The 72,089-nt window shown below is 37.0% G+C and overlaps 2 protein-coding genes across 2 annotated transcripts in view; both read right to left on the reverse strand.

Moving 5' to 3' along the window:
• Positions 1–6,799, reverse strand: part of LOC114634372 (binder of sperm protein homolog 2-like) — a 10,683-nt gene extending 3,884 nt beyond the window's left edge. The window contains exons 1-2 of the mRNA XM_028782988.1: positions 6,720–6,799; positions 4,667–4,699 (exon numbers count right to left, since the gene is read on the reverse strand). Of these exons, the coding sequence (XP_028638821.1) occupies positions 4,667–4,699; positions 6,720–6,777 (91 nt within the window). The 5' untranslated portion in view covers positions 6,778–6,799. The remainder of the gene's footprint in view (positions 1–4,666; positions 4,700–6,719) is intronic.
• Positions 6,800–22,071: 15,272 nt separating this feature from the next.
• Positions 22,072–59,654, reverse strand: Sult2a1 (sulfotransferase family 2A member 1; the record flags this gene model as incomplete). The annotated part of the gene is given in 6 exon segments (XM_028782991.1): positions 22,072–22,184; positions 26,701–26,878; positions 35,302–35,396; positions 57,808–57,930; positions 59,580–59,618; positions 59,621–59,654. Coding segments are annotated over 6 exon segments (582 nt in total), but the record flags the coding sequence as incomplete, so codon positions are not given.
• Between the last annotated feature and the right edge of the window lie 12,435 nt (positions 59,655–72,089).

Here is a 72,089-nt window from a genome sequence, read left to right on the forward strand (position 1 = left end):
CTGGAGATGCACCTACACACCAATTTCCATTCACTTTTCCAGCCTTCTTGGATCCACACTTGCCCCACACCAGATCTCCATCCATGTTACAGTCCCCACCCATTCTCACATCAAGATTAGCCCACCCATCTATTTCCAATGTTTATTTTATTTCTTCTTATGAGTGAAATTCTAGCCTCCTCACTTGGGCCCTACTTGTTACTTAGCTTTTTTTGGGTCTATGGATTGTAGCATGATTATCCTGTACTTTATGGTTAATATTCACCTGTAAGTGAATTCATACCATATGTGTCTTTCTAGGTCTGTGTTAATTCACTCAGGATCATATTTTCTAGTTCAATCCATTTGCCAGCAAATTTTGTGATGCCCTTGTTTTTAAAAGCTAAGTAATATTTCACTGTGTAAATGTACCATATTTTCTCTATTTATTCTTTGAAGGACATCTAGGTTGTTTACAGTTTCTGCCTACTATGAATAAAGCTTCTGTGAACATAGTTGAGTGAATGTCCTTGTAGTATGTTTGAGTATCTTTTGGATATTTGCCCAAGAGTAGTATAACTGAGCCTTGAATTAGAATTATTTTAGTTTTCTGAGAAGCTGACAGATTGATTTCCAAGATGATTGTATAAGTTTACATTCTCAACAGCAGTAGAAGACTGGTCTCCTTGTTTTACATCCTCACCAGTATGTGCTTTCCCTTGAGATTTTGATCTTAGCTATTCTGACCAGTGTAAGATATAATCTTAGGGCCATTTTGAAATATTTCCCTGAAGAGTAAGGACTTTGAACACTTCCTTAACTGCTTCTTGCCATTCAAGACTCCTCTGTTGAGAACTCTATTTAACTCTGTACCCCATTTTTAAATAGGTTATTTGGTTTGTTGGTATTTAAGATTTTGGATTTTTTAAATATATTTTGAATATTATCCCTGTCAGATGTTGATCTGGTAAAGATTTTTCGCCATTCTGTTGGCTGTAACTTTGTCCTATTAACAATGTTATTTGTCTTGTTGAAGCTTTTTAGTTGCACATGGTCTCATTTATTAATTGGTGATCTTAGTGTTTGGGCTCAAAGCATGTTCTGTTCCAGATGGTGCCTCCAGTACTAATGTGTTCAAGGCTATTCTCTACTTTCTCTTCTACTAAGTTTAGTATATTGAGTTTTAAGTTGAGGTATTTGATTCACTTGGTCTTGTCTTTTGGGTAGGGTGTTAAATATGGATCTATTTTCTATTTTTATATGCAGACACACAGTTAGACCAGTACCATTCATTGATGATATTCTCTTTTTTCCTTTGTATCGTTTGAGCTTTTCATCAAACTTCAACTGTCTGTACGTGTGTGGGTTTATTTCTGGGTACTCACTTCAATTCAACTGACCAACCTATTTTTATGCCAGTATCATCTGGTTTTTATTATTATTTCTCTGTAGTACAGGTTGAGATCAGGGATGATGATACCTCCAGAAGTTTTTATTGTACAGAATTGTTTTTAGCTATCCCAGGTTTTTTCTTTTCTTTTTCCAAATGAGTTTGAGAATTTTTTCAAGGTCTGTAAGATTATGTTGGATTTTTGTTGAAAACTGCATTGAATCTTTAGATTGCTTTTGTTAACATGGTCATTTTCACTATGTTAATCTTACTAATTCATGAGCATGGGAAGTCGTTCCATCTCCTTATATCTTCTTCAATTTCTTTCTTCAGAGGCTTAGAATTCTTGCCATATAGGTGTTTCACTTTCTTGGTCAGAGTTACATCAAGATATATTATTTGTGGCTATTGTGAAGGGCATTTTTTCCTTAATTTCTTTCTCAGTAGTTCAGTGTTTTATTAATGTAAGAAGGAACCAAACTGAGGCCACTTTCTTTCTTTTTCTTTTTCTTTTTTTCGAGACAGGGTTTCTCTGTATAGTCCTGGCTGTCCTGGAATTCTGTATACCAGGCTGGCCTCAAACTCAGAAATCCACCTGCCTCTGCCTCCCAAGTGCTGGGATTAAAGGCGTGCACCACCAAAACCCGGCTTGAGGGCTTGAGGCCACTTTCAATACAACTTCTATTTAAACAAACTGTAAGTTCCCAAGATCTCTCTGAATGAGCAATATCCTGGTTGGCAAGTTGAGACATTAATCATGGACATGTTATTCTGCCACAGTTGAGCAAACCAACCAATGGGAAGACAATAAGTGTACCACAAAGAAATACCCATAGGAAAGTCACCTATCTCTGAATCCTGACTGGTGGAATATGTAACTATAACCGAGGCACAGATGATTATGGCTTTTGAGATTGTATAGCATTCTGGCTCAGGGTTGAACTTCAGCATCCCAGATAGATCAGTAATGGCCTGTTTAAAATGAACTCTCCTTTGCTTCAAGACTTAGTGGTGTTTGAGTTATATTGGTTCCAAAAGGATCCCATAGCACCACAGCAAGAGATAGTAACTACAACATAGCTTTGGGTTTTATTTTTTGGGGGGAATAAATCTCTTGCTTTGCTAATGTGATCTGAAGAACATCTCTCTAAGATCTTACTCCCATCTGTGTGCAGCTGGTGTCACTCTCTGTCTTTTCTACTTATGACAGAAAATATCAGCAAACCTCAAAAACTTCAGTGATTTCCTCATTGGAGGTCCATTAGCAGTGAGAGAGACTTCATTTTTAGTATTCATACTCTGGAACCTTTTTCATCATTTGCTTTCAGGACTCACCAAGATGTCCATAATATCTCTCCAAGTTCCCTGCTGCCCTTTACAAGAATATTTGTCCTGTCAGCAGTAGCATATATGTGCCTTTTCATAATATATTGCTCTATGATGAAGGGTTAACTCTTAACTACCAACCCAGCTCCACTGATTACTGATTATGTACTTATATTTTCTTGGTGTTAGAATAAAATATAGCCATGTACTTTGGGTGCCAACATGTTGATGTTGTTAAAGAAAACCTTAACACAAAGGGCAGGAAAAAGTATTCCCAGGAGAAAAAGGGCTAGCATGATTAAACTATATATGCCATCCTTAAAGCCTGGCTAAAATACAATATTGACCTCAGACCAGGAAAATTTTATCTGCAGTATCTATGGCATCAATGCTCAGCAGAGCAGCATTCTTGAACTTTCTAAGCTCCCTATGTATCTTTAAAACATCCAGAGAGGTATTAGAATTATGCCAAATACACTGCTAGTGTCTTTAAACTTGTTCCTAACTATAATGACTACCACTGCAAATTTTAGAACTAACATGAATCCAATGGTGTTTGGCATGATACTCGAGATGGTTCCTTACCCTTAAATTCTGAACATCTTTCCAATAATTTGAATAGGATAAAGAGCATCAATCCATTCTTCCATATGCCTATCTAAATCCTCTTGTATATTCAACACATTAGTAACATTTTTTTTTTGCTAAATAATTAACAAAAGTTGCTGTCTTAACTTCTTGTGTCACAGCAATTGTAGAAGCAGTGGTGCTAGCAATTAATGTAATTGAAGCTGTAATATAACAGGCTGGCAAGCCAAGGATGGGTAAGATTATGTACAGACCTTACCAATCTAAGAGAGAAGTGTTTTGCTTTGGATAATGTATATTCCATGATGAGTAAGGAAGACAATCTTGTCAGAATGACCTAAGACAGGCTCAGTCTTGTTAATGAAATAAAAAAGAGAGAGAGGTGTACAGCCTTTAGGGCTGCTTGACAAGAATCTGACATAGGCCAAGGATAAAGAAATGGCCTGCTTGGCAGGAATATGACATTGGCCAAGGACTAGGAAGTAGGCTTCAAGCAGGTCTCAGACATTAGGCTAGAACAAAGAAGTAATCAGGTAGGAATCTAAATCATAGGCTAGAACAAAGAAATAATTTCAGGCAGGAATCTAAATTTTAGGCTAGAAAAAAGTAGTAGGCTTCAGACATAAAAATGACTTTGGGCTAGGTCAGGGAAGTAGGCTCAGATATTTTGGTCATCCTGATAAGCTCTTAGAAACAGTAATCATGGGAGTGGTCAAGTAATTGTGTTTAATGCCTTGCTTTTTCTTTGACTATTTGTGTTTATTGTCTTGCTTGTTACTTGACCATTTGTATCTATGGCATTGCTAGACCCTCAACCTAAAACTGACCTTAATACATGCATGCAATTGAAATGGTATAAAAGCAAAATGGAGGAGGGGGGATGAGATAGGTGGTTCTAGGGAGGGGAAATGGATGACATCTGTATTGTAAATAAATGAAATATGCAATAAAAATAGAAAACTACAAAAAAGAATAAGAAATAGCTTCAGTTGGCTTATATAGTGAGCATTAAAAATTTCTGTTTGTAATAGGATGGTTATATTACTTACCTCAAGTTAACTATACTTATATCCAAATATTATTTTTAACCTTTATACATATATAATTATTATTTGTTAATGAAAAAGGAAATAACATAATTCAGAAGCCTACACTGTCGTATCTTAGTCCCAATGGAGAATGCTGTGCTTTTCTTGAGTGACCAGGAGTTGGCCCCTTATCTGGATCTTCAAAATCTGGTTTGACCACTCTGACCCATGTCAGAAGAATAATGCAACAAAAAGTTACATGACTGAAAAGTGCAAGAACTTCCCCAAATCTGATGCATTATAAGGGCTGGAGGCTGATAATTGAGATGCTGCCCAACGGAGTTGGTTGTCTTACCTGGTTTTGGAGGATGTAAATGAGAGATCAATTCTGGAAGACAAAATGAATAGGAAAATTTTAGCCATCTTCCAAAACACTGCATACCCAGAATAACTATGAAATACTTAACAATATTCTGCAATGTCATATCAAGCTGGGGCTGAATATCTACCCTGGAAATGTCACATCATGGTATGAAATGCCAGGAAATTATAGCTTCTCAGATGACACATCTTTTCCAAATGTCTTTCCTATAGTAGTAGAGTAGAGTTGTCTTCAATATTAAGTACAATTCAGATTCTACCCACTTATTTTTGTTCAACAACTTTCATCTGACAAAATATTCTCTGAGAGACAATGATGTTTATTGGAGATTAGCAGAATACTACAGTGGGATTACTGGTGTCATAGCAAATGATAGAGACATGTAAGGAACCTGGGGCAAGGGGAAAAAGTGAAGTCAAAAATAAGGAGGATTTTCAGACAATTGGAATTGGAATTATCTCCAGTCCTTCATAACCAGGCTGATGCCACTCAAAACTCAACAGACATCTGCTGGAAAATTGTGATTTACAGAGCATTTCTGTGTGAGTATGTATATATTCTTTGGGTACAATTGTGGTTCAGAAATAATGAAAATTTTTCTCATTGGAATATATATGCATTATATATATATATATATATATATATATATATATATATATTCATATCTATATATTATATTGGTCTTGCTGGAACTAGAATTGTGAAACAGAAGAAGATGAATATTTGTTCTTAGCTATCTTTCTCATTTTATGAAAACTATAACCCATGTCAAAAAATGGTGCTATGTATTTTAAGGGTGTATCCTTCTCTTTAAATTAATCTAATCAAGATAACTTTTCACAAGTGTGCCTAGAGACTAATTCAATCTAGATAAGTCATCATAGAATTCTCTCTAATAGATTTATTTTCTATGTAACAGTAGATACTGTCAAGTCAATAAGCATAATTAACTATCACCCTGATTATATGTAGCATGAAATCCTAAAGACGTCTATTGAGGAGAGAAAGGAAATATATAGAAGAGAGTAGAGCACAAAGGAGGGAGTGGTAGAAGTACATAGACAAAAACCAAAGCTGTATTAAAAATCCATAGTGAGTATACAACAGAAAATTATTACTTTTATGAACTTATGTTGAGTGATAGACATTTGTCACATTATATAACTAACTTTATACTTCATAATACTTGTACTTAAAAATAAATGATATTTAAATACTTCATAATTCATACCTCATAATACACAAAGTTACATTAAAGAAACTATGTAGCTAACAAAAAACATTATTTTAATGCTAATCATATAATTAATAAAAAGAATCCAGGTAGCCATTCTATGTGATGTGAACAGAATAATAACCTCAGAGAACGTACTCAGACTGATACAGCAGGAATGGAGAGATGGGTCAGCAGTTAGGAACACTGACTGCCATTCCAGAGGCCCTGAGTTCAACTCCCAGTAATCACATGGTGACTCACAACCATCTATAATGGATCTGATGCCTTCTTCTGGTGTGTCTGAAGACAGCAAGAGTGTAGTCATATAAATAAAAAATAAGTAAATCTTAAAAAAAAGAGAAAAACCATACTGATACAGCAAGACAATGTAAGAGTACTTGAGAATGTCATGTGTATTTGAAACTTACAGAGACTTTCAGTGAATAGTTGGCTAAAAGGGCATTAATAAATTATCCTAATGCAAAGACTAGCTGAGCCCATATACTACTTTAGACTTTGCTTTGTTAACAACAGACCTTGCAATAGTTTCTAAATTGATTAATTATATTCTCCCTCTTTCATGAAAACTTTTGTTGCTGTATGAGTACTGAGACCAAGGCTCCATCGTAGGTAAAGTCACCTGTTCAGTGTTCACTCAACAAGAAGGCAAAGAACACCAGTGGAATCCATGACTCTCTGCTCTTGATTTGCTTGATTGAAAATTTATCAGAGAGAGACTTCAGCAGTTCTCAATCCTCACTTGCTCTGGAAACTTCTTCTACAACCCTCACCCCCTCTTTTTCACCTCACCTGCATTCAGTCCATACATGTAGACAGCTAGCCATCCCAAGCCAACAAGATAAATCATCACTTCCAGTTGCCTGCAGATGGCACACACAGGAGCGAACCTTGTCTCTGACTTTATACTCTCTCTTTATGCCCCTCCTACTCTGTCTGTTCACACAAACTTCCTCCACAGTGAATTCTCCTTGTCCTAAATTTCATAGAATGATTCAACACATTAGAAACATCTGCCTTAGAATGTTTTATGGTGTCATTCTCAAAGTGTTGTCTTTTGGGGAGCTTTTGGTTTTGCTAACATGGCAGTCAATCTGAAAACTTTTTGACTTTGCTATTTTATTTTTAATCTCTGTCTTTTACTCCTTCTAGACAAAAAATAGTAAAGTGATACCCTTCTATTCTTTTGAAATCATTGACTGTATGATTGAACTCATTCTGCATTCCATATGTATAGAAAACAAGAAAATAGCAACTCAGAAGACAAAATTTATTTTCATTTTAAACATTGCCACCCAACTGTAGAGAGTTGATTTTTACACTTGGAACCTAATTTAGGAGAGAAATGGGTCCCAAATTTTGATTATGATTTTTCCATCACAGCACAATCTCAAATCAGAACTACTACAATCCAATAAATATACATTTCTAGGAGTGAAAGGGGCTTTCTCATTCCTCCAATTTATAGAATGATATCAGTGGCTGGGAGTTACCATATCCTTGATTTATTTATCTTGTTCCTGGTTTGTTGGAAAAATATTCTTCTAATAATTTTTACTGTGGTCACAACTTTTCCTTAAGACAAGGTAGATATGCTCCTGAATATTCATGATGTTACGGAAATTATGATAAACATATGCACAATGAATGAAGCATGCTTAAAATATTTGCTTTTTGTTACCTGCTAAAGGACATTTTGATCTGAGTCCAGACTATCTCACAATGTGTAGTACTTTTGACAAGCATCAGAAAGAACCCATTATCTGTTTCTTGCTCAACTGGATAGTTATTATGTCCTGGGGCTCTGGTCACTTGTACTAAAGTTAAAGTTCTCAGATTTTCTCAGGGCCAGGATTGGTATTTTACCAATATCATTAGGTAGATTGAAGGAATCTTAAAAGAAAAAATTTACCCAAGATAAAAACCTTACAAAATGACAGCACTGAAATTAAATCAAAAAGCTTATACATGAATATCACATTTTAAGGTCAATGGCAATTACCAGTAATTCTGTTACACAAAGACAATATAAAGGGTTGAGTTTTATATGCAACACACAAAATTAAATAGAAACAGCAATATTTTTGTATTTTACTATTTTTTTAAAACATGACTCTATAACTTGTTTCAAATATATTCACATAAATTTGTTAGCAATGGATGTCCAAATCACAGAATTACCAAGTGGTAATTAGTGGGGATTGTTCTAAAAATGCCAACTGTGCCAGAAGATACATAATATCTGTGTTTCTTAGTCACATACCATAACAATAGCATGTTCCTGATCTCTTTGAGTATTTTTTTGCTCACAGATATGGAAGACATTAATGTTAGAGAGAGATTGGCTGAGAATATAAGAGATTATAGAGAAACACCAAAAGTAAAGTAATAGAAAGTTAATTTGTGTGTGTGTGTGTGTGTGTGTGTGTGAAGGAAAAAGTCTGTGTCTATCTTATTTTTTTCTTTCTTGGAAGATTAACAGTCAGCGGTCAAGATCTATTCAAATTATCTCATAATGAACACATTTCTGTTATTGTTTATATTCTTTAAATTCACTTCACGCAAAAAATCATTCCATGCGTAATATTCATTTGTTTTTGAGACTAGATTCATGGAGTCTGGGCTTTCTCATCAAGTAGCTGAGGACAGCCCTGAATTATTGATCATTCTAGTTCTACCTCTCAACAGTGGCAATACAAACATGCACCACATTCAGAGCTCTAACTTTTAAAAAATAAATAAGTGTTGTAGATCAACCTACAGTGATTTTACATTCTTAATAAGTTTTGTGGCATTTCAATACTGATAGAACATGCATTTATCAGGTTTAGTATTGGCAAATCTATCATCTCAGATATGTATTAGAACATTTGAAAGATTATAAAGGACTATGGATACTTTGAAGATGAGCTAAATGTATTTTTGTGTTATGAGGGGGCCATGAACCTATGCTGGCCAGGGGCAGAATATGGTGTGAATGAAAAATGTCACCTATAGAATCTTGTATTGAAAATTTTGGTTCCCAATTGGTGGCCCATTTGAAGATGCTATGGAATCTTGGGAGAGTGGAGTCTGGGTCAAGAAAACATATCCCTGAGGACAGGGTTTGAAGGTTTATAGTGTGGATCCTCTTCCTATTCCTTGTCTCTGTTTCCTGTGTGTAGATACAATGTGATCTCTATGCATTCTTACTTTCACATGGGGATATTGCTCCTGCTGATGCTATAACTTTTCCTCATGTTGGACTGTATCAATTTATGAAGTTACAATATTTTACAATAAACTCTTGTTTCCTCTAGTGTGCTTTTAGTCATAGTATTTTATCATAGTATCAAAAATGAACTAATGTGGTACATGATAGTATAACTTAAACTTTTATTCCTTGACAAATCATTCCCACCACTCAGCTTCCTTTGACTCCAGATACTGCTGCAATAACACAGTAGACTCTTTTTCTAGATTCTCAGGATGATGACACTTATTTTAATTCTTGAATCTACATTAAAATATTTATACAAAGGGGGAATAATGAAGAGATAAGCATTGTAGAGTGTGTGTGGAGTCTGGAATCAAATCTTTCTTCTCTCTCAAAGTCTTTAAGACCTGATTGCTTAGAGCTACTCACATGATACCTTTTGGAGTGTTAAACAGAACCACTACAGCATCAGCAACACTTACATGAATTCTTTTCTCTTTACCATGTATCTTTTCCTTGTAGAGATTTAACAAATTGCCTACTTACTATTTTTAAAAGTTTTATGTTTCTGCCTTGAGAATTTATACAAATGTTTATTTTACCCAGCGACATGAGACAATTTTCCTAGGAAGCTTTTAAAATTAATAAATAATAAATTAAAGTTGGACTATTATTTTGCTTGGTTCAGAGAAGAAGCTTCTGTATTATCTTAGTTATAGTTTTGTATATTTAAAGAGACACCATGACCATGGTAACTTTTAAAAAGGAAATCATTTAATGGGAATTGGCTTACAGGAAGAAGGCAAGTGACACGGCACTAGAAAAGAGTCTAAGAGCTCTCCAACAATGCCACACATTCTTCAGAAATAACCTACTTCCTAATAGTGCCACTAATTATGGGTCAAAATTTTAAACACACAAGTCTTTGTGAGACATACCTATTCAAACCACCACATATCACCCATGCCCCATAGGCTTATAGGAATAGCATAATGCAAAGTGCACTTAGTCTAACTTTAAAGGTACTCATAGTTTACTATAGTCTCAAAAATGCTTTAAAGTTCAAAGTTCAACATTCCTTTTGAGATTCATGCAATCCCTTAACTGTAATCTCCAATTAAATAAAACTAAAAAAGTAGATCACATGCTTCCAAAATACAATGGTACAGGATATGCATTATCATTCCAAAATGGAGAAAAGAGAGGATAGTGAAGATATACTGGTCCAAAGTAAGACTAAAAAGTAGCTGGGCAAACTCAAAATTCTGAACCTCCATGTCCAATCTCAAAATATTTTTCAGGTCTCAATTCCTTTCAGATTTGTTGGTTGCAACACACTTTTTTCTCTTGGGCTGGTTTCACTCTCTGTTAGCATCTGTGCTTGGCAGGTATCCTGAGAGTCTGGAAAATCTCACTTCTTGGGGTCTCCAAAGGAATCCAGAATTCACCTTTACAACGTCACATGATGACTTTCTAGGCCTCTATGCAGGATCACCACTGCCACAAAGCTGACCTCAGTAACTTTCCTTCATCACAAAGAAAGATTCAATAACTTCTTTCCTCTATCCTTGACTCTAAAGCCAGAAACATGTTGCCAAACCTGTCAAGTTTTGCTGCTTACTGTGGCTGGAACACAGCTGTTATTCAATTACTTCTTCACCAACTTTCTGTTTTGGGTGGTTTTCTTTTCTGCCTAAGCTTAGCTGTCTTGAAACTTGCTCTGCATAGAAGGCTGGCCTTGAATTTAGAGCTTTTCATGTCTCTACTTTCTGAATATTGGAATTAAAGGCATGTAGTATCATACCTGGACCTAAGTTTTTCTTTAATCTCCTTTCACAGGGTATTAAAGAAGATTAACTGGTTAGATTTCAAATTTTGCTACAGAACACTTTGGAAAAGCCTTTCCTGATCTCTCCCATCTATTGCACATAGGACCAATCTTCCTCTTCTAATTTTACTTTTTCCACTAGTTACTTTTTCCCAGTCCCCAAATCCACCAAGCAGCTCCTGTTAATCCATAGACCAGGCCTGCCAGAAGGCAAGCTATTTTGCACACAAACCATTTCTTCTTCCATTGTTCTTTCAGATCTAACTTCTCAGTCTCATCCCCAGCTCTGGAGCAAAACACCTGTGGCAGCTTTCCCTGCCACCCAGCTTCCATCTCTTATGGCTCCCACAGATCTCCCCCTTCTCACCTTTCTCACCTGGCTTGTTTCTTTCACTCCCAACCTTAACTCCAGCAGGCACCCCTTGCTAACTAATTGCTGTTCTTCCCAGGGAAATGAATGGGAAATAGGAAGTTACACACATCTTCTTCTGTTTCTGAGATCTAATTCCCCAGTCATATCACCAGCTCTCTAGGAGGAAATGTGCTATTGTCGTTCTCAAAGGATCACAATGACCTCCTCAAATCTTCTTCCCTCAACTATTACAGTATTCTAGTCTCTAACATCAGCATGTATTCCTTCTGAAAACATCATCAGAACATGCCAAGAAAACAGAAAAAATTCAGGAATCCCATTTCCAAAAGCAAGAGAAGAAACAGAAATCAAGAAAAACAAACAAACAAACAACCAAACAAACAGAGAAATATCCAGAAACCATCATCTAGACAAATAATCATCCCAAATCCAAATGCCTAGATAAAAGCATACAAATAAAATCAATAACAGCCAGGGAAATATATCTCTATTAGAGCCCAGATATTTTACCACAGGAGGGCCTGAATATTCCAACATTGCTGAAGCACACACATAGAAAGACCAAAAGGAAGAAAGAAAGAAAGAAAGAAAGAAAGAAAGAAAGACACACAAAACACACAGAGACACACAGTGAAAGGAAATGAAGAAAACTGTTCAAGACCTGAAACTGGAAACAAAATCAATAAAAAAACAAACTTAAAGAATTCTGGAATCAAAAATTTAAGAATGAACAGGAATTATAGAGGTGAACTTCATGATCAGAATACAAGAGATGAAAGAGAGAATTTAGGGGTCAAAGATAGGATAAAAGAAATGCATACATCAGTCAAAAAGTTTTAAATCTAAAAAACTCCTGAGACAAAATGCTAAGGAAACATGGGTCAATATTAAAAGACCAATCCTAAGAATACTAGAATAGAAACAAAAGAAAGGCAGCTAAAAGGCCCAGAAAATGTTTTCAACAAAACCATAGAACAACAATCTCCTAACTAAAGAAGGAGATTACTATAAAAGGCCAAAAAGCACACAGAACACCAAATAGATTGGACCAGAGAAGAAAGGCTCATGCCACATAGTAATCAAAACTCTCTCTCTCTCTCTCTCTCTCTCTCTATATATATATATATATATATATACATATATATATATATATATATATATATATATATATATATATATATATCTATATCTCAAAGAAAGAATATTGAAAACTTCAAGGGAAAAGGACCAAGTAACCTATGCTGAGTCCTGCATTGCCATGGGTGGGACAGTGAGACATGGTCCCCTGTATCAGAGCCAGTAGGCCTGGATCTCCATGAGTATTAACGCTTGTTGTAGGCTTAAAGCTTTTTTATATATAATAATGTACATAACTTACTTTATGTTCCATCTTCAGAAAATATTCTTCCTGCCATGGTTAATGACTCCATGGTAATTAGAAATAGCATGAAATTAGGAGGCAAGAGTATGTCTGGTATTCATCTGCAAGGTGGTGAATGCTGTGACCTTCAGCAAAGTTCTTAAGGGTGTGGAAAAAAAACCTAAAAACATGGGTTCAAAAATACATATTTTGTCAATGATGCAAAATATAACGGTGCAACATAATTTGTATGATGGGCTTTATGGACCTGAAAGAATAGAGGCAACTGTACTAATGAGCCAGCTTATTAGAAAGATAGAACAGCAGTCAGATCTGAGTTTAAGGTCAGTCTGGGATAGAGCAAATTTAGGTCCAAGCCTGGTGGAATGGTGATCTCAGCGCCATATCCCACCCAGCTAAACGTATTGCTTAAGCTTACAAAATCAGGCAGATCTCTGAGTTCAATTGTTGTGTTACAAAAATTTACTTGCTGTCTTTTCTAAAAACAGGGGGCTAAGTTAACAAAATGCTTACTCATGGTATAATCAAAAGGGAAGCTGTGGTGAGTGAGTTAATTGATATGCAAATAAAAGACTAGGCTTTGTTCTGCAAGATCTGAGCTTTCTGGATATCTATCTGGAGAGCCATCTCAGACAGAAGACTAGGCTGTCAGCTTGAACCCATTAATGATTTTGAGTCATTTTCTTTGCCATTCCCGAACACCCCTTTCTCAGGACACCTTCTCCAAGATGAGGCTATTCCTTGAAAACGTATAAAGGCAGACCTATTATAATTATACCTGATTTATCAAAGTAGACTCTAAGAGACAGCAGGGCCAGGACAAATGTGCTGCAGAGTCTAAGAGATCACAGGTGACTGCCCAGACTACTATAACCAGTAAAACTTTCAATCACAGTGGTGGTTTGAATATGCTTGGTCCAGGGAGTGGCATTATTAGGAGATGTGGCCTTGTTGGAGTAGGTGTGGCCCTGTTAGAGTAAGTGTCACTGTGAGAGTGGGTTTTGAGACCCCCCTCCTAGATGCTTGGAAGTCATTCTTCTCCTGGCTGTTTTCAGATCAAGATGTAGAACTCTCAGCTCTTCCTTCAGCAGCAGGTGTGCCTGCACACTGCCATGCTTCCTGTCATGATGATAATGGACTAAACCTGTGAAACTGCAATCCAGTCTCAATTAAATATCACTTATAAGAGTTGCCTTGATCATGGTGTCTGTTCACAGTGACGGAAATCTTAACTAAGACAGAAATTGTTACCAGGGAGTAGGGTATTGATGCAATAGTTCTCATCATGCTTTTGTTTGGATGAATGTGGATTTGGGGACTTTGGGCCTAGCATATTCAAACTTTCACAATCACCATAGGTGGAACATGAAATGCCCATCTCTAGTACCACAAAAAGACTTAAAATGGAGGGATTAATACACCAACTCAGCCACAAGAACTTTGACTCAGAATTTGTCCTTCCTATAAGAGGTACAGGATATAGATGGACCAGAAATAGAGGAAAAGGCTAACCAATGACTGGCCCAGCTTGGGACCCAGGTGATAAGAACAGTAGAGCCCACCATTGACAAAATTAATGATATTCTGCCATACCTGCAGACAGGTTTCTCCCAAAACTGTTGTCTGAGAGACTTTATACAGCAAACAATGGGAACTGATGTGGAGAACCACAATCAAACATTAGTTAGAGCTTGGGGAATCCTGTGGAAGATGGGGAGGAAGGATTGAAGGAGCCAAAGACACCACAAGAACACCTACAAAATCAACTGACCTGGGCCTACTGAGGCCCACAGAGACTGAACTGATAAACAGAGAGCATTCATGGGACAGACCCTCTGCACATATGTAATAGTTGCATTGGCCTTAATTTTAGAGTCCTAACAGCAGGAACAGGTGCTGTCTGACTTTGCTGCCTGTGCTTGGATCCCTTTCCTCTAACTGGGCTGCCTTGGCTCTCCATAATAGGAGATTTTCCTAGTCCTATCACAACTTGATATGCTCAGCATATTGATATCTATGAGAGGTCTCCCATTTTCTGAGAAAAAAGGCATGACTGAAGGATGGGGAGAAGTGAAGAGAGAAGGACTGGGAGGAGAGGAGGGGTGACGAAGGGGAAGCTTCAGTATGGATATAAAGTAAAAAATAAGTTAATTAATTAAAAATGTGGAAAACATTTTAACTTAAAACTTTAAGTCATGTTTATTAGAGCATAATTTATATGTAGCAAAATCTAGCTGTATTGCTTATGACTTTTGAAAAAGCATATGATTAAATGACTACTCATAATCAAAATTTAGAATGTTTCTGAGCATTAGAGTGTTTTAAGTGGAGAAAAGGTAGAGATACCAGGTCTCTTACACACACACACACACACACACACACACACACACACACCAATCTTACTCAAATTTCAAAAAGGGTACTTTGCAAAGTCATGTTAGGAGGTTACTCTAGTGGTCTTGGCACTGTACTGGCTAATCAGTGGTAATAATAAATGACACTTTTCTGATACACAATTATAGTTAAGGAGAAATAAAAAGATTGTCCTCAGTGTGAGGGTTTTGGGCAATGAAGTGATGTGTGAATTCCAGGGAAGAACACACAGGACTTTAAAAGGATACTAAATCTGCTTTCGTGAGACCTCCCAGGCATAACTAATACTTTTGACTCAGGCTAGGATTACCAATAAGGTAACTGATTCCATCTACACTCTGAAAGCGTGTTAAGGGCTTTGAATTTTCTAAATCTCACTGGTCTGAGGTCTGAATTCCCTCATTTGATTAATGTGAGAAGAGGAATAAACCACCAGTTATCGTATTGGCACCTCCAGGAAGTTTCCTTTCTTTCTCTCATAATTTATTTTTATTCACATTATATCCCCATTGCAGCTCCTCATGCTTCTCCTTCCAATCCTGCCTTGACAATGTGGTCCTTACAATCACTATACGTTTGTGTTAGATTGCCATGGTGCCTTTTATATATATATTTTTTTCTTTATTTACATTTCAGATTTTACCCCCTTTCCCCATTTATTCCCACCCAGACACCACCTATCCTATCTTTCCTTCTCCTACTTCTATGTTTTTGATGCTAATTCTGCTTCCCAAAGAGGAGCTTCCTGGGATGAGGAGTGAATTATGTACTCAGGTGACTTCAGGTAAACCTTCCTTTAATGACTAAAGATTTCCAGAAATCACTGGGAGAATAGGTGAGATTTCTGGATTGGAGAGAGGAAGAGGGAAAGCAGGAGAGGAACTTTTGGATAGGAGAGTGGATGGTGGACAAAATGTAGATAGGGAAGGCCACTGGTTCAGGTAGCAGATACCCCAGGATCCACTACCAGAGGATTTTTACCTTATAAAAGGTTACAAATTAGGATGCTAGTTACTGCACCCAGTGATTGTGTTACATGTTGATTCTAAACTAAGTTTATGTGGTGTTTTCTTTCATGTGGCAACACAACTAGGTTCCAGAGAAAAAGGTACTGCAGCAAAGCATGAGTTTACAAAAAGCACACCCCAACTAGCCATGGGAATTTGGAAGGGTGGGGCTGCCATGGCAGTGATCTACCATGGGAACTTAGCTAGCCAGTTGGAGAGATTCCAGAGCTCTAACTCACAGTGTCTGCTGGGCTAAGAACAGGCTGGTCTGTCCACTGATGCCTTGCCAGTGGTAGCATGGATTGCTTTTTAAAATATTTCATGCTACAGCCGTTGACAAATGTGTCTGTTTTTAATTCCAGTACCATACAGGTAGGTAAGTGGAATAGAATTGAAAACTCAGAAATAAACTCATGTGCCTATGGACACTTGGTTTTGGACAAAGTATCCAAAAAATGTAATGGAAAAAAGGAGAATATCTTCAACACCTGGTTCTGTTCTAACTGTAGGTCTCCATGTAGAAGAGTAAAAATAGACACATATTTGTAGTAGGTTAGTCTAATGCTGTTTGCATTCTAATGTTAAAATTTGGAATCAGCACATAGATTCTGGGAATCTGGCCCCAGTTAATTCCAACTGGTAAATAAAGATGCCAACAGCCAATAGTTGGGGAGGAGAGAGATAGTTGAGGTTTTAGGTTTCCCAGGCTTGGAAACTCACAAACAATTTCCCAAATCCATTATTTATCATTATATGGATGATATCCTATTGGCTGATTCAGATATAAATATGGAAAGAATGTTTGATAAAGTTAAAAAAAATCTTGCCTTGATGGGGATTACAAATTGCTCCTGAAAAAAGAAAAAGGGAATTCTATTAGTAATCTAGGATATAGAACAAGTCTAAAAAGTTTAGACTACCAATACCATGCAGTTTTTTTTATCACTATTTCTCCATAATTGACCTTGAGCTCAGAAATGGTGGATTTTCTCACAAGTTCTTTTATTGTTGAGAATATTTTTTTTTTTTTGCTATCCTGGGATTTTGTTATTCTAAATGAATTTGCAAATTACTCTTTTTAACTCTATGAAGAATTGAGTTGGAATTTTAATGGGGATTGTATTGAATCTGTAGAATGTTTTTGGCAAAATGGCCATTTTTTATTATATTAATCCTGTCAATTCATGAGCATGGGAGATCTTTCCATCTTCTGAGACCTTCTTCAATTTCATTCTTCAGACAATTCTTTCACTTAGTTAGTTAGAATGGCTTATTTTCTGAGATCAAGAATTGACAAATGGGACCTCATAAAATTGCAAGGATTCTGTGACACAAAGGACACTGTCAATATGACAAAAAGGCACCCTAAAGATTTGGAAAAGATCTTTACCAATCCTACATCCAATAGAGGGCTAATATCAATTATATACGAAGAACTCAATAAGTTAGACTCCTGAGAACCAAATAACCTTATTAAAAAAAATAGGAAACAGGGCAAAACAAAGAATTCTCAACTGAGGAAACTAGAATAGCCAAGAAGCACCTAAAGAAATGTTCAACATCCTTAGTCATGAGGGAAATGCAAATTAAACCACCCTGAGATTCCACCTCACAGCAGTCAGAATGGGTGATATCAAAATTCATGTGACAGTAGAGGCTGGCAAGGATGTGGAGAAAGAGGAACACTCCTCCATTGTTCGTGAGATTGCAAGATGTTACAACCAGTCTAGAAATCAATCTGGTGGTTCCTCAGAAAATTGGATATAATATTACCTGAGGACCCAGCTATACCATTACTGGGCATATATGCAAAAGATGTTTCAATATATAGCAAGGGCACATATTCCACTATGTTCATTGAAGCCTTATATATAATAGCCACAAGCTGAAACAACCCAGATGGTTTTCAACAGAGGAATAGATAGAGAAAATGTGGTACATTTACATAATGGAGTACTACTCAGCTATTAAATTAATGATTTCATGAAATTTGTAGGCAAATAGATGAAACTAGAAAATATCATTCTGACTGAGGTAACCCAATTGCAAAACAATACACATGGTATGCACTTACTGGTAATTGGTTATTAGCCCAAATTCTTAGAATACCCAAGATACAATTCACAGACCACATGCAGCTCAAGAAGAAGAAAGACCAAAATATGGGTGCTTCAGACATTCTTAGAAAGGGAAACAACATTCTCATGTGAGTAAATTCGGAGACAAAGTGTGGAGCAGAGACTGAAGGAAGGCCATCCAAAGACTGCCACATGTGGGGATCCATTCCCTACACAGTCACCAAACCCAGACACTATTGTGGATGTCAAGAAGTGCATGCTGACAGGAGCCTGATATAGCTATCTCATGAGAGGTTCTTCCAGAGCCTGAAAAATACAGAGGTAGATGCTCACAGACAACCATTGGACTGAGCACAGGGTCCACATATGGATCACTAATGCTGTCTCCAGTGGAAGTGTTAGATAAAGGAGTGAAGTAGTTGAAGGAGTTTGCAACCCTATAGGATACAGTAATATCAACTAACCAGACCCTGCCCCAGATCTCCCCCAGACTAAACCATGAACCAAGGAGTATACATTGATCAAGCTGCATATCTAGCAGAGGATTGCCTTGATGGGCATCAATGGGAGGAGAGGCCCTTGGTCCTGTGAAGGCTTGATTCCCCAGTGTAGGGGAATTGGAGGGTGGGGAAGTGGGAGTATGTTTGTGGGTATGGGAACACCTTCATAGAAGCAGGGGAGTGGGGATAGGATAAAGGGTTTCTGGGGGTGGAAACTGGGAAAGAGGGTAGCATTTGAAATATAAAGCAAGAAAATATCCAATAAAAAATAAACTGTAAAAAAAAGGTTAGGCTACAAAAGGTACAAATCAAAAGAAACCAGTTAAAAACACTTAATGATTTTCACAAGTTACTGGGAGATATTAACTGGGTGTGTGCTCCAATTGTCCTAGCTATTCAAGAACTACACAGTTTATTTCTTACCTTACAAGATGATAACCCCCCAAAATGATCAGCCTAGGCTGAGGAGTTAGCTCTGCTAGAAAGGAAACTACAGGATATACATCTGGATTGTATTAATCCAAGAAATTGCCTATGTCTTAGTTATCTTTGCTTCTGCTCATTCTTCTACAAGAATTCTCATGCGGAGGGACATTATATCTTAGAATAGATACTTTTAGGGCATAAACAGAGTACGATATTTAAAACCTACATAGAGAAGATCTCTAAATTGAGAGTAAAGGAATAAAAGTGAGACTTTGAGAATTAGCTGGAAAGGATACAGCTGAAATTGTGGTACCTTTTACTAACACAGAGATTGCCTCATTATGGGCACAAGATGAATATTGACAAAGAACTTGAAGTAATTTCCATGGTGAGTTTAACAACAGATAATTTAAAAGAAGTGACTTCAGTTCATAAAAAGAACTAGTTGGATTCTTCCTAATATAACAAAAAGAATTCCAATTTTTGGGGCCCCTACATTTTACACTGATGCTAATAAATCAAGAAAGACAAGCTATAAATCAGAAGATGTAAGTAAGTTGTCTCAGAGTTCCTTATAAGTCAGTTCAAAAATTTGAATTATATACAATAGTTATGGTGCTGTCAGATTTTCAAGTCTCTTAATATAGTAACTGACTCTCAATATGCAGAAAGGGCTGTTTTACACATAGAGACTGGTGAACTTATTCAGGATGATTCTGAATTGACTTCACTGTTTACTAAGGTACTGCAAATGATCAGAAATAACAGACATAAGACACCATGCATGTCTTCAAGGTCATCTGGCTCAAAGTAGTAATGAAATTGACCAGCTATTGATAGGAAGATTATGAGAAACTTAAGAATTCCATAAAAAACACTATAGTAACAGTAAAGGCTTAAAGAAAGAATTCTCTATCACTTGACAACAAGCCAAAGAAATTGTGAGGCACTGGCCTACTTGTTCGTTATATAACCAAACTCCATTACCTACAGGAAGTAACCTTAAAAGTATCCAAAGAAATGAAATTTGGCAAAGGTTTATGTTGCATTTTACAGAGTTTGATAAACTGAAATATGTGCATCATACTATAGGCACATATTCAGAATTTCAATGGACAACTGCCTTAGCTTCAGAAAAGGCTGATTCTGATATTGCAGATTTGTTAGAAATTGTCCCCATTATGGAAACACCTATATAAATTAAAGTGGACAACAGTTGAACATATGTCTCTAATAAGATGAAACACATTTTTTCAAATATTATAAGCTAAACCATGTGACAGTAATATCACATACTTCTTCAGGTCACTCAATTGTACAGAGATTTAATTGAATTTAAAGGAGATGATTAACAGGCAAAAGAGGGCAACAAATACTCCTGGAGATAGATTACGTAGTGCTTTATTAACCTTAAATTTTTTAAATGCTAATGAACAAAAAACTATGGATGCTAAAAGACATTGGAATGTAGAAAAAAAACTGCTGAACTAACTAGAGTGTTTATTTTAAGAATATGCTGACATCAGAATTCAAAATGGGAAATATGTTATGCTGAGGGAGGTGTTATGCCTGTATTTCCATGAGGAAAGAAAAACTATGGGTTCCTTCCAAATTGATAAAAGTCAGAGATGACAAAGGGAGACATCCTAAAGAATTTGCCTACAGACTAGAAGAAAGGGACTAACAAGGTCAAAAGAATAGGTCATGAGTATGTGGTGATGTATGTATCTCTGTCCACAGAGACAGCTCTAGAACTAGTTGAGATTTAAATGTCTATAAACAGCCAATAACACCGATTGGGTACAAAATTCTCATGACTTATTATTACATTCAATCCTTTAAGAGGGCGAGAATAGAAATTTATATTTTAGTTTGATAATATGATCAAACTAACCTCTCAGGGAAGACACTTGTCTTTCTTTGTTGATCTTCATTAACTGAACTGTGCTCCTCACACCTTCCATATGAATGTCATTACAGAGCTATGTGTTGCTTGTAAGGTTTATATATTGCATAATAAAGGAAGAGGAAGACAGGCCTGACAAGGTTTGTGCTCTGGGATGCTCAGATTCTGTGACCTTTTATTCCACCTTATTGCTTGATTCTACCTCAAGTACATTGAAACTGTTTCCTCTAAAGACTTGCTTCCAGGACATTTCCATAACAGCTAGCTTGCCCTCCAGGATGGGAGGGACCCCTTTTCCTTGAAGAGAAGAGGAGTGGATATGGAGGGAGGAAGTTGTGAGTATGGGATTGAGAGGAGAGGAGGAAGGCAGCTGGAACCAGGACATAAAATGAACAAATAAAGAAAGAAAGAAAGAAAAAAAGAAAGAAATTAAAAATATACATACATGTTTCTTTAGAAAATAATTAAGTTGGAATTCATGCATAGTATGATAAGTACATAAATACTGACTAATACTTGTTTAATTTCCATAGTATCACACCTAGAAACTTTTGTCATGTCCAAACTCAGTAGACAAAACACCAAATAAATGACATTTTAAAATAAAAATGAAATGTTTTCAAGATGGAATTATATGAAGTGAATTGGAATTTGCTGATAATATACAACAAAATAGCAATCAAAATAGCATTTGTTTGATGGCTCAAGACTCCATGATTCTAGACTGAAGAGATGACTGTCAAAGATGGGAAGATATTAGTAGTACTGTATTGCATAGGCAGAGGGCTCAAGATCAGTTCCTAGGAGCCCAAAGAAGAAGTCTACAGCTACATGCAACTTCAGGTCCCTTGGAAGCAAAACATTCTTCTAATCTCTGAAGGCACTACAAACAGAAAAGTATACATACTACAACTATTATTGTTGCTACTACTAGTATTAGTAACAGGATCTTTTTAAAAAATCATGTTCATAATTCCACAACAGGATTTATTCTATGACCACATTCAGCTATTCACATATAGAACAACAGGAACCTAAAAATCAGTGTTCGTATAATATTTAAATGTTTTGAAAACTTATTCCCATGGAAACATCCCTGGAGAGAAACCAGCCATTTGCTCCTGGAATACTTTATCAAAGGCTTCAGCTTGGGCTACTGTGAAGTGATTCTTCCAGTCCCCAGTTGTTCCTGGAAAATGTGAAGCAGATACACAGGAGGATTAATAATGGTCTCAACACTGCTCTAGCTCCTCCCATCATGTGCTCTTACTATCTGATTGATAAAGAGCACACAGTTAATAAAGAAAACTCATTTTCTGTAGAAACTTTCTTAAGCCCTGAAATCATATACACAGACTTCTCCATCTGTGGAAATTTCACCCCACCTTTTCCTCTCCCAAACTATATGCTAGACAATCTAACAGGAGCAACACTGGCTTCACTTTTTTATATATCCAGATTATTCATGCTTCCCATCAAACCTGTTTCCATCTCACTAACCTACTCAATTATCATCTCAATGATCTGAACAGACTTCAATCATTCTGTCTATATCTTAGTATTTACTTATAGAAGTTCTACACAACATGCAGGCAACTTTTAAATAATATCTTAAAATAGTTTTTACTTTTGTATGTGTGGATTCACATGAGTGTTGCAGATACACACAGTTATGAGCAGCATTTAAGCTGTCTTGATTTTCCCACCAGATATACATAGCCACTCCTATCTGAGAACATCACAAGACTTCTGTTTCACTCAGCCATGGTATTTTGTGATGCATGAAGATCTGTATAATTTTATCCCCTGTCCTTTACAGCACTGTCTCTTCTGACCATACATTGGATTCACCAATCCATTCCAGAAGGTCTTCAGTTTTGGCCTTAGAAGTTGTCCAACTTCTCATGCTGTGTTGTGTCCTCCTTCACCACAGAGAACTAATTTCTTTCATATAATTACATCTTGCTCTTTGTCTTTTTATTAATGACAGTGTAAACTTCTCTTTTTATCTTTTCTCCATTTACAACCCAGCAGCCCCCATCCTTGCATTATTTCCTAGCTATGGCACTATCATGTGTTCCCTACATTTCTGCTTTGAATATACACAAAGAATATGCATCTAATATATTTAAAAGGAAAGTGTTTCTTAAATTACTATACGGTTCAGTTTTGAGAAGAGTGCCAGACATATAGGACATACTCAGTTTGGGATTTTTTTTAATATATCCATGAATCCATGAAAAAGATATAAGCAATCTTCCTCTTTTGCTGATGAGGAAAAATTAGTCTTTGAGATTTACTCTGTTAATGATGGATGTGGATTTGAATCCAAAAAGATTGACAATAGAAGTAATGCTTTTCTTTATTACATTACTTTTTTTCTGTATCATCACATAAGTTAATTTTAATACCCCAGTGGGCTGTATTAAAGAAAATGTAAGCAATTCATAAAAATGTAACTACTGATACAGTATATTCAAATAATATGCCACTAATTGATATGAATATAAATGTGTCATCTAATAAGGTGAGTACCTATCAGTATTTTCTCCATTAATACAATGTGTTTTTTTTACTTGTTTTCCACAGCACTCCTGGATCCTGATAAGCCAAACCCAATAGATGCTGGACTTCAAGAACCTCAACAAATTCGTTATGTCTTCCCAATATAATAAATCAGTCCATCTGAGAAAAACCATATCTTGGAAGGTATACACATTGAGTTCTAAGTCCAACTATATCAAAATCCTGGTAACTTATAGATGTACATTTATTATTATTCTTTCTAAAGAGCTCCCCAAACTCCTGTATGTAAGATGGCAGGATAACCCTAATGTGTGGTGGTTTAACTCTTGTTGATAAGGAACTTCCTCATAGGTCTGAAGGCTGCAGGTGTCCCATCAGGGTGTTGGGAAAAATTTGGAGGCTTTTCTTTTTGGCCTGCAGATGGCAGGCTTCTTCTTTTGTCCTTAGGTCAGCTACCCTTTCTGTGTCTGATTGTCTTCTGATGATACCAGGAAAAATGATTACTGGCCCAAGTACTGTGTTCAGTAAACATACACTGTTAAGTGTTCAAGGTTGGGACTTTTGAGGTTTGTCTTGATTGTGGTGTTGCCTTTACAAGCAGCCAAACAGTGGCTGAATGAGGGTGATCATCTCTCTAGTCTGCAGTTCTTTCAGTGTCTAAATATGGAATTACAATGATTACAATTGCATGTGCAAAATTGTTGTTTGGAGGTTAAAACAAGAATCATCTCACCAAGGTGAGTGATTGAGTCTCCCAGGTAAAATTGAAAATGTAGGTCTCCAGAAATAATAAAAGATATTTTACTCATGTCTCAAGAAGAAGCACATTTAAAGGATACAGGAAAATAGGTCTAGTGAATTCCTCCTGGCTAAGGCAATTCTACCACTTAGTACAACTTTTAACATTTTATGATTTAGGGAATTAGGTTATCTAATGATAAATAATAAAATTGGTTTTAGAGTTAATCTTTAATTTGCTCATATTTTAATAATTAAAAAATGGTACCAATCTGATATAGGAATTGAGAAGGCAAATATTATCTTTATTTCTAGACATATCCATTTCATCATCTTCTATGATGAAGTAATGAAACAAGTGGGTAATTAAGTTTGTGCCCCCATCATTTACCTGGTTTTCAGAGGTACATGGCTTACTAGCTATATGTCACACTAGTATAAGAAAAATAACCCCCAAGAATAAAAGTTGTCTCCAAATGCAAAAAACATATGCTACATATAATCACTAGGATACTTAAATTACAAAAGACTTATGAAGTCTGATGAAGTATTTTCACAGAACTATATTATAATTACTGTTCGTGTGTATGTATGTATGCATGCATGTATGTATGTATGTATTTTTCCTATTATCTATGCTACATGACAAATAGTATGTGTATTTGGAAGAGATAAAAATCCAAGTGTGTTCTTATCCTAGAAGAATCTTCCTGGACAAGTAGAAACAACAAGTGTCCTCATGGAATTTTGTCTTAAATTCTATTCCATCTGCTCAGATGTGTCTCTGCTAAAGCTTTTGCTTGTCAATTTCCTTATTCTTTTTGCTATTAACAGAGCTTCTCCATTCCTGTAGGTATTTAATAACAGAATTTTATGTTCATATACTGTTTTACCTTTGGTGAATTCTGAACCATTTCAGCAAATCTAAAAAAAGACCTCTTCTTTCAGTTGAGAGCTTCAGTTCTAGTGCAAAGAAATATGTCTTCAGAGTCTGGACTGCAAGAGTCTGAGGGCATCTGGCAATAGCAGTGTATTCTTCCAGAGGCCTTGATCTTTAGTGAATAGATGCTCATTTTCTTATGGTGAGTGGTGACATAGCATTATGTTTAAATCTGGGTCGAAATTTCCTATTTTGAGGATACTAAGAGTATAGGATTAAATACGGTCTGATAATTACTTTGACTTCATTTTGTCTATGAAAAATCCTGATATCCTTAATTTGTTAATTTGTTAGTATTCAAATCTCACACACTGGATAGGAGAATTGAATCATTTAAATCAATTAAATCAATTAAATTATTGGTAAAATCATTTAAATTATGGGTAAAAGAAAATTAAACCCACAAGTCTTTACTTCCGTCATTTGTACCAATGCTTTTAGTCATTGTTAAATATCTGAATTTTTTATTGAATATTTTATTTATTTACATTTAAGATGTCATCCCCTCTCCCCATTTCTCCTCCCTATAACCCCCTATCCCATCCTCCCTCCTTTTTTTTCTTTGCTTTTTACCATTTTAATTACATGTGTGTATTAAGGTCAGTTCTAGTTTGAGCAATATAATAGATGTGGGGCAGAAACTGGGGGAGGGACCATCCAGAGACTGCCCCACCTGGAGTTCCGTCCCAGATGCAATTACCATATGCAAATACTTTTGTGGATGCCTGGAAGTGCATGCTGACAGGAGCCTAAATATCTGATTCTTAACACCTTCTTTCTTCTACTCTGAGTTCCATCTCACCTATCATTACCTAATCAGGTCTGGCAAAGTCTCAAGATCTGATTGATTTTGGAAAAAAAACTGCACAGCTATGAAACAACACACAAAATCTGCTCCTAGCATACAGAGGTGGCACAGAAATAGAGAGGATTGAAATTCCCCTTCCATGTGAGACAATTTAGAAAGAAGTGAGGGATCATGAACCTAAAGTAATCTAAACATATGTTGGCAAATACAATCAGATTTTAACCCAGGATAACTGTCTTAGTCCTTTTTTGGTCTACTCTTGGCATACTATTGGGCAGCAATCTTGACCTGCTCAACATCTTTTCCAGAAGTTAATGCAACTTTTGTGATTCTATAGTTATTTCAGATATATCTTTGGTCTACTGCATTACATTTTTTTAATATTTTAGAATTGAAGATTATGATACAGGAAACTTTTCAAAGCCTCATAGAAACATGACTACTTTCTCATTTTTTTCATTGATGGTTTTGAACATGACCATCTCCATTCCCAAGATTGTCTCCCAGAATAAATCAACTTTTCAGAGGGTCTGAAGTCCATATCTTCTCCGTAAACCATTACCCTGTAATATTTGTAAGAAGCTATCAGTGATAAGCTGTGACAATACATTCCCAGAAATTTCTTAGAAATTCATTGGCACAACAAGCCCTTAACATGTTCTGATATATTTTGAAGCTAGACAATCTCCTTACCTTTTCTCATGAGGTTCAAGCCATTAGGAAGCAAATCTTTCTTGATGAGATTAAAATTGGACATGTTGTTTCTTTTCATGACTTGAAAGGAGCTGTACTTGAGGACCAGATCCAGCTCATCTGGCCCTAATTTTTTCTCTAGGAAGTCACAGATCTTCTTTATGGTTCCCTTTGTATCATAAAAGAAGAAGAAACAGAAATGAGGGAGATTAAACAGAGAGCTGTAATAAAACAGATGCAAAGAAGGGATCTGTGGATGAGGGATGAGAAAATGGATGTGAAGAAAGGGCATCAGCAAATGCGAAAGCATGAATGGGGTTTAGGCAAGAAAAGGCAAGAATGACTCACACACAACATTTATATATTGAGTGAGCTTGCAATGTGGCTGATCTTTGTTCCCTAGAAGACAGAAGCTGGGGTTTCTTTATAGGGAGAAGAAAATATTAGTGATAGCGACTCATAGAACTAAGGTTTAACTTAAACTTGCTTTGTAGAGGATTGTGACTTTGAATTTCTGACCCTCCTGCCTGTATCTCCAGAGTACTGTGGTCACAGGTGTTTGCCAACACATTCACTAAGTATACTGAGATTTTTTTTCTTAAGACAGGGCCTCACTCTGGAGTTCTGTCCTGTGAGATAGAAGTTGCTATGGAGACCAGTATACCTCAAGCTCACAGAGATCAGATCTATTTGGCCTTTTCCTTTCATGTGCTGGCATTGAAGGTATGTACAACCATATCTAACCTGCCCTGGGACATTTAAAGAAACTTATAGAAATGCTGCTAGACAATGATCAAGGTGAATGAAGGAATGTGCACAAAGACATCAACAGAGATTAATGTTTATGCCAAATAATACTGTTTGCTTAGGCTAACTGAAAACAAAACAGTTTTACAAGAGTTTCATAGAAATGGTGTCAATAATTACTTGCTGTCTTTCTGAGAGACTTTATTTTAAGTAAGCATCTCAAGTTGCAGTTCAAGTGGGCATCAAAATCATAATTTTTCTGTCTCAGATCTCCAATTGTTGTAATAATAACTGTGTACTACCACAACTAGTTTAATCCTAGGAGATAGTCATTACCACGCAAAATCTTAGAACAGCAAAAATTGTGTTTTGAATCCTACCCCAGCCCTGGAGCCATGAGGTTTTATTGGTTTAAAAATGATTTTTGCATATTTATCACAGTTATACTTAATATTTCATATGAAGGTAAACAATCATGAAAATAACTGAAAAGAAAGTGTTAAATGATAAGAAAGGTGACTTATGGGAATCTGCACTAGTGTGCAGTAGACAGATAGTAGTGATTCTTCCTAAGGAAAATTGAATTTCATGGTGATAAAATAAGAGTCTACATATGGGAAAAATAGTGTGATGAAAGTTTTTTGTTTTTTTACATTTAAATTTTCTGCTTCCTGAGAGATAACACTAAGAAGTCAAATTATTTTTGAATAATTTCATCTTTTGGTTTTGTTTGGTTGTATGTTACACACAAAATACACACATGGTATGCACTCATTGATAAGTGGATATTAGCCCCAAATCTCACAATACCCAAGTCATAACTCACAGACTATATGAAGCCCAAGAAAAAGAAAGACCATAGTGTGGGTGTTTCAGTCCTTCTTAGAAGGAGTAACAAAATACTCACAGGAGCAAATATGAGATAATGTGTGGGACAGAAACTTTTGGAGAGACCATCCAGAAGCTGCCTCACTTGGAGATCCCTCCCAGATGCAATCACCATATGCAAGCACTGTTGTGGATGTCTGGAAGTGCATGCTGACAGGAGCCTGATATACCTGTCTCCTGAGAGGCACTGCCAGAGCCTGACATATACAGAGGCTGATGCTCACAGCTAACCATCAAACTGACCACAGGGTTCCCAGTGGACAAGTTAGAGAGAAGACTGAAGGAGTTTAAGGAGCTTGTGGCCCAATGGGGAGAGCTACAATACCAACCAACCAGAGCTCTGTATTTCTAAACAGATAGCCTAGGAACACACGTGGAGGGACTCATGTCTCTAGCTGTATTTTTAGAGGAAGATGACTTGTCAGGTATCAGTGGGAGAGGAGGGCCTTGGTCCCTTGAAGGCTGGATGCCCCAGTGAGAGGAAATTCGAGGGAGGTGAGGTGGGAATTGGTGGGTAGGTAGGGGCACATGCTCACAAGAATAGGAGGGAGAATGGGTTAAGTGGTTTCTTGGCATGGGAAATGGGGAAAGGGGATAACATCTGAAATGTAGATAAAGTACCCAATAATAAAAAAAGAAAAAGAAAAACAAACAAACAAACAAACAAACAAATAATGGAACTAGCTATGGCAGTCGAAAATTTGAGACACTTTAGCAGCAATTTCACATTACCTATATTATGGGGATTCCTTACGTCAAAAATTTATTTAAATCGTATTCTTTTTATTTTGTATTTTTAAAGTTTTTTTTTTTAGAGATGCCAAGTGCCAGGGAATTTGAGGGTGGGGAGATGGGAGTGGGGGTGTGGTTGGGGGCACATCATCACAGAAACAGGAGGAGAGGGATGGGGTAGGTGGTTCCTGGGGGATTGGGGTAAGAGGATAACATCTGAAATGTAAATAAAATATCCAATTAAAAAAATTTGGATGCCAAGGAACTTTCTGCTGAGTGTCTATGATACTCTACAACTAGGCATACTTATGCATAGGTAAAAGGGAAGGATAAACTTACTGACATAAGGCATGATCCCAGTCAGGTATTAAATATGGGGAATAAGGCATGTTTGTGTTTTTTCTTCAGAATGTTGAAGGAACATGTTGGCTGCAAGAGCCATGGGTGAGACATGCTAACACCAGGACAAAGAATGATGTTGACCTGTGAGCTTGCTGGGTGCCCTGACAATGGTGACTGGGAAGCTGTATTGGACATAAATTCCGGACCCACCATTGCTTACCTATACCCCTGATGGGAAAAGCTGCCTTGCCTCAAGTTTTAGATCTTTTGGAACAGAGAATCAAAAAGAGAAGTTAAAATAACTCTTGTATTGTTCTTAAGTATGACCAGTTATTCAGACTCAATCACGTACTGGTCTAGAAATCAATCTAATATTGGAAATAACAGTCTTTATTTGGAAGTCTGGGTATGAACATTTTCAGAGACATATATAGAAATTAGCTGCAGTTCTCTATGATGTTATGTTAGCAAGAGATAAAGTTGGGACAGGATCTGGATTTCAAGCAGGTGTCAGCACATGTGTTAAGACACTTCAAATTGTCAAGTTAAAAATACTTTTCCTTCTTCTATAGTATTTAATGTAAGTTGCATTGATTGTACACCTTCTAATTGTGTTTGTGTTTTGAAATCCGGTATGTCAGTCACAGAGGTCTATCATCTAGATTTTGTTTTAGTGTCCTGAGTATCACAGAACCTTGGTATTCTAAAACTAGCTTGCAAGTACTGGAAGAAATGAGTCATGCTTTAAGCAGAAGCAAGAGGGGAGTGGGCTTGATTATTGCTGGTATAACAGCTTAATTACATTAATTGCTAGCACCACTGCTTCTACAATTGCTTTGACACAGTAAGTTATGACAGCTACTTTTATTAATCATTTTGCAAAAAAAGTTACTAATGTGTTGAATATACAAGAGGATTTAGATAGGCATTTGGAAGAACGTATTTATGCTCTTTATCCTATTTAAATTATTGGAAGGAGTTTCAGAATTTAAGGGTAAGGTGCCATCTTGAGTATCATGCCAAATAACATTGGATTCATGTTAGCTCTAAAATTTACAGTGGTAGTCATTATAATTAGGAATAAGTTTAAAGATGCTTGCAATGTATTTGGCATAATTCTAACACCTCTCTGGATGTTTTGATGATACATAGGGAGCTTATGAATTTCAAGAATGCTGCTTTGCTGTGCATTGATGTGGTAGATAGTGCAGATCAAATTACCCATGGCCTGAGGTCAATCAAGCTTCAAGAATGGCATATATAGCTTGATCATGCTAGCCCTTTTTGTTCTGGGAATACTTTTATTCCTGCCCTTTGTGTTAAAGCTTTTCTTTAACAACATCAACATGTTGGCAGCCAAGTACATGGCTTGAACCTGAAAATGTACCCCTAGACAGAGATAGTAAATTAACAGGCTGGCAAGCCAAGGATGGATATATTCTGCACAGAGCCTTATTAAGTTAAGGCAGATGTGCATTGTTTTTGATAATGCATATTCCATGACAGGTAAGGAAGGTATTCTTATCAGAACAACCTAAGAAAGGATCAGTCTTGTTAATGAAATACAAAAAGAGTAGAGGTTGAGAACCTTTGTGACTGCTTGACAAGACTCTGACATGGGCCAAGGACAAGGAAATGGGCTGCTTGGCAGGAATATGACTGGTCAAGGACAAGGTAGTAGGCTTCAGGCAGAAATCAGACATTAGGCTAGAATAAAGAAATAATTTCAGGTAGGAATTCTGAATCATAGGCTAAAACAAAGACCTAATCTCAGGCAGGAACCTACATATTATAGTAGAACAAAGAAGTAATTTCAGAAAGGAATCTAAATTTTAGGGTCGAACAAGGAAGTAGGCTTTAGACATGAAAATGACCTTGGACTAGGACAGGGAAGAAGGCTCAGATACTTTGGGCATCCTGATAAGCCCTTGGAAATAGTGATCATGAGAGTGCTCATTAAATTAGGTTTAATGCCTTGCTTTTTCTTTCACTATTTGTGTTTATTTTATTGCTTGTTTCTTGTCTATTCGCATCTATTGTATTGCTAGACCTTCAACCTAGAATTGACCTTAATATATGCATGTAATTAAAATGATATAAAAGCATAAAGGAGAAGAGGGGATGGGATGGGGGTTCTAGGGAGGGGAAATATGGAAATAGGATATCTGTATTGTAAATAAATAAAATATCCAATAAAAAACAAAAATAAGAACAACAACAACAACAACAACAACAATAACAACAACAACAAAAACCAAAGACCAAAAAGGCGACTTGCGGGTATCTGCACTAGTATGCAGCAACAGTATAGGTAGCAATCCTTCCTAAGGAAAATTGAGTTTTATCAGGATTAAACAAGAGTCTACATATGGAAAAAATAGTGTGAAAAAAGATTTTTTTAAGCCTGTAAACTTTCTGCTTCCTGAGGGATAGCTCTAAGAGGTCAAATCATTTTTGAATAATTTCACCTTTTCGGTTTTGTTTGGTTGTGCTTTAATTTTTTATTAGTAATTACTTTCCTCAATCCCTTTATGGAAGCAGGTAGGCTGACAACAGACCTTCAACTTTCCCTTGATTTTCCAGATTCTATGCCCAAGTTTCATCCTTAGCTCTGCAGCAGAAAACTTGCAGCAGCACTTCCCTTCTCTAGTGGATCCAATGATCTTTCCCTTCAAATATTGCTTGCTCAACTCACTGCATTATCCCAGTTCCCAAGTTCATCACTCCCTGGAAACTTGCGGTCCACTCTGGCTATGGAAACAGGTAGGCTATCTGCAGATTGATCTTCACTTTTCCCAGAATTTCTCAAAGTCCAATCACCCAGTCTCATTGTTATCTCTGTAAAGAACACCAAACTTTGGCCACGGGAGAGGGGAAGGTGAATTGCTTTGCCTCAGCCCCCAACTCCAGAATGTATTCCTGAGGAAGCCAAAGCCTGTTATGACAAGGGAAGCAATTAGGTCACATCTTCAGATCTTCATATCTCTTCCATTCTTTAAATCCAATCCCTGAGTGCCATCCCTACCTCTTTATCAAACCTTCTTCTGTGGCCTTTTCCCCACTCCCAGAAGATTGACTATGCAGATCTTGGTGGAACACCCTGCTTTCTTTCCTCTTGTATAGTCCCTTTACTGAGTCCAGCCCATCTCCATTGCTAATTCGCAGGTCCTACAAACCATAAACACACCTTACCTGGTACCCTAATGTAGTTCCTACAGGCTACATAGAGCCACCTCATTCTTCTAATAACCAGAGTGAAACAGAAACCAGGGCACAAAACTCCCACCCAATACAGGCAAGACCAGATATCATCACCTAGAATTATTATATTCCTAATCTAAGATGCCTAAATACTAGTGTAAAGACACAATCAATAACAACCAGGACAGTATATCTCTACTAGAGCCCAGCAACCATAACAAAGCAAGCCCTGCATATTTCAGCATAGCTGAGGCACAAGGAAAAATTCTTAAAACAGCTTTTATGAATATAATAGTGGTTGCTTTAAAGGAAATGAATATATTCCTTAAAGAAATCTATGAATCCACAGAAAAACAGTGGAAAGAAATGAATTAAACTGATTTCCTCCTGGGTAGAAATAGAATCAACATAGAAAATCCAAATTGACAGAAATCTCAAAATGAAAATTTTGGAACTCAAACAGGTATCACAGAGACAAACTTCACCAACAAGTAGAGTAGATAGAATGGAGACTTTAAGTATTGAAGACATGGTAGAATAAATAAATATATTAAATAAAATACTAAATATTTAAAACTCCTGGTACATAATATCCAGGATATCTGGGTCACTACTTTGAAAACACCTGATCTATGAATAATAGGAATAGAAGAAGAAAAGTAAACCCAGGTCATAGGCACAGAAATTATTTTCAACAAAATTATAGAAAAAATTACTAACCTGAAGACAGAGATGCCTATCAAAGTTCATGAATTATACAAAACACCAAGTAGATTGGACCAGAAAAGAAATTCCCTTGAGCACCTAATAATCAAAACATTAAATATACAAAATAAATTATGAAATGATGTGCAAAATCTAGGATGCTGGAATCAAATTGGAAAGGGGAAAGGACAGGGGGTCATGGAAGGGAGGTCAGGAGATACTGGTAAATTTAAGACATATTTGAGTAGTATTGAAACCTAGTACAGTGGATTCTTCCTAACATCTATGCATATGTAATGGTGATCATAGTGATATCACCAAATTATGGCTATCCCTTGTCACAAAGAGAGAGAGAGAGAGAGAGAGAGAGAGAGAGAGAGAGAGAGAGAGAGTTTCCAGTACTAGGAATGGGTTACATTTAATTAAGTTTTTTGTCAAATGGACCCCATAAAAATCCTTCTCAAAAAACCCAGTCTGTTGCAAAGACTATAAGTTGCTCTCCACAAACTGACAACAAGCCTTCATTGCTAAAGACAACACCTATACAAATTACTAAATGTGAAGATGTCAAGCTGATCCCTACAAAGAACCTCTACCCTTACATCCTAGTGTCTTTACTACAGAAAGGCACTTTGTATACTCCACAGAGAGAAATATAAAAACCAAGCTAGACACAAATCCTTCGATCTATAGTGGTGTACTACTTGCTAGATAAGTTAGATCAGTGGTGGCTCAAAGCTTATGTGAGTAGGGAACCAATAACTGATTTGACTTCAATCCCATTTCATGAGGTGGAGCCTATATCCTAAACGGCTTGTGTGATCAAGGACCTAAGACTAGATAGCCCAAGGTCTTATGGGAAAACCATATAATATTCTTAGAAAGGAAAAAGAAAAAAATTGTAAAATGACTCCTAATGATATTCTGCTATATGCATAGAGCAGTGCCTTCTTTACCTCTTGCAGCAGATGAGGACAAATATAGAAACTTAAAGCCATACATTATAAAGAGTGAGACTCCCTAAATGGATGTCTCCATCACAGCCCTCCTTCCAGAGCTCAGGGGACCCTGAAGAAGATGAGGATGAAAGGCTATAAAAGTAATAGAAAATTCAGAACATCAAGAGATATGAATGCTCAGAGACTAAAGCAGTATGGACAGAGCTTTGGTGGGTCTGTCCCACATACTCTGTGTCTATATCAATGTCTCAAATTTAATGTTTTCATGAGATTCCTGAATGAGTGAATGAGTTGGTTGATCAGCAATCTCCTTTCTCTCAGTCAGACTCTTTTCCTTTTGGTGGTTTGACTTGTCTAAGGTTGATGTGATAGTTTTTGTTTTATCACACAATATTTGGCTTATACTTATACAGCATTGTTCACCATTGGAGGAAGTTGAGACAAGAAGTTAAACATCACAGGACCCTGGTAGCTGAGGCTGATGCTGAGGCAATAGAAGCATGCTGCTTGTTGGCTTGTTCACCATGGTATATGTACCTGTATTCATAAAGAACACAAAGATGGCAGCTCCCACAATGGGATGTGCTCTCCCCCTTCAGTCAATGATTAAGAAAGTGTCTCATAAGTTTGTCTACAGCTGATCTTATGGAGGTATTTTCATAATTAAAGTTTCCTCCTCTCAGGTGATTCTAGCTTGTGACATGTTGACACAGAACTATACAGAACATTATTTTATATTGTATTCTATTATATTTTATTTTCTTGATTTGAGAGACTTGTTGTACTAGATTTTTTTTGAAGAAAAATTTTAAAGTTGGGTGGGTAAGGAGGCATAGAGAATCTGGAAGGCAACTGGGAGAGGGTTAATATGATCAACATATATTTACATTTAAAAGTTGTTTTACTTAATAAAAAATAATTTTTAAAATGTCAGAACAAACCAACAAACAATCAAAGTTCTCAATAACATTCCTCATTACTAGGGTCTAGTTCTTCACTATATGATGACTGTAAGACTGATGCTCACTTTTTTCATGTCTTCATAGTACAGTACCAAGAAGTTGTCCCATTCTCTCATGGACAGCCAACCACGCATGTGCTCAAACCATGATCCATATGGACCTTTATGCACGGAGAGGTAAAGTGTTAATTACATATCCTTAACACAAGGTCTGCTTGACTTTCTTCACTTCTCTGAAAGCAGCAGCAGAAAGCTTCACTAAGAAAAATCTAACTAGTCTGTATTTATAGCATTAAACATGATGTTTGAGCCAAATACATGATTACAGAACTGATAAAATCAAGTTCATTAACAAACTCCTTACCACACAGACTTACCATGGAGGACATGAGGAGGTATCCCACTGCCAAGTTACAAGGACAGGAGTATGTGCTGGGGAATTTTTCACACAAATACAGGAATCTAGAGGTGATTTCTGTAAATACCTGCCTTCTGTTGAGGTGTACTAGGAAGACAGAAAGATTTGATGACAGAGATGAGAGAATAGTATTTTATATGATGTTGGAAAGAAAGATTCCCATCAATACAGCAACATATTGGCTGAAATTTAATGGAGATATGAATCAAGGCTATACGACATTGTTAAAAATCACATCAACAAAGTGAGTGAGAGGAATAAGGCACCTTTGTGTGTGTGTGCATGCGTGTGTAAGAGAGAGAGAGAGGGAGAGGGAGAGGGAGAGGGAGAGGGAGAGGGAGGGAGGGAGGGAGGGAGGGAGAGAGAGAGAGAGAGAGAGAGAGAGAGAGAGAGAGTGCACTTGTGAAGTTTTAGAATGACCTGAGCACATGTATTGGAGGCAGGTCTGTTGATTATGAGAAATATATAGGGTACTGCCAAGTGGGGAAACAAAAAGCAGAGGAATCTGAACTGAATCCTTCTACTCAGCATACTGATGTCTGCAATTCCCTATGGGGGTATCCTTTTCACATCTTTTTTTTTTTCAATTTTTGGGCCCCTGATTTTGCCCATAATGCTCCTATCCTGCATTGATCTCACATGCTACAATACAGATGTGCCAGACCAGATGTGTCTAGTAATGCAATAATGGCACAGTTGTTATGAAATAACTTAAATGACATCCAATTTGATTTGAGGCTTGATCCTTGGGAGGGAATTTATACTGGTACTATAAACCTGGTCATGAACTCATGGCTGGAAAGGTAGAGTGCTGTTGCTGGCCAGCAGCCACAGTCAACCAGGTTCACCTGAAAGAGAGGCTGGGAATGGAAGAAGGGACAGGAGGGTGGGAAGAGATGAAGACAGGACAAAGGTCTCTGATTGATGCTCAATGCTTTAATGTTCATCTTTCAATTTAAAGGGGAAAGCCCACCCCCACCCCCAGAGTTCCTTCTTGCTTCAGCCCGCTGGGGGTGAGGGGAATCCATCCTTAATTGCAGGCCAGAGATGTCTCAAGGCAAGCTCAGTAGGCAGTCTATTCTTCTCAGCTTGTGTACCAGGCTACAGGCAGCCAAGGAGGTGCCAAGGCAGGCAATGCAGGCAATGCCTCTGGAGTCCTATTGTTTGGTCTGTTGTGGTAAACAAGGTCACTCAGGCCTGCTCAAGGCTGGGGCAAGGGCACAATTCCCCCTTTTTAGTTTTATAAAATATGAGGAGTGCCAGCAGCTGGATGGGGTACAATGTTTCATCCCATCTAGGGTACAGAGTGGCCAGGAGACAGTGCCTGTCTTAGGTTGGCATCTATATTGCTCCTATATTACCTGTCTTTGAGGTAATACATAGCATATTGATATATCCCTCTGCCTTAGGTTTATAGGAGCTCAAGACACTCTTACCCGTCTTTGACTAATCGGCCATCATTGGCACACTGTTTCCCATAGGACCAAAACCACATTCAGACCAAAGGACCTGTGGGCATGCACTAGATGCAGTTCTTCACAATGATGTGTAAACTGCCATCAGAAAGCTGAGCTTGCTGAGAGCGATTCTGTGTGAGGGAAATCAATCTGCTTAAAATACAAATTTCAAGGTTAAAAGCAACATGATTATCCAAGCAATGTAGAAATTAAGGTTGAAAGTGGAAGCATTTCAGTATCTAATCCAACTGCTGGTTGACAGGGATGAGACACAAATCTGGCCACCAGGTATGTAGTGAGTGGCTTTAAGTATTGATAAAAGACTTATTCTCCAATAAGTGTGGAGACTACATGACAGGTTAAATCAGCTGGCAGATAAGAATTTTGAGCCATCTTCATCATTAGTATCATAATTATTAGGCTCAAGATCTTTGTCTACTTGATGGACCAATCTTTCAGGTAGCCATTGGGCTCCCTTCTCTTTTTCTGAAAAAATAGACTGAGCCATGGCCAAAAATTAAAACAGGGTTGGAACTACACAAAGTATTAGTTAAGGAGTCTCTCCACATGACCCTGGCAATTGCACTGGAAGTGACTAGACGCTAGTGGCGATCTGCTGCAGACTGATCTTTAGCATCAGTTTGCAGAAAATTTAAAATTAAACAAAGACAAGGTGTGCAATTGGTGACCTTGGGGGGTATAATTCCCCCTTTTGAGTTTTTAAAAGCCAATTTTCCAGGGTTCCTTGTAAAACCAGGGAAGAAGCATCAGTAGCTGTTCCTCCCACATTTAAGAGAGTTATCAAGATATTATCTTAAAGTTCCATAATCTCTCTTTCACAATTCCTTGTCCTTGAGGATAATAAGGAATCTCAGTAATAAGGATAATATTAAATTGTCAAGAAAACATCTCAAATGTTTGACTGCAATGGCCAGTTCCATTTTCTATAATCTGATATGGAACACCAAGCATAGAAAAATAATGTAGGCAATAACTAATTGTAATTTTTAGATGCTTTTCTTTTTAAAGCAGTTGCAACTAGAAAGCCTAAAAGGGTATAAAGTCACATGTACATGTTTTAAATTTCCAAAATCAAAAATGAGTAAAATCTATTTTCCATAATTGATCATGTATAAGTTCTCAAGGCTTAACACCATTATGAAAAATTTGAGGACACTGAGAACAAGTTTTTGCAATTTAACTTGCACACTTTCTAGAAATATCAAATTATTCTCTCAATCTATTATTATTTTGGTCATGTAAAGAATAAGATTGTATGGCCAATTGTTTCTGTAAGGTCTATAATTTGACTAGTATACAAATCTGCTCTGGCATTGCCCTGGGGTCCAGGCAATCCAACATGAGCTCTTAAATGTCTTATAAAGTTAAGAAACAGTGCATGTTTCTTAAATTATGCTGTATTTGTATAAATAACAGTAAAATTTGAGAATTAGCAATATCTAAAAAAGGAACAATTTCAAGCAATTATAAACCATGAGCCACATACTGGCTATAAGCATACAAATTGAAAGCATGACTTTTCAGTGTAAGGACCCAGGAAGAGGACCCCATCTCAAGTCCCAATTAGCGCGCACCCAAGGAGACACGAGAGACTGACTTGATGCAATGGCAAAAGGCAGTTTACTAACAAGGGCCCTTGGATCGAAACTCACCCCACACAGGGGAGAGAATTTCGATGAAGACCCCAGGAAGTTTAGAACTTTTATAGGGGGAGGCACAAGGGGGAAGGGAAAAGTGGGAAATTCTGGCGCGGTTACATATGATTGGATATTTCAAACATCAGCACTTTGCGTAAGCAATCATTTTGACAGGTTGGATGGCCCACTATTTTTGACCATGAAGTCTCAGACCTTCTAGGATAAACACCAGGTGGCCCATTACTCACTTGGGCATGTTTAGACTGGTCAAGATATGTCTTTGGTTGTTTCTACATTTCTGGTCACCTTGTCCCTAGAGGGACTTGATATTTTTATTATGGCTATTCTCAGCAAGCTCAGCAAGCTGTCCTGCGGTCTTTGCCAAGTTGTTTGTGGTCTCTGCTGAGCTGTTTTAATTTTTACCCTTACATCAGCATTTCAAGCAGTGGCTACAGCATGTAATTTAATTATTTGTGTTGAAGCAGGGGGAACCTCAAGAAAACGAACATGTGATATAACTCCATATACTGCCTTCTCAATAGATGAGGCACCTGTAAATACAGTAAACATCTTTTCTATGGGCTGCATGCAAATTTATAGGAAATACAAAAGCATGCATAGAGAAAAACTGTAATAACTTGTCTTATGATTATAATGTTTATCAAATTTGTCTAAAAAGTTTACCATGTAATAGGCCAAATATCATTATTCTCCAATAACCAATTTAATTTCTATTTGGAATAAGGAATTAACATTTCATCCAAAATACTTTCAGGATTCTATCTTATAATCCTGTATTAACACTGCACTAGTTTCATAATAGGATGTTCAAACTTTACTTGTAGATGTAGAAGGATGCGTTTACATTAATGGTTTCTTTTGCCAAAGGGCTGCTGTGAGCACATGAGTAGCAATAACTCAAACAGCCAACAATTGATCATAGTCTATATAATTTGTCTTTTGTAACTAACAGCTTACTCAAAGGTATATATCCCTCATGAGTTAATTGTCAAGGGGAATTAGGATTTGCATCCCCCTTGAGAATATCAAACAGAGGTTCACGTTCTCCAATGGTAAGCTTAAGATGAGGTTTCAGCCAATTAATATCTCCTAACAACTTTTGAGAATCATTAAAAGTAAACCATTTTTGTATGTACACTTGCAAGCCAGAAGAGGGCACTAGATCCCACTCCAAATGACTGTGATCCACCATGTGGTTGCCTGGAATTGAACTCTAATATTTATGGTTGTGAGCCTAGCCTTTAACGGCTGAGCCATCTCTCCAGCCCCAATTATCTATTCTTATTGGAAATTTTCTGTGCTACAATCTGTTTAAGATATAACTGAGGTCCCAAATATTGAAAAGATATTGCTTTTGAATCTTTTCTGGAGTGATAAGCACTCTAAAATTTTAAAGCTCATTGTATTAGAGCAAAGGCTTGCAGAAAACTCCTTTAGAGAGATCAGCTAATAAAATATATAATGAATAATATACACTGAGTGATTTAAACACTTAACTTTTTGTATTAAAGCAACAACAAATTTTTAAGGCCATTAATCATCCCCTGAGGCAAACTTTTTTAATGATATTGCTTCATGGGCTTTCGAAAATCACAAGCAAATTCACTGAATTTAAACCTCACCACCTTTACCAGGATGTAAAGGAATGGTATAAAAATAATCTCCTAGATCTATAATAATTCTATATGTATTTACTAGAACGGCAGCCAGAGTAGGCAAGTCAGGCTGTAATGCCCCATTAGTTTCATAAATCTTAAGTTTGAACTTTGTTTTGGATTAATTGAATAACCAATTCCTTTTAGCTGAGTGAGAGTATCTGATAAAAGCCAAGCTGAAGGAAATCTTGTCCTCTAATAATTGTTACATCAGTTTCAGTATCTATTAATCCTTCAAAACCTTTTCCTTCAATTATTGGCTTACAATTAGGCCTCTTGTTAGTAATAGATCGCACCCAATACACATCAGAGGGACCAAAGCCATCTTGTCCTCTCTCATTCAACAAATTTGGAAGGAAGTGGATTCCAAGGAACTAAATCAAGTTGAGCAATCCTTTTGCCAGCAGGTACAGTTACAAGGCCATGGAGGGAAGCAAGCATAATTTTAATTCCTCCAGAATAATCATATCTGTAACTTGTTGGGAGCTGACTCTGAGACGAAAGTGGCTATTATCTTTGAAGCCATCTTGAGCCATATACCCTGACAAGAGACTTGTTTACAACAGCTGAACACACTCTGATAATTATCTTGATCCTTTCAGTCAATGTCAGGCAGTGGTAGCACACACCTTTAATCCCAGCACTTGATTGACTCAGGAGAGATATAAAAGGAGAGGCCAGGGCAGACCCAGAGTCAGAGCTAGTCAGACTCGACAGAGAGCTAGACAGACTCGACAGAGAGTCAGAGGCAGAGAGCAGATAGACTAGTCAGAGCAGACAGATTTCGTCTCTAGACAGACTTTGACTAGACAGACTCGACAGATAGCAGGCAGACTCAGACTCTGTCTCCAGCAGGTAAACTTCGTCTTTGACCAGACTTCGTCTTGTCTCCATTCTTTGCGTCCCTGTCCCCACTCTCTCCCTTGCTCCCTGACCCGCAGACTGGAGCAGCAGAACATCTCAGTACAGTAACTCCTGGCACATAAACTGTTGTGAATGTCTTTAGACCTGAGGCTAACACCTCCCCCAACAAGGAACAAGCAAGTCAATCACCAAATTCCAGAAAACACCATTCTAGGGGCTGGTCATGAAGACCAAGACAAAAGGAATGTCTCACCCAAGCTTCTGCTGAGCCCAATCTGTATTGTCTTAATTTAAATGTAAATGTTCTTAGTCTCTGCCTGTTTTCTGAGGCCTGGTGCAAATATTATCCTTCCTGCAGGCCTGCACTGTATCACAACTGTTTTAAATACTTTCATTTAACTCTACCTGCTGTCTCCTCTTTTCTATAAACATGGGCAAGTCAAAAAAATCCCAAACTCAAGATTGAACAGCCAACTGTAGCCAATGGAATACTGGCAGTTTAACTATATTTTTAAGTTTCTTTTGTAACATTAGAGTATAACCATAATTTTGAGAAGCAAAACCAAAAGCAAAAACAATGTAAACAATCTATTTTCTCTAAAATCAACACCAAGTAGATTACCTTTATGTTACAAAGTTTTGCTGCCAGTTCTTACATATGAATGCATGATAGTGCAGCTTTTAATATCTCATTAAAGAGACATTGCTTTAAAATCTTATCTTTTATACATCTGGTTTCTGAATGACTCCAACCCTGAGTTACCAGTTTTAAGCCAACTTTCTGTTACTGAAGTTACAAATTTCTAATCAAAGCCAGTAACTTATAAGTCAATAGTCTATAACCAAGATATGTAGAACATATTTATACTTTTAAAACCAATCAGAAACAAAAATGAAGTGGCTACACAGCTTATATATTTAGACCAAACAAAATTTCTTGATTTTTTCTAGCTGTAATGTCAAGAGAAAGGCACCTTGTCACAGAGATTTTTCTGGAGCTAACAACTCTCAGCTTCCTTATAGAATCCAAAAAGCTGCTGGTCCCTTTAAGAGCAGGTTATGCAAACAATTTCTGGAATGGCTTTTCCAGCTCAGCTCGACCCTTAGCTACAGGTAAATTATCTGTGCACATTAAGACTGCCTTTAAAACAAAGTTAAACTAGACCAAGGGTCGGATCAAGAAGTCTTAACGATCTTTTCTTTTGACCATGAGACATAGAACAAACATTTAGACAACAAAACAAAAAACAAACAATTGACACATGTGGCCATTGGTGCGCCAAGGACAGACAACAAAGAAAGACCTCTAGGAGCCAAAGAGAAACCCAGGACGTCTCCTGAATGTCCTCCTGTTCCTAGGAGAGCTCTGAAATAGCCTTTTCATTTATTTTTGCTGGCACAGTTCAGAGAGAGGACAACTGCTTTTCTGAAACTCCTTCGTTCTCTCTCTCATATTCAAGATCTAACTCTTCATCTCATTCTTTAGGAGATGTAGTGGGCAGCTATTTTAACACCTCAGTGCCTTGCTTTCTTAGTTTTCCTTCTAACCCTTCTCCTCTCTCCTGAAGGAGCTCTTAGAATATGGGCAATGACTGTTTAGAATTCTCCTGACCTATAATTCACTGTCACCTCCTAGGCAAAATCGGCACTGGGTCAACACCTATTCACCTAGACTACATCACCTTAAACACACTTCCTGCAAACACAGCCATAGCTAGCATAAATGCTGTTTGTTGCTTACCAAGTGTCCAGGATACTCTTCTTGTTCCGTTTTCCATAGAGCTCTACCCAAGACAGCGTTCCTCAGCTGGTCTCACATGTTCAGGCCCTACGTTAGGCACCATTCTGTTGTCGGCCACAGTCAACCAGGTTCACCTGAAAGAGAGGCTGGGAATGAAAGAAGAGACAGGAGGGTGGGAAGAGATGAAGACAGGACAAAGGCCTCTGATTGATGCTCAATGCTTTAATGTTCATCTTTCAATTTAAAGGGGAAAGCCCACCCCCACCCCCAGAGTTCGTTCTTGCTTCAGCCCGCTGGAGGTGAGGGGAATCCATCCTGCTGGGGGTGAGGGGAATCTATCCTTAATCAAAGGCCAGAGATGTCTCAAGGCAAGCTCAGTAGGCAGTCTATTCTTCTCAGCTTGTGTACCAGGCTACAGGCAGCCAAGGAGGTGCCAAGGCAGGCAATGCAGGCAATGCCTCTGGAGTCCTATTGTTTGGTCTGTTGTGGTAAACATGGTCTCTCAGGCCCATTCAAGGCTGGGAGAAGGACACAAACTTCCACCTGTTATTTTACTAAATTGTCAAACTACCTTCTAAATATTTGTACTTATACCCATGTATTTGTGCTGTTCTTTACCTTTGTTTGAAATTATTATTTGGAGCTGGCAATAGTAAATGCTGAGACTCATAAGTAATCAAAATTTGCAGCATTACTGTAAGCTCTCAGTCATTGATGTGATTTTTATCATCTCGTACTCAAGAATCAGGAAATATCATGGAAAAGGAAGTAGAAAGTAAAAGCTAAATAATGGGTGGAGTGCTTTCAAATTGTCCTCTGTTACTATTGTCTACTGAACATGAGTTGGTTGTTATGCAAATGTGCTCATATCATCAATATTTTCCTATAAAAAACTGCATAACATAAACCCTGTTAATATTATAGTATAGAAGGAGGAGGGTTTCCTGAAGACCCACTCCTGATTGAAGATCTATTTGCTGTTGATAACTGCTAGATGAGAAACATTCCTACACCCTTTTGGTATAGGACCACTGTTAGGATGAATTGTTAAAAAAAATACTACAGAAACCAACTCATAATGAGTTTTCATTATAGTTTAGTTCAACTCTCACCCACCATTAGAAAAATTTACCCATGTAGTGAACAGTGATTAACTGAAAGACCCACAGCTCTTAAAGGTACAGACAATAAGAGACTTTTGAGTAGTTTGCACTAAATGGGGCTTGTATATTAAAACTTTTTCTCCAAGTTTCAGGGATCATTTTGGATGGGGATGGTACATATTGTAGAGGCAAAGGTGTTTGATGAAGTTACTAAATCAGTGTTTTCTGGACACTTCATGACAGTTGGACATATGAACTCAGCATTTGTGACATTATGTGACAGATCTGTCCAGGTTTAAGCCAGAACAAGTCCCAGCATGGAGCAAGAGGTTGCACATGATATGCCACCTTTGAGGAACTACTAGTGATTGACAGCTTACTGAAGAGAGTCAGTTTACTTTATGAGTGTTTATCCATCTACACTAGATATTCATATATCTAAATCTGTATCGGTAGCATTAATTGGAATGGGTGGTTTTAAAAAGTGATAGGACTGGAGAGATAGCTCAGTAATTAAGAACACTTGCTGCTCCCACAGAAGATCTTGGTTTAATTCTCGGTACCAACATGGTGACTCACAATCTTCTGTAACTACAATTCCAGAAGATCTGATGTACTTCTGGCAACTGTGCATGCATTGTAGTTCACAGTTTAACATACAGATAAAAGGTACCTAGACATAAAATTAAAAAAAATCTTTAAAAAATGACTATACAAAGTTGGATGTGTATGGAATGAGATGAGGATATGAGTGGTATCAAGGAATGGAATGAATGTGATAAAAATACAATGTACAGAATTTCAAAGAATTAAATTATATATATATATATATATTTCAAGACAGATCATAGAGATATTGAGTGAACTCAAAGAACATTAGTCTTTTAACCAGTTATAAGGAATATCAATGAAAGGAATGCCCAATTTTACAATTATATACATGTTGATTTGGAGAAAGTGGAAAGACCTAGAAAGTTGAAGTTATTGAAATCATTTATAAGAATTTGGTCTATTTTTTATTTTTGTATATGCCTATTTGTTACTATGTGAGATTGCAAGTATGTGTGGGTGTACTTGCAAATAAATAAAGAGGATATCAGTTATTCTGAAACTGGAGTTACAAAAAATTGTGACCCACTCAGGACATGAGTGCTGGGAAACAGTCTCTACTCGTCTAAAAAAGCAGCAAGTGCTATAGACCACTGAGCCATTTCTCCATCCCCTAATGGTATCATTTACAAGAGAAAGATATAAGAGCAACTTTATTGAATAATGAAAAGTAGAAATGAGCATAAATACAAAATTGTAAACGAGATAAATAGATTTACAAAAGGGAATGGGGCACTGTTTTAGGGCTCAATGTATAAAAACGCTTGTCATGTAAGCCTCATGATCAGATCTCAGTCTCTGCAACCTGCATAAACTATAATGAAATGATTGACTCCATGAAGTTGCCCTCAGGTCCTCACTGATGTTTTCTGACATGTATGTATCCACACAGACACTACAGACACACACACAGACACATACACAGACACACACACACACACACACACACACACACACACACACACACACTCCAGATAATAATAAAGAAAATATCTTTAAAGAAAAAAAGTAGAAAGTAACTGGATACAATCCATAAATACCCTGGAAGACAGTCTTAATGAAGAATCATGTAGATAACATTGGCCTGCATGTGTATCTTTTAAACATTGTCCTAATTGTTAAATGATGATGTAGAAGGATGATGTACATTGTGGGTAGCATATTCCTTACTCAGGGGGATCCTGAGAAGTATAATGGAGGAAAGATCTTTGATGAAGGCAAAAGATCAGTGGCCTACATACTAATTCTCTCTCTTCTCATGTCTGTGAAAACAAAGTATGTACATTGAAATTAGTAAGAGAGAATCATTAATCGAAATATAAAGAAGGCCTCTCAGAATAACAGACTTAACAACATTTTTAAAAGGCAGGATGCTGGAAATCTGTATTTTAAGTTCTAAAAAGAAAACCACTGACAAATCAGAGTACTATACCTAGCAGTGCAGCTTGTCATGACTGAAAGAAAAATAAAAAAAAAAACTTTTCTTTTTTTAATTTTATTTTTTTACTGGATATTTTATTTACATTTCAGATGTTATCCCCTTACACCATTTCTCACCTCTCCCAGGAACCCCTATCCTATTGCCTCCTCCTGTTTCTATGAGGATGTGCCCTCATCTAACCTTCCCACTCCCACCTCCCCACCCTTGAATTCCCACACACTCAGCATCCAGCCTTCATGGGACCAAGGACCTCCTCTCCCACCTATGCCCAACAATACCATCCTCCCCTACATATACAGCTGGAGCCATGGGTCCTTCCCTATGTGCTCCCAGGCTGGTGGTTTAGACTCTGCGAGCTCTGGTTTGTTGGTATTGTTGCTCTCCTCATGGGGCTACAAACCCTTTCAGCTCCTTCAGTCTTCTCTCTCACTCCTCCATTGGGAACCCCTTGAACAGTTCAATGGTTAGCTGTGAGCATCTGCCTCTAAATATGTCAGATTCTTGCAGACCTCTAGGGAGACAGCTATTTCAGGCTCCTGTCAGCATGCACTTTCTGGCATCTGAATCAGCATCTACCTTTGGTGATTGCACCTGGGAAGAATACTCAGGTAGAATGGTCTCCAGACAGCCTCTCCTTCAGTTTCTGTCCAACACTTTGTCTCAATATTTGCTCCCTTGAGTATTTTGTTACTCTGAAGAAGGACCAAAGCACCCACACTTGGTCTTCCTTCTTCATGAGCTTCATGTAGTCTGTGAGTTGAATCTTGGGTATTTCAAGCTTCTAGGCAAATATCCAATTATTGGTGAGGGAATACCATGTGTGCTCTTTGTGATCAGGTTACCTCACTCAGGATGATATTTTCTAGTTCCATTCATTTAGCTAAGATTTCTAGAATTTATTGTTTTTAATAGCTGAGTAATACTCCATTGTGTAAATGTACCACATTTTTGATATCCATTCCTCTGTTGAAAGACATCTGGGTTCTTTCTAGCTTCTGGTTATTATAAATAAGTCTGCTATGAACATAGTGGAGCATGTGTCCTTGTTATATTTTGGAGCATCTTCTGGGTATATGCCCAGGAGTGATATAGCTGGTTCCTCAGGTAATGTCCAATTTTCTGAGGAACAACGAGACTGATTTCCAGAGTGGTTACACCATCTTACAATCCCACCAACAATGGAGAAGTGTTCCTCTTTCTCCACATCCTCACCAGATTCTACTATCACCTGAGTTTTTGGACTTAGCCATTCTGACTGGTGTGAAGTAGAATCTCAGGGTTATTTTGATTTGCATTTCCCTGATGGCTAAGGAGGGTGAATATTTCTTTAGGTGACTGTCGGCCATTCAAGTTTTCTCAGTTGAGAATTCTTTGTTTAGCTCTTTACCCCATTTTTAATAGGGATGTTTGGTTGTCTGGAGTTTAATTTCTTGAGTTATTTTTATATATATTGAATATTAGCCCTCTATCAGATATAGGATTGGTAAAGATCTTTTCCCAATCTGTTGGTTGCTGTTTTGTCCTGTTGACAGTTTCCTTTGCCTTACAGTATCTTTTTTTCATCAAAAACTTTGTATGTTGAAAAATATGTGAAATGAATTAATGGCCACCAAGTCTGTTCTACAAAATAGAATTGAGAAAAACAATTTTATCTGTAAAACCACAACAGCATGAGTTAGTTTCAGCAATCAACTTGGTACATCCCAGTGTTAGAGTCTCAGTTAAGAAATTGCTCCCATAATATTTGCCTGTGGCTGTGTATTTCAGTGATTGTCTTGATTGATCATTGAGGTGGTAGGGCCCAATGTATAAACATGTGAACCTGCTCTGTATCAGAAAATTAAGTGTGAGACAGTGATTAAATTACTAAGCTGATTTGTAAACTGGTTTCACTCCAGTTCTTTCTTGAGAAACTGACTTCTCCTGTAGGTACATTGTTGACCTGACAGTTTAAGTCAGATTAGTACTTCCTGCTCCAAAGTTGCTTCTTTTAAGAGTATTTTATCAGACAAATCATTAACCAAACTAGACCAATAGTTAAAGAAGAAATAAAAGAACAGCTTGTGTACCTTGGTAAAATCATCAAAATGACAGGAATGAATAGATAATTTTAAATGATAACTGCATATTAATCTCAATTCCTTTCTCAAAAAACACAGGCTAGGAGATTGTATCATAAAGTGAGACACATATATTTGTTGTATGTTATCATTAAAGATAGATGGGACCTTATAATGACAGGTCAATCAATGGGTCCCAGGCAAATGCAACTTAGAAAGGAAGTAAATGTTTGTAATTTAATCTCATTAAACCGACTTGAACCAAAATCTGTTGAGGAATGATAAATGTTGCTTTGTATTGATTAAAGGAATAATGCATGCAGAGGGCAGTGTAATTTTAATCACATGTCCACCCAGTTCTACTAGTAAAAATACTAGTAGAAAATACTAGTAGATATAAAGTCATAAGCAGTAGTCTCACTCTGAATAGTTGACACATCATTTCATTAAAAAGTAAACAAAATTAAATGATGTCCCAGATAAAACTGGCTTAACAGACATCTATAGAACCCTAAATATAAACACTGCAGAATACACATTGTTCTCAGCATCCTACAGAACTATCACTCAAGTAGATAGATATTAGTTCAAAAAGGAAGTCTTAATCAATATAAGTTGAAAGAATTTCTTATATTATACTGAAAAACAGTGAAATGGCTACAAATAAATGAAAAGAGAAATTCCCGAATGCAAACAAACTCATGGAGATTTAACAACTCACAACTGAATGATGAAGTCAAGAAAAAAAGACTCCTACAATCACACGGAGATGAAAACAAAACATCCTCTAACCTGTATGATATAATGAAAACAGCCCTAAGAGGAACATTCAAAGCTCAAAGTACGTACATTAAGAAATCAGAGATTTCTAATATAATAGTTAATGATTAACCTAGGGAATTTGGAAAAAGAACAAAGCAAACATCAAACTTTGTAGCTGGAAAGATATCAGTGACATCTATGTAGAAATTAGAAAAACAGGAGATAGCATTAATAATAAAACACATATAAACAGGTGATGAAAGAGAGTTCTTTTCTTCAAAATACTAATATTGATCAAATCTTATGTAAACTAACCAAAAGAAACAGCAAATGTCAAATCTAATACAGTAGAACACAAAAGGAATATCATTCATTATGACAGCACAAGTGAAATTCAAAAAATTTTTAGAGTTTACCTTAAAAATCACATACCACTAAACTTGAAAACCTAAAAGATATGGATGAATCTCTCTCTCTCTCTCTCTCTCTCTCTCTCTCTCTCTCTGTCTCTGTCTCTGTCTCTCTCTATATATCTATATCATCTATCTATCATCTATCATCTATCTATCTATCTATCTATCTATCTATCTATCTATCTATCTATCTATCTAAAGCTACAAAAATGATTATAATATTACATTTAAAACAATTAAGCAGTCACAGATTGAGAGAAAGTTCAGCAGCTAAAAACATTCACTGTTCTTCCACAGGACAAAGATTCAATTTCCAGTATCCACCTGATAGTTCACAATGCCCTATTAAAACCTAGGCACCAGACACCTGAATCAAACACACATATATGCAAAGGAAAACACTTCCACAAGTAAACAAAATAAACCTCAAAAACTAGACAGGCTTGTAATAAGCAATGAGTTTTCAAACATTAACATAATCTCTAACTAAAAAAAAATTCAATCTCAGGTGAATTTTTCCAGACATTCATTCAGAGAACAAGGTTCTCAAACTATTCCATAAAAGAAGGAAAAAAACCGGGCAGTGGTGGCGCATGCCTTTGATCCCAGCACTTGGGAGGCAGTGGAAAGCAGATTTCAGAGGCCAGCGTGGTCTACAGAGTGAGTTCCCGGACAGCCAGGGCTATACAGATAAATCCTGTCTCAAACAACAACAACAACAACAAAAAATAAAAAATAAAAAGGAACAGTGATCATGGGAGAAAAAAAATTAGGAAAAAAGGTACACAACCAAAGTATTTTTCTAAAGCATTACTTTGAAAAAAATTAGTCACATATTCAATAAAAAAGAAAAGTGTAGACTAAAATCTATGATGAATATCTACTAAAAACTTCTAAATTAAATACTTTCTAACCAAGTTTAGGGACACATCAAAGGGTAGTGAACTGGCTCAAGAGGAAAAGACGTTTGCAGCAAAACCTAATGTCCTAAATCCACAAGAAGTTGTTCTTTGGTCTCCATCTGCATACTTGGTCATACATGTACTCCTCCACTATACATAGACACGCACAAAAGGGAAGGGATATATAATATATTATATATAAGATATATGATATGTAATATATACTATGTGTATGTCAAAATACCTTTACTTTTAGATGATATAATCCTATCAATAAGAGTCCTGAAAGTGTTTGCTAGAAATCACTTGGATCTGATAAAGACTTTTATCAAAGGGACAAGACATAAAATTAACATGCAAACATTAATAGCTTTCCTATCTACCAATGATGAATTGAGAAACAAATCAGAGAAATAAGTCTGTTTAGAGATGCCTCAAGAAAATGCCCCAGAAGAAGCATACCACAGTGTGCTTGTTTGAAAGAGATGTCCTCTATAAATTTCAGGCATTTGAATACTTGGTCTTCAATTGGTGGATCTTTTGGCAAGATTAGAAGCTGTGAACTTGCTGGAGGAAATATATCACTGGAGGTGAGATGTAAGGTTCCAAAAAACTGGCACCATTTTGTAAGCTCTCTCTGCTTCCTGTATATGGATTAATGTGTTAGATCTCAATTGCTGCTCCAATACTGCACCTACTTGAATGGTGTCATACTTCCAGCCATAGTCATGACATACCTTTATCTCTTTAGAACCATGAGTCCCAAACAAAGTATTCATTCTATATGTTGCCCTGTTCATTGTGTTTTATCACAGCAATAGAAAAGTCATGAATACAAAAAAGAGGTAATATATGCTCTACAATGAAAACCACAAAAGGGTGGGGCAGACATTAAGAGATGGGAAATCTCCTGCTCAAAGACTAGGGAAATTAATGTTAAAACAAAACAACAACAAAACGGCTGTCCTACCAAAAGTAGTGTAGCATTCCAACAAAATCCCAATCAAAATTTTAATGTCATTATCCACAGAATTAAAAAATTTTAAAATTCATACAAAATGGTTAAATTCTCATTCTTAAATGGTTCATTATAAAAAAAATCACTTCTAATGCTCAGAGATTATTGCAGAAGAGAGAATGGAGTGAATGTAGGAGTTGGAAGATAGAGAGAAGTGCTCTAAAATGCTGGCTTGTGAGCATGGCAGAGTAAATTCATCAAGTAAAATCATCTGAAACTGCTTGCAATGGACAAGACTGACATTCATCAATGGTGATTCACAAGTTGGAGAGGAGACACATGGAACATCACTAATTCCTGCTGAATTGCTAGATACTGAAGGATTCTGGGTGACATGATTCTGGCTTTACAACTATCTTCAGTTGTATACCGACTGAGGTCCCTACTAGGTTTCAATTGGTAGTTCAGTCCAACAGTCTCACAGATGATCCTGATCATGGTTATACTGGTGGGTCACAGGTAAATTGATTTGCATCAGAATGTAATTTCCACATGTATGAAATTTTAAAAGAACAAATTCAATAATAAATTCATATGAAAGCAAAAAAAAAAAACCCTCAGATAGTCAAACCAATTTTGGAAAAAAAACCTTCCTTATTTCAGGTTATACTGCATAGATATAGTAATTAAAAACAACATTTCACTGTTACAAAAATAGACATAGAGATTAATGGATTAGAAAACTAAGACATATGTTAACACAACTGTAGGCTCTTTATACTTGACAAAATGACAAAAATATACTTTGGGGAAACATAAGATCTTCAGTAAATTGTGCTTTGGAAACTGGAATGCTATAGGTAGAAGTTTATATCTTAATCATTCATCCTGTAAACATACTGACACAGACAGACAGACACTCACAAATACACACAGAAATACACAAATACACACACACACACACACACACACACACATACACAGACACACACCAAATACAAGTGGAACAAGAACCTCAACAGAAGCCTCAAAAACTACAAAACTGCTAAAGGAAAAAGTAATATAGTGGCACAGGTAAAAACTTCTTCATATAGGAATCATCCCACTCTGAAAACAAGGCCAATAATGGACATGTAGGACCTTGCTAAATTAAAAGGTTTTTATGAACCAATGGAACTCATTAGTCATGTGAAGATGTGTCAGGAGCATCCCTGCTTATACACTGAAGGCTTAAAATCAGCCATAGTCCTAAAATCAGCAATAGGCCTGACCTACATGCCCGCTAACACAAAGTCTTGGGTCTCTGTAGAAAAACACTGAAACAGATGCCTAGAAGCTATTGTAAACAAGCAGCTTTAGTGGAAAATTGTCAGACTGAATACTCAAAGACCTTGTAGATAAGTAACCTTGGTTAATAGTACCAACTTAGATAAGGACAAGTGAATCATAGTTGAGTCATAGTGATGTGTCCTCTGAACCTTCATCCAGCTGATACTCTGTTCTGGAAGATATCTGTACTCACCCTGAACACCCACACTCCTGCGTCATCCCCTTCCCCACATCCTGCTTTTTTGTGTATATAACCCCTGTGTGAAAAAAAGTAAAATCGGCGATTTGATCAGACTATAGACAGATTGCCATTTTTGCATCTTTGCCTGTTTTCCCCCTCTCTCTTTCAAGTGACCTCCCTGGAACACTGTTTAATGCCCTACTGGACAAGACAAAGATGGAGGCTAGAGAATGGGTGAAGACCTTTTGTAGTTACCTGTTTCAAGGAAATGTGTGTCTAGAGTCTACAAAGAATTAAAAAAAAAATTCAACATCAAGACAACAAACAAATGGAGCAAAACCTGTGTCAAGAAACCCAAGAATGCTACCAAAAAGAGAACAACAAATGCCTCATCCCCAGTTTTTAAACTTTTTAACATTATTAGCCATCAAGGAAATAATGTAAAAACTACTTTGAGAGCTTATCTCACTCCAGGTGAATTGGCCATCGTCAAAAACAAAAAAAAAAAGACAAAATGTGTATGAAGCCTTGGGAAAAGGAAAGAAAATCTAAATATGAAGGGATGAGAAAGGAGTAGATATAGGTAATTAGCAAAAGTATTGAAAGAGAATATATGGCTAACTGTTGTTTCAATTCTATGTCTGACACAGAGTTGCGGTTTTGGTCATAGATAATTGCATAAATTGAGGCGATATTGAAAGTATAACACTTAATGTGAAGCTCACAGCTTATTTTTGAATATGAATTCTAACACACACACACACACACACACACACATATATATATTTTAACTAAGTTGTACACAATTTGAGTATCATTAGTCTTGGTATATTTTATTTGAAGTTTCTTTATAATACAAAGTTTAAATAAATTTTATAACATTTAAAAAAAGTTTTAAAAAGAAAATGTTGGAGAAGAGAAACACTGGTGGGAGTGCACACTCACACAGTCACTATTGAAACCACTGTGGACTTTTCTCAAAAAATTGAAAACAGATTTTCATGAGACCCAGCTATCCATATTAATTATATTCAAATTACTTAGGTATATACTACTATATATATATCCAGGTGTATATTATTATGTACTTAGGTGTAGACTACTACATACTTAGATGTATAATATTATACACTTAGATTTACACTACTATATACTTAAGTGCACACTACTATGTACATAGGTATATAATACTACATTACACACTTAGGTGTATGCTACTATGTAGTTAGGTGTATACTCCTATGTACTTAAGAATATACTTCTAACAGGTAGTTGAACATCTGTACTCATTACAACTCTACTCACAATAGCTAGAAAACAGGTTCAGCCTCTGTGCCCTTCAACTGAAAAATAGATAATGAAATTGTGATGTGGGTACACAATGAAATGTCATTCAATTATAAAAATAAAATCATGAACTTCTTAGAAAAGTAGATGAAACTGGAAAATATACTTAATGAGGTAACCCAGGCACAGATAGACAAATAGTATATGTTCTCTGTTATATAAGTATCCTAGATAAATTCTTAGCGTGTTTAACTTGAAGTACATATAAAGAACAGAAAGCTAGATAGAGGCCATTAGAAGGAGAACAAGAAAAGGACATCTTAAGAAAAGAGTCATTCCAGAACACTTAATATGGAAATAGAGGGAATGAATATGAGAATGAGGTGGTTGGTATAAGCACAGATGGGATGGTAAATATGAAAATGACTTATGGAATCTCAGTTTCAAGCTTATTAATATATTAGTCAAGGTACCTTGCATAGGTAGAAAACACTGCTTGTAGAAGTCATAGGTTGTTAAATAAAAGCTCCATTGCTAACGTTGGGAAACTTCCCTAGGAATTGTTGCCTGGAAAATGTCTGAGGATCCAAATAATACAGGCAATTTTCACTGCTGTCAGTTGCCCACAAAAAGTAGTTGGTAAGACCCTATTACTAAAGAAATCCTTATACTCTTGTCGTGGCACATGAAGAAAACAATCTGGGAGTGGTCTGGACTATGCCTTTCTGCTGAATAGTCCTCACAGTGTGATGAAGCTGTTATTAGGGTATTGTCATCCACATTTACTCTGCTGTTGACACTCTGATCTATACTTCAACCATCCTTAAAAAATATGCTCACTGGTCAATAATGGCTATTATGCTATGGAGTAAATAGTCATTTTTTGATTTTTATTGAAAAGAGTTCAGAGCTAGTCTAGTCAACATGGTCAAATGCCTCTGTTGGAAACGGAATAGATCATAGTGTTTAAGCTGTCATTGTTATTCTGCTATATGGACATGATGTGAAAATCAAATTGTCTTCCAAATAGCCACGTTTTGTTTTCGTATATATGTTTACTCTCAGCTTGATCAAAAGATGTGTCTTATATTTGGAAGTGGTAATTTGAGACTCAAAACTAGCCAACATGCTGAGAATAAGTGCCCTTTTGGTGTTCTCTATAAATGAGACATCTATAGCCCACAGTATAATCTTAGGAAACATCAAGAAGGAAGGGATGAGAATAATTTAAGACACTAAAGATGGAATAGAATGATGTGGAATATTGTCTTCTATATATGCCATGGCCACAGCACTCTTGAATTCATAGTAGCTGTGGTTACTGGTCAAGGTCTCCAAAAACTAGGCCCGTCAATATAATATCAAGGAGAGAGGAGGTGCTCCCAAACCCGTACCCATTTTTTGAGCATTTATAAGCAGTTAACAGTAGCTAGGGTAAGGGATCATGAGATCCCCCTCATTCCAGCATCTATAGAATGTTATTGATTGCTGGTGGAGAGATTTTTTTTCAGTAGAGTAGCTACTGGTAAGGTTCCCATGTTCCTGCAAATGACTTCTTGCCTTTGCTTTAGTAAGCAACCCCAGTGGAATTTACTGGGTCAAAAGCACACACATCATGAAAAGGAATATGAAAGTAGAAAGGAGAGCTACTTGGGAAAAGGAACGGATCAGCAAGAATGGGAAAATGCAAGAATGTTAAGTTGGTTATTATTGCTATCAAAATATCTGTATACATGCATGGAATAATAATAAAAGACTATATTAGATATAATCAATATATTAGATGTATTATGTATAATGTAATTATTATATAATTATATTATATACATTATATATAGTATATATTATATAGATATATTATATATTAGATATGATCAATATATTTTAATAAAAATTTATATAAAAAGAAGTATAAAGAATCCCTTCTCCTACTTTTGAGACCAATAAGAGATTAGGATTTACAGTAGTTAGAAAAATCCATTTTAATGAAATGGTGGATGACCAAGCTAATGTATATGATTTACACAAAGCCATTACAAAAAGACTAAGAAAATCCACAAATGAGAAGCATTGTAGGAAGAAAATAGCATTTGTTATTTTTCTGTTGCTGTGATAAAACAACAACATGGAAAACACTTATGGAAGAGAGAGCTTGTCCATGGCAGGAATATCCATAGGAACAGGAAGCTAGGATTTCATTTCCCTTGCTACAAGCAGAAAGTAGAGGGAGTACACTGGAAGTTGCTTAAGAGTTTAATCTCTCAAAGCCCACCATGAATTGAATACTTCCTCCAACATGGCTGTGCCTCATAAACATTCTGGAAAAGCACCACCAACTGGGAAACAAGTGTTCAAATGTGGGAGCCTATGTGGGACATTTCTTACTCAAAGTTGGAAATAGGAGATACTCCAAGTGGTGCTGAAATTTTATTTTATGAGGCAAGCTATGGCTGTTTCCTGTTCTTTGGTGGTGTGTGAGAACAGAAAGATTTCACTATCAGGGTTGAAATGGTGATGAGCCTTGGGCCCACAGACTGGTTGAATGTAGAGAAATAAAATGGAGTCTACAAAAGATACTAAAAGGCTAGAGATTTAGACAAGTTAGATAACCCACATGAAATTGTGGTTTTGAGTCTCAGCATCAAATAAATAAAGTACACAGTAGATGCTTGTAATCCTAGAACTCAAGAGGTAGCAGAAGGAGGATCCAAGTTTCAAAGTCATCTCTGTCAATATAGAGATTTCCAGGTCAACCTATGCTATATCTCTTTGGCTTTTTTTTTTTAAATAGTCTCTGAGACCTGGGAAGGAGAAAATTCAGGGACTCTATGATGGTGACTCTATCTGAGACTCTTCACAGTAGGTGTTATGGAGTCTGTAGTTCCACTTCCTGTAGCCAGGTAGGACTCCCAGTGGAAAGATAAGGACAACAAATCATCCACAAAACCTTTTGCCAACAAGTGTCCTGCTTACAATATGTGCAGGGACAAAGATGGAGCAGAGACTAAGAGAGTGGGCAATCAATGACTGGACAAAATTGAGATACACATCATGGGCAAGAAAAATTCCCTGACACTATTGATACTCTGATATGCTTGCAGACAAGAGCCTAGAATAACTGTACTCAGAGAGGCTCTACCCAGCAGCTGATTAAAACAGATGTAGAAATCCACAGCCAAATATTAGGTAGAGCTCTGGAAGTCTTGTGGAAGAGTTGTAGAAAGAATTGAGGGACCCAAAAATATAAGAACTCCAGAGGCAGACCACCAAAGTCAACTAACCTGGACCTTTGGGCATTTTCAGAGACTGATCCAGTAACCAAAAACTGTCATGAACTAGACATAGGTCCCCTTCAAAAATGTAGCAGATGTGCAGCTTAGTTTTCATGCAGGTCCCCCAACAACTAGAGCCAGGACTGTCCTGTAATCTGTTTCCTGTCTGTAGATCACATTCCCCTTACTGGGCTGCCTTGTCTGGCCTCAGTGGGAGAGGATGTACCTAGTCCTGAAGATACTTGATGTGTCACGGTGGAGAGATACCCTGGGGGCACCTACCCATTCTCAGAGAAAAGGGGGATGGAGAAAAATCTGAGGGAGGGGGATATTGAGAGGAGAGAGGTGCGACATATTGGGATATAACATGAATAAATAAATTAATTAATAAAATAAATATCTCTGAGTTCCCCCATCTCCTATTTTTCACAGGATATTCACCATTTCCTTTGAGGAAACATTCAAGATAAGTTCCCAGTGACTCTGGATTCTTCACAAGGTTTGACTTACCCCAGAAAAAATAACCAGAATCAAGAACATCTCTGTTATTTCTGATGAGATAGACTTAAATGGAAAAAATGTAGATGAAGATCAATAGTCATTCATTACCTTTTAACTGGTACAGTTTATAAAAAATGTCAGTAAAATATGCAAGGATTTCTAAAAATATACATTATCTTTATTGGGTAAAACATATACACGAGTGAAAAAATAGTTATAACTTGTCTTTTCTAATTTGATTTATAAAAATGAAACAGCAAAATGACTAGTTCATTAACAGTGTAAAAATCTCAAACCAGACTTATTAGACAGTTTTAAAGATCACAATCATAACTGGTTATCCGACACCAAATGCTCTGCCAATATAATTTGCATACAATTAACATTGTACTGACTTGAAGGTTGTACTGAAGGATTTCAGAATATATAGATTTATTTAGGAATTTATTGACTATTTATTTACTTATAAATATATTGTACATAGTAGAAACAGATAAATATATATCTATATATATATATTCATATATATGCATATATATGTGTGTGTGTTGTGTGTGTGTGAGTGTGTGTGTGTGTGTGTGCATGTGTATGCAACATGAATTAATGAAAAAAGAAACCATAAATTTGAAAGAGAGAAAAGAAGAATATATCAAGGGATTTGGTGGGAAAAGGAGAAGGGGTTAATAATATATATAATTTTATTTTATTATTATTATTTCAAAACATAAAAGGAATAAATTAAAAATTATTCTTTTTGAAATGATTTATTTATTTTATGTGTATGAGTACACTGTAACTGTCTTCCAACATGACAGAAGGCTTCGGATCTCATTAGAGATGATCATGAGCCATCATCTGTTTGCTGGGAACTGAACTCAGGACCTCTGGAAAAGCAATTAGTGCTCTTAACCATGGACCCATCTCCCCAGCCCCAAATGTAATCATTCTTAATAAAAGAATACATTGTGTACCAATTATTCTAGAACTCATCTATTTAGGCTTCGGGTTCCTCAGCCAAAGGTTTCCTAAATCCAGATAAAACACAGAAACATATATGAATGGTCACAAATTCATTATGACATTTTAAAGAGAGATTATTCTAAGTTTGTCTTTTTAGTTTAAATATAAACTATTTATAGATTTTATGTTGGAGAGACTTACAAAGAAATTTTTTACTAACTAGGAGCTATGATAGGTCAGATCCTGGATATCTCTGATTTCTTCTAGTGATTTTCTTTCAGTTTCATGGGAGATTCCTGTGGCTACTGATCTCCATAGACACCTAGAGACAGCACGACACTGTGTGTACAACTGGCCTTTGAACATTGATGCCTGTGAGCAACTGTGTCTTAGGTGATTCACCTACAGGGCTTGGAGTATATGTTATATTTAAGATTGGCTCATTGACTTTGATGAAAATAATACAATAATATCAACTGTACATGAGAGTTTCAACTCTGCTTGGCCTATATATATAGTTCCTGAATCTTCTAGTGTGAAATTTCACTTTATTTCTTAAAGCTGCCCAGGATCACTGTGTGATGGTCCATATTCTGGTACTCTAATGTATTCTGAGGTGGGGAAACATCAGCATAACCTGGTGCATGAGAATCTCACCTCACCTTTACATTTCTGCAAGATGTACGAGGCCTGTCAGGGTAAAATAAGTTCAAAGAGTATTTGGTCAAAAAAAAATCTCAACCACTGGACACTGACCTTGGCCTTGGAACTGAAGAGAGACTTGGAGAAAAATGCATGGGAAGATGTGATTTCATGAGTCGTGGAGGGAGTGATTGGTAGGGATGCAGGAATCAGGATATAAAGTGAGTAAATAAAATAAAAGGTGTCTTAAAATATTTGTTGTATATGTTTTTCACTTTATTATTCAGGATTATTTCCAGTATATTTTAGACTGTTGTGAATGTGCTCATTGTTGACATTTAGGAATACTACAAATATTTTCATTACTGATTTTGATGAAGTTAACAGCCTTGATAGACAAGCAGGATACAGCATTTTCTGTCCATAATGAACACACCTCAATGGCAAAGGCAGACACTACCTCAGAGTAAAAGGATTGAAAAAGGAGTTTCAAGCAAATAGGCCTAAGAAACAAGTAGGAGTTGCCATTCTAACATACAATAATATAGCTTTTCAACCGAAAGTTATCAAGTGCAATGGGGGAAGGACACTTCATATTCATCAAAGGAAAAATCTACCAAGGGAAAGTCTCAATTCTGAACATTTATGCCCCAAATCTAAAGGCAATCACGTTCATAAAAGAAACTTTACTAAAGTTTGAAACACACATTGAAACCCACACAATACTAGTGGGAGATTTCAAAGCACAGAAACTTCTAACCCAGAACATCCAGGGAATCCAAGACCCATTGACAAGACCAAGCCTAAGAATAATAAAAATAGAAGACAGCAATGATGGTCTGTGCAGGTGCCCTGAGCAGACCTTGAATGTCAGCTCTGCACCCAATCCCCCAAAGCCCAGAGGAGACTGGACTCTCAGGAGCTCTAACACTCTCAGAATCATAGGTGAGGAGGCAGCTACACTTACCCCAAACAGGTAGTAACTGGGACCCACAGGGACCCAGGATCTAACTTCCACCCAGTGGCAAAGATTCCTTCCTGTCAGCACCAGTGTTCTGGGCAGAATTGAGTGTCAGTTCTGCATTCAATCCTACAAAGCCCAGGGGAGGCTGGACTATGAGGAGCACTAACACACCAAGGAACACATAGGATCACATGATCTCAGGAGATTGGTCAAACCAGAATTTCAGGATCCCAGAGTCAGCAAGACTCCCAGCAGCTCTTACACCCAGAATTTCAATATCACAGGGATGACCCTGGACATGAGACAGCTGGACTCTGAGGAGTTCTGACACAACCAACATAACAGGAAAGGCAGCCTCCAATTAGAGACAGTGAGTGCAGGCAGCACTAAAGATAACCAGATGGCATAAGGTATGAGCAAGAACATGAACAAAAAGCAACCAAGGTTACTTGGCATCATAAGAACCTAGTTCTCTGACTACAGCAAATCCTGAATACCCACCCTATCACACTGTAAAAGCAAGCGTCAGATTTAAAATCACTTCTCATGATGATGATAGAGTTCTTTAAGAAGAATTCCATTTTAATATTTAATAACTCTATTAAAAATACAAGAGAACACAAGTAAACTCATAGAAGCTGTTAAAGAACAAACACAAAGACTCTTAAAGAATTACAAGAAACACAACCAAATAGGTGAAGGAGTTGAACAAAACCGTCTAGGACATAAAAATGGAAGTAGAAACAATAAAGAAATAACAAAGGGAAACTATCCTGGAGACAGAAAACCTAGGAAAAAGATCAGGAAAAATATGCAAATATCATAACAGAATGCACGAGATAAAAGGCAGAAACACAGATGCAGAAATCACCATAGAAAAATACTGACACAAGTGTGAAAGAAAATGCAAAAGTCTTCTGACTCGAAACATCCAGGAAATTCAGGACACAAGTGAAGTCTAAACATAAAGATAATAGGTATAAATGAGAGTGAAGATTCCCAACTTAAAGGGACAATGAATATCTTCAACAAAATTATAGAAGAAAATGTCCCTAACCTAAAGGAAGAGATGCCTGTGGGCATAGAAGAGGTATACAGAACTCTAAATAGACTAGACCAGGAAAAAGTTCTCGTATTACATAATAATCAAAACACCAAATGTGCAAAACAAAGAAAGAATATTAAAAGCAGTAAGGAAAAAAAGTAAATAACTTATAAAGGTAGACAGACCTATCAGAAATACACAAGACTCTCGCCAGAGACTAGAAAAGCCAAAAAATTTTGGACAGATGTCATAGAGACCCAAAGAGAACACAAATGTCAGCCCAGGCTACTGTACCTAGTAAAACTCTCAATTGTCATAGACAGAGAAACTAAGATATTTCATCACAAAGCCAAATTTATACAATATCTTTCCACAAATCCAGCCCTACAAATGTTAATAGAAGGAACACTGCAACACAAGAAGAGAAATTATTCCCTAGAAAACAAGAAAGTAATCTTCTTCCAACAGACCCAAAAGAAGATAACCACAAAAACATAATTCCATAACAGGAAGCAACAATCACTATTCCTTAATATATCTCAATGCCAGTGGACTCAATTCCCCAATTAAAAAAACATAGACTAGCAGACTGGATACATAAACAGGACCCAGCATTTTGCTGCATACAGGAAATGCACCTCAGTGACAAAGACAGACACTACCTCAGAGTAAATGACTGAAAAACATTTTTTCAAGCAAATGGTCCCAAGAAACAAGCTGGAGTAGCCATTCTAATATCGAATAAAATCAACTTTCAACTTAAATCTATCAAAAAAGATAAAGAAGGGTACATCATACTCATCAAAGTAAAAGTCAACCAAGATGAACCCTCAATTCTGAACATCTTTGCTCTAAGTACAAGGGCACCCATATTCATAAAAGACACTTTACAAAAGCTCAGAGTACATATTGCACCTCACACAATAATAGTGGGAGACTTCAACACCCCACTTTCAGCAATGGATAGATCATGGAAACAGAAACTAATTAGAGACACAGTAAAACTAACAGAAGTTATGAACCAAATGTATTTAACACATATGTAAAGAATATTTCATCCTAAAACAAAAGGCTTTTTCTCAGCACCTCACAGTATCTTCTCCAAATTGGACCATATATTTGATCACAAAACAGGCCGTAACAGGTACAAGAAAATTGAAATAATACCATGCTTTCTATCTGGTCAACATGAACTAAGACTGGTCTTAAATAATGGCAAAAACAATGGAAAGCCCTCATACACATGGAAACTCAACAACATTCTACTGAATGATAACTTGTTCAGGAAAGAAATAAAGAAATTAAGAACTTTTTAGAATTTAATGAAAATGAAGGCACATTATACAAAAACTTAAGGAACACAATGAAAGCAGTGCCAAAAAGAAAACTCACAGCTCTAAGTGCCTGCAAAAAGAAACTGGATAGAGCAACTTTATAGTACACCTGAAATCTCTAGGACAAAAAGAAGCAAATACACCTAAGAGGAGTAGACAGCATAAAATAATCAAACTCAGTGCTGAAATAAACCAAGTAGAAACAAAAAGAACTATACAGAGAATCAACAAACCAGAATCTGTTTCTTTGAGAAAATCAACAAGATCGATAAGCCATTAGCCAGTCTAACTGGAAGGCACAGAGACAGTATCCAAATTAACAAAATCAGGAATGAAAATGGAGACATAACAACAGAAACCGAGGAAATTTAAAAAAAAAGCAGATCTTACTACAAGAACCTATACTCAACAAAACTGGAAAGTCTGGATGAAATGGACAATTTTCTAGAGAGATACTGGGTGCCAAAATTAAATCATGAACAGATAAACTATCTACACAGTCCCATAGCACCTAAAGAAACAACAGGAGTCATTAAAAGTCTCTCAACCAAAAAAAGCCCAGGACTATATCATTTTAGTACAGAATTCTATCAGATCTTCAAAAAGGACCTAATACCAATTACCTTTAAATCATTCCACAAAATAGAAATCCAATTTATTCTATGAAACTGCAATTACACTCAGACCTAAACCACACAGAGATCCAACAAATAAAGGAAATTTCTGATCAATCACCCTTATGAATATTGATGCAAAAATACTCAACAAAATTCTTGCAAACTGAATCCAAGAACAAAAGAAAACAATCACCCACCATGATCAAGTAGGCTTTATCCAAGGAATGCAGGGATGGTCCAATATATGGAAGTCCATCAACATAATCCACTATATAAACAAACTCAAAGTTAAAAAATACATGATCATCTTACTAGATGCTGAGAGAGCATTTGACAAAATTTAACACCTCTTCATGGGAAAAGTCTTGGAAAGACCAGGAATTCAAGGCCCATATCTAAACATTGTAAAAGCAACACACAGCAAAACAGTAGCCAATATCAAACTAAATGGAGAAAAAATTGAAGTGATCCCACTAAAATCAGGGACTAGACAAGGCTTCCCACTCTCTCCCTACCTATTCAATATAGTACTCAAAATTCTAGCTGGACCAAATATGCAACAAAAGGAGTTTAAAGGGATACAAATTGGAAAGGAAGAAGTCAAAATTTCACTATTTGCCAATGATATGAGAGTATACTTAAGTGACCCCCAAACTTTCATCAGAGAACTGCTAAACCCGATTAACAATTTCAGGAAAGTGTCTGGATGTAAATTTAACTCAAACAAATCAGTAGCTTTCATTTACTGAAAGGATACACAGGCTGAGAAAGGGGAAATTACAACCTTCACAATAGTCACAAATAATATAAAATGCCTCGGTGTGAATCTAACCAAGCAAGTGAAAGGTCTGTATGACAAGATCTTCAAGTTCCTGAAGAGAAAATTGAAGAAGATCTCAGAAGATGGAAAGATCTCCTTTGCTTATGGATTGGCAGGATTAATATAGGAAAAATGGCCATCTTGCCAAAAGCAATCTACAGATTCGATGCAATCCCTGTCAAAATTCCAACTCAAGTATTCATAGAGTTTGAAAGAGCAATTCTCAAATTCATTTGGAATAACAAAAAACTCAGTATAGCAAAAACTATTCTCAATAATAAAAGAACATCTGGGGGAATCACCATACCTGACCTCAAGCTACACTACAGAGCAATACTGATAAAAGCTGCATGATATTGGTACAGAGACAGGCAGGAAGATCAATGGAATAGAATTGAAAACCCAGAAATGAATCCACATACCTATCATCACTTGATCTTTTAGAAAGGAACTAAAACCATCCAGTGGAAAAAATACAGTATTCTCAATAAACGGTGCTGGTTCAACTGGAGGTCAGTGTGAAGAAGAATGCAAATTGATTCATTCCTATCTCCTTGTACAAAGCTCAAGTCCAAATGGATCAAGGATCTCTACAAAAAAAACAGATACCCTGAAACTAATAGAAAAGAAAGTTGGGAGGACCCTCAAACATATGGGCACAGAAAAAAAGTTCCTGAACAGACCACCAATGGCTTATGCTCTAAGATCAAGAATTGACAAATGGGACCTCATAAAATTGCAAACGTTCTGTAAGCAAAGGACATTGTCACTTGGACAATATGCAACCTACAGATTGGGAAAAGATCTTTACCAATCCTGCATCTGACAGTGGGCTAATATTAATGTATTCAAAGACCTCAAGAAATTAGACTATAGACAGTCAAGTAACTGTATTAAAAATGGGGTTCAGGGATAAACAAAGAATTCTCAACTAAGGAAACTCGAATGGTCAAAAATCACCTAAAGAAATGTTTAACATTCTTAGTCATCAGGTAATGGGAGTCAAAACAACCCTGAGATTCTACCTCACACCAGTCAGAATGGCTAAGATCAAAAACTCAGGTGATAGCAGATACTTGCAAGGATGTGGAGAAAGAAGAACACTCCACCATTGTTAGTGGGATTATAAGCTAGTACAGTCACACTGGAAAGCAGTCTGGGTGTTCCTTAGAAAACTGAATGTAGTAATACCTGAGGACTCAGCTATACTACTCCTGGGCATATATGCCAAGGATACTCCAACATATAGTAAAGACACATGCTGCACTATGTTCATAGCAGCCTTATTTATAATAGCCAGAAGCTAGAAAGAACCCAGATGTCCTTCCACAGAGGAATGGATACAGAAAATGTGCTCCATTTACACAATGGAGTACTACTCAGTTATTAAACACAATGAATTCATGAAATTCTTAGGCAAATGGATGGAACTGGAAAAATCTTATTTTGTATGAGGTAACCCAACCACAGAAGAACACACATGGTATGCACTCATTGATAAGTGGATATTAACCCATATGCTCACAATAGCTTAGATACAACCACAGACCACATGAATCTGAAGAAGGATGACAAAAGTATGATCATGAAGTATGAAGAAGTACTTCAGTGCTTCTTAAAAGTAGTAAGAAAATACTCATTTGAGCAAGTACTGAGACCATAGGAAGAGCAGAGGCTGTTGGAGTGACCAGCTGGAGACTGCCCCACATTTGGATCCATCCCATGCACAGTCACCAAATACAGACACTGTTGTGGATGCATGGAAGTGTATGGAGGGGTGGGGGCACATGCTAATAGAAGTAGGAGGAGAAGGAATGGTATAACAGGTTTATGAGGGGGGATGGGGATGGGGAATGGGGATGACATCTGAAATGTAGATAAATAAATTATCCAATAAAGAAAAAACAAAAATAGATAATGGAACTAGCTATCACAGTTAAGCATTTGAGGCTTTTCCTCAGCAATTTAATAGTACTCATATTCCTAGGATTCCTAATAATTGTCAAGGACAAGGAACTGTGGAAAGGTCACCTGAAACTTAAAAACAATATTTTCATAAAATAAAAAGGGGGAGGTTTATCCTCATACACCACAAATTTATTTAAATCATGCTCTTTTTATTTTAAATTTTTAAAAACTTGGATGCCAGGGAATCATCTGCTCAATGTCTATGGCATCCTATAACTAGGCTTACTTATGCGTAGGTGAAAAGCAAGGATACACTTAGTGGCATATGGCATGATACTGATTAGGTATCTAATATGGGGAATAGGGCATACATTTTTTTCCTGCAGGATCCTGAATGAGCATGGTGGCTACCAGAACGATTGGTGAGACATGCTGATGATGGTATAAAGAATGATGCTGACCTGTGAGCTTGCTGAATGCCCTGACAATGGTGACTCGGAAGCTGTAGTGGACGTATGTTTCAGACCCACCTTTGCTTGCCTATATCGCATATGGGACAAGCTGTCTTTTCTCAAGTTCTTAAACCTTGTGGAACAGAAAATCAAAAAGAGAAATTATAATGACACATATTTTTCTTAAATGTGATCAGTTATTCAGACACAATCATGTACTGGTCTAGAAATCAATACAATATTGGACATAACAATCTTTATTTGGAAGTCTGGTTCTTGGACATTTTCAGAGATGTATTTGGAAATTAGCTGCAGTTCTCTATGATGTTATATTAGCAAGAGATAAAGTTGCAGCAGGATCTGGATTTCAAACAAGTGTTAATGCGTGTGTTAAGGCTGTTTTAATTGTCAAGATAAAATTACCTTTGTTTCTTATACAGTATTTATTGAAAGTTTCATTGATTGTACACTTTCTAATTGTGTTAGTGTGTTGAAACCTGGTATGTCTTTTACAGGGGTCTATCAATCAGCTTTTGTCTTATTGCCCTGAGTATTATAGAACTTTGGTTTTCTGAAGAAAGCTGGCCAGTAGTGGAAAAGTATGCTAGGCTTTAAGCAGATACAAGAGGGTAGTGGGCTTGATTATTGCTGGTATAAGAGCTTTAATTACATTAATTGCTAGCACCACTGCTTCTGCAATAGCTTTGACATAAGAAGTTAAGACAGCTAATTTTGTTAATCATTTAGCAAAAAAAAGTTACCAATATGTTGAATATACAAGAGGGTTTAGATAGGCACTTGAAAGAACGGATTTATGCTCTTTATCCTATTCCAATTATTGGAAGGAGGTTCAGAGTTTAAGAGTAAGGAACCATCTTGATTGTCATGCCAAATACCATAGGATTTGTGTTAATTTTAAAATTTACAATTATGATCAATATAATTAGGAAATAGGTTAAAGGCACTTGCAGGGTAATTGGCATAATTTTAACACCACTCTGGATGTTTTAACTTTGCATAGTGAGATTATGAATTTAAATAATGATGCTCTGCTGAGCTTTGATGCTGCAAATAATATTGATAAAATTATCCATTGCTTGAGATTAGTATTTCCATTTTGGTCAAGCTTCAAGTGTAAGGACCCAGGAAGAGGACCCCAACTCAAGTCCCAATTAGCGCGCACCCAAGGAGACACGAGAGACTGACTTGATGCAATGGCAAAAGGCAGTTTACTAACAAGGGCCCTTGGATCGAAACTCATCCCACTCGGGGGAGAGAATTTCGATGAAGACCCCAGGAAGTTTAGAACTTTTATAGGGGGAGGCACAAGGGGGAAGGGAAAAGTGGGAAATTCTGGCGCGGTTACATATGATTGGATATTTCAAACATCAGCACTTTGTGTAAGCAATCATTTTGACAGGCTGGATGGCCCACTATTTTTGACCATGAAGTCTCAGACCTTCTAGGATAAACACCAGGTGGCCCATTACTCACTTGGGCATGTTTAGACTGGTCAAGATATGTCTTTGGTTGTTTCTACATTTCTGGTCACCTCGTCCCTAGAGGGACTTGATATTTTTATTATGGCTACTCTCAGTAAGCTCAGCAAGCTGTCCTGCGGTCTTTGCCAAGTTGTTTGTGGTCTCTGCTAAGCTGTTTTAATTTTTACCCTTACACAAGAATGTCATATATAGTTTAATCATGCTAAACCTTCTTGTCCTGGGAATATTTCTATTCCTGCCCATCGTGTGTAAGCTTGCCTTTCACAACATCAACATGTTGGCACCCAAAGTTCATGACTTGAAACTGAAACTGGACCCCCAGATAGAGCTATTAATTTAACAGGCTAGCAATCCAAGGATAGCTAAATTCTGTACAAATCCTAACCAACCAAAGATAGATGTGCATTGCTTTTGATAATGCATATTTCATGATGGGTAAGGAAGGCATTCTTATTATCAGAATGACCTAAGACAGGCCCAGTATTGTTAACGAAATAAAAAAAGGGGAGATGTGGAGAGCTTTGGGGGCTTCTGGACAAGAATCTGACATGTGCCCAAAACAAGAAATGGGCTACTTGGCCAGAATCTGACACTGGCCAAGGACAAGGAAGTGAACTGTATGGCAGGAATCTGACACTGGCCAAGGAGAAGGAAATGGGCTTCTGGAAGGAATCTGACATTAGGTTAGAACAAAGAAGTAATTTCAGGCAGGAATTTCAATCTTAGGCTAGAACAAAGAAGTAGGCCTCAGGCATAAAAATAACTTTGGCCTAGGACTGGGAAGTAGCGTCAGATATTTTGGTCATCCAGATAAGCCCTTAGAAATAGTGATCACCGTTCTTTGTTTATTGCCTTGCTTGTTCTTTGACTATTGTCTAGGGCAATGAAAGCTCTCAGGAATCTATTATGGTGATCCTATATAAGATTTCTAGTAATTTGGAATACGAAACCTAAACCAGCCATCTCCTGCAACCAGTCAAGATTCCCCTAGGAGGGATTGGGATACCATCCCAAACACAAAATTTTCATTTACAATTTTTCCTTCCTACAAGATGTACTGGGATAAAGTTGGCACAGGATGGGAGTGGCCACATTGAGCATGGCCAAAAGGACTTTATCAGCTTGAGATCTATGACATAAGAGGGAGCCAACTCTTGACATTGCCTGGAGTGCCGAAAATTTGGTGCTGGATGACCTAGCAACCTAGAGTAGAATCAAACACCCCCAGAATGATTCCTAGTGATATTCTTCTCTACTTGCAGAAAGAAGCCTAGCATGATCACCATCAGAGATGCTCTAAACACCAACTGATGGAAACAGATGCAGAAACTCACAGGGAAACATCATATAGAGCGTGTTGAATCATACACAGAAGAGGGGGAGTAAGAGTTGCAGAAGACAGAGGAATCAAGGACACCACAAGAAAACCCACAAAATCAATGAACCTGGGCTCATAGGGGCTCATAGAGACTGAACCTATTATCAGGGAGCCTGCATGGGTCTGACCTAGGCACTCTGCATATATGTTATGGTTGTGTATCTTGGTATTCTTGTAGGATTCCTAACAGTGAGAGTGGGTTCTTTCTGTGATGATTTGCATGCTTTGGTGAAACAATTTTTCTTACTGAGTTGCCTCATCCATCCTAAAATAAGGAGAGATGTCTGGTTTTATTGTAGCTTGAAATTCCTGGAAGGCCTCCCTTCTTGTGAAGGGAACCAAAGGAGCAGGGGAATGGGATTGGAGATCTTCAGAAGAAAGAAGGAAAAATGAGGTTGGGATATAATATATGAGTGAAAAATAAAAAATTTTAAAGAGATATATTTTAGATGGATACTAACTGAATATCTTCTAAAATAGACTTATCCTTGTATTCATTTTAGGATTTGTTTTATGTAACAGCATTCATCTGGAACTTACACTATAAGTTCAATGTAGCATCTTAAATCATTTATGATTGAAATATAAAAACAAGAGGGAAATCGTAACCATTTTAGAAGGAAAGGTTATATTATAATCATAAAATGTGCTTCAGAAAGCCTTTTTAAAAACAGATTATAGCAAAAATTTATTCAGATCTAACCAAAGGTTAAGTCATTTTGTGCAAGGAGCATGAGATAATCACTATGCATCTGCACACACAAACAACTAGAAACAAATTCAAGAGCAGGGTGGTGGGAGTGGGTGGATTTTGGGGGTACAGCCTCATAGAAATAGAAGAAGGGAGAATAGATTAAGGGGTGTCTGGTGGGTTGAGGATGGGGAAAGGCCATAACATTTGAAATGTAGATAAATAAAGTACCCAATAATAAAAAATCAAAACAAAAAAGAAAAACAAGCAAACAATAAAAAAAAAACCAAACAGTTAATGGAACTGGCTATCCCAGTTGAACATTTGAGACTTTTTAGCAGCAATTTAACAGCACCCATATGTGGGTCAAAACTCGTGCGCAGGTTGCGCGTAGGGGCGAGACTCAGCAGCGCAGACCACCACCGGCGAACCGATGGTATGGAGAAAGAGGTTGAGCCACGCGCTTCAGTGACAGCAGGGTCTCGAGAACAGGGGCGCAGAGACGCTGTGCACCATGGGAGACGCGGGGTGGATCACACTAGTGTACCACGGCCACAGCTGAGTCCCCGGGGTGCCCCGCGAAGGTGGTGTACAGACTGCTGCTGTAGAGAGGGAACTCTGCAGGCCGCTAGAGTGCAGAGAACACAGGGACGGGCAGAAAAGCCTTGTACCCCCACCCCCACGTGAGTTTTCTACTTACACATGTCTTTAATCCCAACAACCAGAAAGTAGAGGCATGCAGATCTTTAAATTCAAGGCCAGCCTGGTATACGGAGCAAGTTCCAAGACAGCTAAGCATAGGTAGAAAAGAAAACCACCCAAAACAGAAAGTTGGTGAAGAAGGAATTGAGCAACAGCTATTTTCCAGCCACAGCAAGCACCAGAACTTGACAGGTTTGGCCACATGTTTCTGGATATAGAGTGAAGGACAGAAGAAACGAGTAATGAAATCTTCCTTTGTGATTCCTGAAAGTTGCTGAGGCCAGCAGTGTGGCAGGCATGACCTGGCATGGGGACCTAGAAAGGTCATCATATGAAATTGTCAAGGTGAACCCTGGGTTGCTTTGGAGACCCCAAGAGGTGAGAGTTGCAAGATTCTCAGGATACCTGCCAAGGACAGATGCCAACAGAGAGTGAAAGCAGCCCATTAGAAAAAAATATGCTGCAGCCAACAAACCTGAAAAGTGTTGAGACCTGAAGAATATTTTGAGACTGGACATGGAGATGCTGAGTTTGGAGTTTGCCCAGCTAAGTTTTAGTCTAGTCCAGTTTAGTTTAGTTTAGTTTAGATCCAGTATATCTTCACTATCCTTCCTTTACTCCATTTGGAATGATAATGTTTATCCTGTGCTATTTTATTTTGGAAGTATGTGATCTATTTTTTGAGTTTTATTTAATAGGAGATTACAGTTAAGGAATTGCATGAATCTCAAAAGGGATGTTGAACTTTGAATTTTAAATCATAGTTGAGACTGTAGTAGATTATGTGTACCTTTAAAGTTAGACCAAGTTCACTTTGCATTATGTTGTTCCTATAAGCCTATGGGGAATGAGGTGAACTGTGGTGGTTTGAATAGGCAAGGGTCACATAGTCTTATGTGTTTGAAAGCTTGACTCATAATCTGTGGACCTATAAGGGGGTATGGTATTTGAAGAATGTGTGGCATTGTTGGAGGACTTTCAGAATCTTCAGAAGCACCATGTCACTTGTCTTCTTCCTCTAAGCCATTAAATGTTTTCATTTCTAAGATTTACCATGGTCATGGTGTCTCTATACAAAAATAAAACTATAACTAACAGAATATGGAAACCTTTGAACAGAGCAAAATAATAGTCCAAGTCTGTTTGTTTGTTTGTTTATTTATTTATTTATTTATTTTTATAGAGCCCACTGAAAGTCTTTATTCCA

The sequence above is a fragment of the Grammomys surdaster genome, unplaced genomic scaffold (genome assembly GCF_004785775.1).
Source record: "Grammomys surdaster isolate TR1022 unplaced genomic scaffold, NIH_TR_1.0 949, whole genome shotgun sequence".
Classification (NCBI taxonomy): domain Eukaryota; kingdom Metazoa; phylum Chordata; class Mammalia; order Rodentia; family Muridae; genus Grammomys; species Grammomys surdaster.